Source organism: Helianthus annuus, chromosome 17 (genome assembly GCF_002127325.2).
Source record: "Helianthus annuus cultivar XRQ/B chromosome 17, HanXRQr2.0-SUNRISE, whole genome shotgun sequence".
Lineage (NCBI taxonomy): Eukaryota > Viridiplantae > Streptophyta > Magnoliopsida > Asterales > Asteraceae > Helianthus > Helianthus annuus.
In genome coordinates, this window is record NC_035449.2 from 189,896,207 (window position 1) to 189,968,295 (window position 72,089).

Sequence of the window (72,089 nt, forward strand, 5' to 3'; positions counted from 1 at the left end):
AGCAAATTTTAATGTGTAAACTACTGTATTTTTTTTAACGACAAATTTCTTTTTAATTCTTGTCGTCTGTGGGACTTGAACCCAAGACCTAACATATTTTAATGTGTAAACTAGTGTATTTTAAAATTGATTGATAATATTCTTCATTTTGCGTGTTGTTCATAGTTCATCAAGATTAATCTATGTTGTATTCATTTTTATTCTCGTATCATTTTGTAAACTGCGAACTGTATTTTCTAACAACCTTTATAAACGATGAATTTTTCGAATGCTATGATCAATTATCATGTACCTAAACTTTTTTTATGAATTCAATATAGATAAAATGCATATATTCATGGACTGTATGACCATTACATTACTTCAAACAATATAGAAATGATATTTGTTATGTTATTGACACCAAAAAGATATTAAATGAATGGAATTGATATCCTTATAATAAACTACTTTTAGATCTAAATTACATGTTAGGTCTAGAGCATGAACCAAGATAGAGCTACAAATAGAAATATCTGGCTTTTTATTTGTTAAATTGTGTCTTACACACATAAAAGCTTAATTTTCAGCCATAAATATTTGTGTCAACTCAAGTCCACAAATAAATTAGGTTCCCAACAAACCTCCCACCAACCTTTGTATCTATATAAAACTTACTAGGTTAGATACCCATAAGTTTCATGGGTTATGGGTTGTGTTAAAAAAAATTTATATCTATAAAAGTATTTTTTTTTTTGTATGATGTATAACCTGATAACTCTTCATGCTAAGACCCATGTTTGGCAAACCTTACCCATAGGCGCAACTTTTCTAGGGTGGGAGAGGGCGGCCGACCCCCCGAACTTTTCGCTCAGTAGTGGAGAGCATGTAGTTTTCGTATAGAAAATTTTGGATGTATACGTTTTCGACCCCCGGTCTTATAGAAAATTTTGGGTATATACGTTTTCGACCCCCTGATGGAAAGGGTGAAACCTGGGTGTTAAAGTGCTTATTTTACGTGTCTTATTGTGTTTTAAGCGACTACGCGCTTTGAATGTGTTAACTACGAGTGTTCGTGGTTTTACAGGTAAATCGCGTAATACGACGAAGTTAGAGAGCTTAGTGATGAAGCGGGAGTTGTTCGGGTCAGGAGATAACTCAAATATGCGAAACATGTGATGAAGTGAAGTTTAGGGACTTGAAAGTAATGATTTGAAAGTTGATACATAGCTTGTGTGTGAGAGAATTATGAAACAATGAAATCCAAGGGGTGATTGGTAATTAAATGAAAGATGAGATTGATGGACCCATGATCTTCACAGAAGATACAAAACGTAACATATGTTTTGTGCCCTTAACTTACGGCTTAGAAAGGAAGTCATGCATGTTGACTTTAGAAACTTTAGAAAGAAAAAAAACTAAACATAAAAAGTCACGTGGACTTGTGAAGGGTTTTGACTAGAGATAAAAAGGAACCGACATCATCATCATTAAAAGAAGAAAACATTAGGTGGCGGCTGACTTCTTGGACGAATACACACGCATACATTAGAGGATTGACATCACATATTTGGTGGCTATTATTGACGTCAGACATGAGATTGGATGATGGACTTCTTGCACGCAGAGATAGGGGCCCAATATCAATTATTATCATCAACATGGGCTTGGCAGATTTCTTTGGGAGGAATGATTGGGCCGATCATTGGCGACATTATCATCACAAGTGGGCTGGAATTATGAGAGGCAACTTCTTACTGGATGATAAGGGGCAACACATCTTTGGGCATAGAAGAGATATCATTGGCTAGTCTTTCAAAAAGGAATTCTTAATAATCATTCATCATCCATCACGGAGACTTGTGATGGGGCCGATATTTTTGTCCTTTGGATTGGGCCGCGGGTTCTAATAATCAATCATTATCGACTTTGAGGAAGCAGCGGTACACGGGGTTTTTGGGGCTCTCAAATCATCACACATCATCATCATTAATAATCGGCACAACACCGGATTCGATCATGTCTTCAATCTCATCTCGAGCCGTTGAAGATCGGAAGAGTATCATGAGCGGCTAAATCTCTCGTGAACACTTCGGATGAATGATTCTTGTGAGACACTTTTAATTCTAGTTTCTGTTTTGTATTGAGATTTGGATTTGTAGTTGGGTGACAGCCGACTATTTGCGTGATTATATAATTTGTGTGACACACAAATCCTGAGTGACAGTCAGAGTTATAATTATGTGTTGAATCCAATTATGCTTTTGTTGATTGAATGATTTCTATGTATGTTTGTTTTAATATTTATCCGATCAATTAATATTAAGATTTTGAACTGCATAGGTAATTGGTAGATGTGACAGATTTACTATTCAATCAATAGCATCCAATAAAATCAGAACTAGGTTATTAGTAATTACAGAATCTGAATCCCGGAGTGATCACCTTTTCTCATCATTGTTTTTACAATCTCAAAGTTATTGTTTATAGTTTTCTAGCAAGTTCTCAAAGTGTTTCAAATATTTACAAACAAATAATAATTAGCATTGACCACAGACTCCTCTGGATTCGATACCCTGCTTACCCTAGCTACCTAGGTTAATTAGGTTTTTGCATGTCACTAACGACAGACATCAAAATGGCGCCGTTGCCGGGGAGTCGTGCTGTAACACCTTGAAAATTTGTGTCCAATAAAGTATAAACACGTGTCATAAGCTCGGAACGTGAGAAAGAATACTTTGAGGGACTAAAGTTGACAAACAGGGTAACTATGTGAATATAAGGGTCCAAAGTGTCAACAATGGATAAATATATTCCAAAATAGCCCTACATAATGTTTTTACCTCCCAACGAATAAATCATGGATCATACGAAGCGAAACATAATGGAAAGTGAGGAATTACAAACTGCAGGGGCTAAAAGTGTCAACATGTGCAAAGTATACCTCTGAGTGACCTTTTGGCAGACCCGAAGCTTTGTAATGCTAAAATATACTCACTAGAATATGTGGTTAAAATTTCATAAAGTTTCGTTAACGTATGAGAAAGTTATGATCAAATTTGTGTTCGAGGGGTTAAAAGCGTCAACTTTGAATTCTATGGCCTTATGAGTGGTTACAAGGTTAGTCAAGGACTTAACCAAATTAGTAAAAGTCCCAAGGCCCTTAAAAATCAAGTTTGGGGGCTGAAATAGCAATTTAGAAGCTCAAAACCACGTTACAAAGGACCAGGGACCAAAAGTGCAAAAGATGAAACTTGTTTGGCAGGTTTTGCCGGTCCATGCGGCCCGCATTAGAAACCCCCATACCCTCACGCGGGCCGCGTGAGGGTGCCAGCGACAGAAAATGTCTGGCAGCTGCCAGTTCAGGTCTGTAACCGACTTATAAGCCTATGAATGGATACCAGGGGCTGGGCAAATTGTTTTTCATGCACTAGGGACATGTGGGATGATCCTACAACAAGTGTAGACTTGTTTGGCACCATCTTGTTACATCAAAATTACTATATAAGAGCTTCCAAGTTGTGAACAAGTTGATCATTCACTTGCAAAGTTCACAAGTACACTCTCTGGAGCTCTCTGGACAGCAAGCACTCATCCTTAGCACCCCTAATCCTAATTAGGACTCTAGTAAGTGTCCTTAACCCTTCCTAATTCGTTTTAGCTTAGTTAATTAGCTAAAAGTCAAACCGTCGTAATTAAGGTTTGACTTCGTGATTAGTTAAAATGTGCTCTGTCAAATCACGAATTAAAAGTACCTTTAAGTAGGTAATTATGTGGGTAACAAACCCTTAAAAGGGTATTTCCTGATTCCCACTCTAAACATGTCAATTGTCGAGTCAAAGCTTCTTATAAAAAGTCAACAGAACGCTTAATTGCGAATTAACGCATAATTGGTAATGTAGGGTGCATGCAACCTGTTTAATCATTAATATAACTTGGTAAATAATATAAGAACATGTTCCAACATGTTCAACTCGACAATTTTCTGTTTAGACCCGGTTCGGAACCGAAAGTCGCATAGTTTGACTTTCGCTTTGACCTTCAGTTCTGACCCGTTTTAGTCAAGTTTAGGATTGCCTTAGAGCTTCTTTTGAACCTATATTCATGTTAGTATAACTCCCTGAGGTTATGCAACTCGGTTCATAAGATATCATATTCACATGCATGTTTCCGTTAATTGCTTATATGTTGACCATTATGCCCATTTGATCTTAAAACGGGATTTTTGAAAATATAAAAGGGTAGACACCTTAGCTACTGATTTATAAACTTGCACCCAAAATTTGAAGTCAGTTTGAGGTCTAGATTAAGAGTTATGCTCAATAGCGTAATTAAGAGCTTCTTTACTAATTAAATGGCGTAAATTACGTATAGCCTATTAAAACCCAAATTTTTATACCAAACTTTTTACCCACTGTTATAAAATAATATTTTGGGATTTTTGGTGATTTTTATTTATTTTTAGGCTGAGCATAACTTAGTGTTCTAAGATTAATTCGGTTTATGCCGGTTTTGCCCTTTTTAGCCATAAATTGAGTTTTACAAATCCTTTTGACCTCAAACCAATTTCTACTGATTTGTTATGATAAATAAACTATTTTGAGCCTTCTGGAATATTAAAAAATATTAGCTTTTTACAGAAAACCCGGAAATGGCTCCAAATCGCCTTTTTAGGCATTTTTAACACATAAGTGTGCACTAGAACCTTATTAAGCACAAAGGTTGATACCTACTGATATGTTTAGTAAATTTTTATATTTTAAACAGTAGGCAAATGTCTTGAACTCAGAATTCCAGAATTGACCTTTTAGGCACATGTGAAATTACCAAAATGCCCCTACGGTGCATAGTAAGGTTAAAGATAATAAATTTCACATAAATTTGACACCCTACTGTTATAACTTAGTAAATTAAATATATTTACTAATTAAATCAGACCTGTAACTCAGGTTATCATTTTAACCCTTTTTCACCTTATAAAATGACCAAAACGCCCTTTTGAGGCATAGTTTTGGTTTATAATCATTTGGGGCATAATGGAAGGTATCATTCTGATATCACAACATATTTTAAGCATATTGACTTCAGAAACTTGTATTTGACTCATATGGTTACTCGTTACGCATTCTACGCGTTCGGATCGGCTTAAGTGACTAGTTTGGCAATTTTAGCCGAAACGGGTCAAACCATATCTTTTTGGTCTCAAAATTCAGAATGTGATTATATTACCCATATAAAACAAGTGTGCAAACTTGTTGGGTCAAAACCACATTCTTAAACGGTCTTCGCCTTATTGTGCGTTTAAAACCGTAATCTATATATAAAACTAACCGGTCTAAGCTTAAGACCCGTTAGGATTCTAATAGGTTATTAAAACCTTAATTTCCAGATCTAGGAGCCCATTAAAAGCTACTTGCACTCGTTATATTTGGTTTATACTTGCTCAGGTAAATACGTTTAACTTATTTTTCCTATACGGGCTTGGGGTACGGTATATAAAATACCGCTTGGTCGGGAAATTGACCATAACCGGTCTTGGTTATGTGCAGTCAAATGAACCCGTTTGAAAATGCTGTTTTGTTTGTTTAAAGCCTTTGGGGGCTTAATGACCATGTCCCGGATATCCTTGGCATCATTCAAAGAATGGCCACGACCTTAGCACTCGGGTGTAGGCGTATACCCGTAGCGCTGTATAACATGTATAATCGTCGGTACGAGAGAAGTCTCGCGGCGGAATTATATTAAGTGGTGTGTCTATTAATCCTTAACCCGGTACGCACCCGGGCTACTGAACGCAGAATAAACATGTAATTCTTTTACAAGATTATTAAGCAAATAATTATCCCAAGTTATAAAAAGTTTTATGCCACGTGCATTTAAATCAATTTTAAACGTTTTCAAAATGAGTCAGTTAAATTGTATTTACCAGTGTAAACTGACGCATTTTCCAAACAAGACTAAGTGCAGGTACTACGCGTAATAGGCTGGTCACTCCTTAAGCATCCATAGAAGTCTCGCAAGCTTAGGATGCATGAAGTCTGTTGAAATGAAGTTTCCTGTTTACTTGATTCTGCCTGTGGATTTTATTTCGACATTTTGTGATACTTGGATATTACAATAAACTTTAAGTTGAAATAAATCTATCTTTGCTTCCGCTGTGCATTATAAATTTGTGTTGTTTCACTATGATGATATCAACTACGTCACGTACTCCCCCACCGGGCCCACCGGTGACACGTGGAAATTAGGGGTGTGACACGTGCGCTTAGTGCTAGTTTAGTTTAGTTTTGTTTGTTTGCTTTCGTTTTACATAGATCTTTCCTTCTAGGCTGGGGGGATAAAGAGTTGGAATCGCATTCTAATTCTAACTAAGGATTCTTGTGGTTCCGGAGGATCCATCTAAAAAATCCAAAAAGTGTTTGCCTTTTCTAGTTAGTTAGTTTTTTTTCTTTCACTTTTGTCTTTGTTTTCTTTTTGTTCGGTACTGCTTTTCGTTTGCTACTTGTGCAGGAAATATGAGCTGGGAATATAAAGAATATGTTACATGCACAAGGTGTGGGTGCCAAGGACATTGGGCATTCATATGCCCAATGTTCGAGAGTAAGGCTGAACTTGATGAGTGGGTATGGTCTCAACGCATGCAAAGACAAGAAAATGCGGGTTACCGGGGTTATTCTTATCAAGATAGATATCAAGAAGAGATCAATGATATGGATTACCATCATGATCCAAATTAGGAGTACAGTGGTTATGAGATGGATGATGGTCACCGGTACAAGCCAGATTGGGGTTGTAATGGAAAATCAGAATATTTTGAGGACTCTGGTTATGGAGGCAATGGTCATTTTAATGAATATGACTCATCAAATAACGCCCAAGACATCCCTGATATATATAAGATTTATGAAGATGTAGTCAAGCTATGTGAATTCATAAATGCACTATGTAATGAGCGGGTTAAAAGTGAGTCCGAGAGGTTAGGAAGCAACAATCAAGTGGACTCACAATCTCAAGTATCTAAGTCAATCGCGGATTCCCAAGATGAGGTTTGTATTGAAGAACCAGATGTAGAGGCAGTGACTCCTGCACGGGTAATAGTTGATGATAATGATTCACCCGTCCGTTTAAATATGACCATTGGTGCAATCCGTTTGGTTACAAGTGTTGAAGATGAAGAGGAGAATGTGCCTATGATCCCAGTCCAGTTGGGTGAGTTCAAGACTAAGAGGGCATTGGTGGATCATGGGGCAAGCATAAGCATATTGGCGGGTCGAGTGTTTGATGAATACGATTTTGGTGAGCTTGAAGAGGTGGACACCACGGTTGTGCTTGCAGACGGGTCAAGGAAACCATCTAGGGGGATGTTGAGAGGAATTACTGTAAGAGTAGGGGATTGTTATTACCCCGAAGATTTTCTAGTTGTGGACCATACGTCGTCCAATGTTGAAGGACAACCACCGATTATCTTAGGCCGACCATTCTTGAAAACCGCGAAGGCTACCATTGACAAAGCTAATACTTTGAATATGGTCTTCGGGTCACGTAAGTTTTCCTTAAACTTTATGTCTCACACTTGTGCTTATTCTAATATTGCTAATAAGTGTCATCCTCCAATTAATGAGGATGTCCCAAAAGAGAGTGTTGCTATGATTGATAGGTCTAAAGATGAAAAGGTCGTGAAGGATAAAGTGGTCAAATCACCGTGGTGGCTTTCAAGATGAGAAACAAAAAGAGATCAGTCAAGTTAGAAAAGGAGTCACGAAAGGATGCAACCAAATCCAAGAAGAGACCACTTGAGGTGAATATGGGTGAGTTCTCACAGTTGAAGGAAAAGAAGAAGCCCACAAGGAAAATTAAGGGTGAATTCTTACAGTCGATAGATTTCGATAACCCGGATCATTTGGATGCCATATGGAATGAAGGATGGCAGTGGGATACTAACCATCCACCAGCACAAGTGTTCTTTGCACGAGAGATGCCATTTGAACCACCATGAGCTTAATCAGGTACGGTCTGGCTGAAGACCTTTAAACTTAGCGCTCTCGGGAGGCAGCCCGAGGATGTAGAGTTTGTACTTTGGTTTGGTTTCGTTTTGGTGTGTTTGTGTTTTGACAGGTTTCTACGTTCCATCTCCACGGATGCAATGAATCAAGTGTGGGGATGTTTTGCAACATCCCCGGTGAGATCTCAAAGAATCCATGAGGGGCGTATGTTCCGGTTAGATCGCGGCAGCTACACCACTACAAACACTCACTTGTTTTCAGATCAGGTGCATGTGTTTATCTATCCTGTGTTTTATTTGTTTTTGTGAACTTGGTGGTGTGAAATTTTTTTGTTGGGAGTGGTTTTATGTGTCGAGTCGTCTAGTTGTTAGCCGTTCATGGTTTGCGGGTGGTATCTCTCGAGTTTAGATTATAAATTGCACCATACATTGGGGACAATGTATCCCAAGTGTGGGGATGCGGTAACTCGAGAAAAGGGTTGGTATGGTTGTGGATCTTAAATGCTTGAAGGGTTGAATTTGCTGAAAATGGAAAAATTTTGAAAATTTTTGTTTCTCAAGTATACTTGAACTTCACGAAAACCAACATTTTCAATCGCTAAAGGGTTTCTTGCTGATATTAAACTAACTTAGATCCCTAGTCATGGTTGTCCCTTTAAGTTTCATGAGAGTATTTCTGACAGGTTTTTAGAAAATAATTGAGAAGAGATGCCTAACTAGGGGTAACATGCTTTAGGAATTACACATGCTACGTGTCGGTAACCCTTATTCCTTTCGTTGTGTGAGATACTTGAGCCTGCTAGATTGTTAGTTCAAATTGCAATAATTGTTCAATTGTTGAGTGTAGGCCATATGTTGCTTTGTGTTAGAACTTGTGTAGTTTGATACGTGCCGAGACTGTGGTTTAGCGTATGCATATACATGATAAAGGCATTAGGATCCCTTCTATTGTGTTATTTGTTGATTGTTTATCCACCCACCTTAGTTAACCATGTTGAGCCTTTTACCCTTCGTTTGTTACACCTCATTTGACCTGTTTTGACTATCAACCATGAATGGCAATTATGTGTTAGATATTTGTTGAAAAAAAAAGAAAAAACGAAATGAAAAAAAAAGAGAAAAGAAAGAAAAAGAAAAAGAAAAAATAAAAGTATTATTATGTTTGTGTTATATAAATGGGTCGGAAAATAACCCGAAGTGTTAGTATTATTGTGAATAAGTTGTCATGGTTTGGTATGTTCGTCTGTGTTCGCCAATAAACATAAAATCCAAAAAATACTTCCTCACCTTTACCCTTAACCCAAAACCCAAAAGTCCTTTTGATATGTGTTACGTTATTTGATACAGTGGAGGTATGATTGCTATACAAGCTTATGATTGCAAGGTAGTATATTTGGTTTTAAGCGAATTACATACTAGCACATTACACGCTAGTCTTGATTAAGCCGAGAGGAGTGATTATTGTGAGGGGCGTGTGGCATGTGTGTAGTATCATAAGCATGTTAGTTTTAGTTAGGCAAGTCTTAAATTGTTTTAAATGCGTATCACTTATTTGTCAGATTGTCAATATCGATTGTGTTAGTCTATGGGACGGGTATGACTTGGGACCTTAAATTGCTAATTCGGTAAGGGATTTAATGGTGACTTGTTAGTAAGGTAAGTAATGTTGTAATAATTGCTTGAGGACAATCAATGATAAGTGTGGGGATGTGATGGAGAGGGTGAAACCCGGGTGTTAAAGTGCTTATTTTACGTGTCTTATTGTGTTTTAAGCGACTACGCGCTTTGAATGTGTTAACTACGAGTGTTCGTGGTTTTACAGGTAAATCGCGTAATACGACGAAGTTAGAGAGCTTAGTGATGAAGCGGGAGTTGTTCGGGTCAGGAGATAACTCAAATGTGCGAAACATGTGATGAAGTGAAGTTTAGGGACTTGAAAGTAATGATTTGAAAGTTGATACATAGCTTGTGTGTGAGAGAATTATGAAACAATGAAATCCAAGGGGTGATTGGTAATTAAATGAAAGATGAGATTGATGGACCCATGATCTTCACAGAAGATACAAAACGTAACTTATGTTTTGTGCCCGTAACTTACGGCTTAGAAAGGAAGTCATGCATGTTGACTTTAGAAACTTTAGAAAGAAAAAAAACTAAACATAAAAAGTCACGTGGACTTGTGAAGGGTTTTGACTAGAGATAAAAAGGAACCGACATCATCATCATTAAAAGAAGAAAACATTAGGTGGCGGCTGACTTCTTGGACGAATACACACGCATACATTAGAGGATTGACATCACATATTTGGTGGCTATTATTGACGTCAGATATGAGATTGGATGATGGACTTCTTGCACGCAGAGATAGGGGCCCAATATCAATTATTATCATCAACATGGGCTTGGCAGATTTCTTTGGGAGGAATGATTGGGCCGATCATTGGCGACATTATCATCACAAGTGGGCTGGAATTATGAGAGGCAACTTCTTACTGGATGATAAGGGGCAGCACATCTTTGGGCATAGAAGAGATATCATTGGCTAGTCTTTCAAAAAGGAATTCTTAATAATCATTCATCATCCATCACGGAGACTTGTGATGGGGCCGATATTTTTGTCCTTTGGACTGGGCCGCGGGTTCTAATAATCAATCATTATCGACTTTGAGGAAGCAGCGGTACACGGGGTTTTTGGGGCTCTCAAATCATCACACATCATCATCATTAATAATCGGCACAACACCGGATTCGATCATGTCTTCAATCTCATCTCGAGCCGTTGAAGATCGGAAGAGTATCATGAGCGGCTAAATCTTTTTACCCACTGTTATAAAATAATATTTTGGGATTTTTGGTGATTTTTATTTATTTTTAGGCTGAGCATAACTTAGTGTTCTAAGATTAATTCGGTTTATGCCGGTTTTGCCCTTTTTAGCCATAAATTGAGTTTTACAAATCCTTTTGACCTCAAACCAATTTCTACTGATTTGTTATGATAAATAAACTATTTTGAGCCTTCTGGAATATTAAAAAATATTAGCTTTTTACAGAAAACCCGGAAATGGCTCCAAATCGCCTTTTTAGGCATTTTTAACACATAAGTGTGCACTAGAACCTTATTAAGCACAAAGGTTGATACCTACTGATATGTTTAGTAAATTTTTATATTTTAAACAGTAGGCAAATGTCTTGAACTCAGAATTCCAGAATTGACCTTTTAGGCACATGTGAAATTACCAAAATGCCCCTACGGTGCATAGTAAGGTTAAAGATAATAAATTTCACATAAATTTGACACCCTACTGTTATAACTTAGTAAATTAAATATATTTACTAATTAAATCAGACCTGTAACTCAGGTTATCATTTTAACCCTTTTTCACCTTATAAAATGACCAAAACGCCCTTTTGAGGCATAGTTTTGGTTTATAATCATTTGGGGCATAATGGAAGGTATCATTCTGATATCACAACATATTTTAAGCATATTGACTTCAGAAACTTGTATTTGACTCATATGGTTACTCGTTACGCATTCTACGCGTTCGGATCGGCTTAAGTGACTAGTTTGGCAATTTTAGCCGAAACGGGTCAAACCATATCTTTTTGGTCTCAAAATTCAGAATGTGATTATATTACCCATATAAAACAAGTGTGCAAACTTGTTGGGTCAAAACCACATTCTTAAACGGTCTTCGCCTTATTGTGCGTTTAAAACCGTAATCTATATATAAAACTAACCGGTCTAAGCTTAAGACCCGTTAGGATTCTAATAGGTTATTAAAACCTTAATTTCCAGATCTAGGAGCCCATTAAAAGCTACTTGCACTCGTTATATTTGGTTTATACTTGCTCAGGTAAATACGTTTAACTTATTTTTCCTATACGGGCTTGGGGTACGGTATATAAAATACCGCTTGGTCGGGAAATTGACCATAACCGGTCTTGGTTATGTGCAGTCAAATGAACCCGTTTGAAAATGCTGTTTTGTTTGTTTAAAGCCTTTGGGGGCTTAATGACCATGTCCCGGATATCCTTGGCATCATTCAAAGAATGGCCACGACCTTAGCACTCGGGTGTAGGCGTATACCCGTAGCGCTGTATAACATGTATAATCGTCGGTACGAGAGAAGTCTCGCGGCGGAATTATATTAAGTGGTGTGTCTATTAATCCTTAACCCGGTACGCACCCGGGCTACTGAACGCAGAATAAACATGTAATTCTTTTACAAGATTATTAAGCAAATAATTATCCCAAGTTATAAAAAGTTTTATGCCACGTGCATTTAAATCAATTTTAAACGTTTTCAAAATGAGTCAGTTAAATTGTATTTACCAGTGTAAACTGACGCATTTTCCAAACAAGACTAAGTGCAGGTACTACGCGTAATAGGCTGGTCACTCCTTAAGCATCCATAGAAGTCTCGCAAGCTTAGGATGCATGAAGTCTGTTGAAATGAAGTTTCCTGTTTACTTGATTCTGCCTGTGGATTTTATTTCGACATTTTGTGATACTTGGATATTACAATAAACTTTAAGTTGAAATAAATCTATCTTTGCTTCCGCTGTGCATTATAAATTTGTGTTGTTTCACTATGATGATATCAACTACGTCACGTACTCCCCCACCGGGCCCACCGGTGACACGTGGAAATTAGGGGTGTGACACGTGCGCTTAGTGCTAGTTTAGTTTAGTTTTGTTTGTTTGCTTTCGTTTTACATAGATCTTTCCTTCTAGGCTGGGGGGATAAAGAGTTGGAATCGCATTCTAATTCTAACTAAGGATTCTTGTGGTTCCGGAGGATCCATCTAAAAAATCCAAAAAGTGTTTGCCTTTTCTAGTTAGTTAGTTTTTTTTCTTTCACTTTTGTCTTTGTTTTCTTTTTGTTCGGTACTGCTTTTCGTTTGCTACTTGTGCAGGAAATATGAGCTGGGAATATAAAGAATATGTTACATGCACAAGGTGTGGGTGCCAAGGACATTGGGCATTCATATGCCCAATGTTCGAGAGTAAGGCTGAACTTGATGAGTGGGTATGGTCTCAACGCATGCAAAGACAAGAAAATGCGGGTTACCGGGGTTATTCTTATCAAGATAGATATCAAGAAGAGATCAATGATATGGATTACCATCATGATCCAAATTAGGAGTACAGTGGTTATGAGATGGATGATGGTCACCGGTACAAGCCAGATTGGGGTTGTAATGGAAAATCAGAATATTTTGAGGACTCTGGTTATGGAGGCAATGGTCATTTTAATGAATATGACTCATCAAATAACGCCCAAGACATCCCTGATATATATAAGATTTATGAAGATGTAGTCAAGCTATGTGAATTCATAAATGCACTATGTAATGAGCGGGTTAAAAGTGAGTCCGAGAGGTTAGGAAGCAACAATCAAGTGGACTCACAATCTCAAGTATCTAAGTCAATCGCGGATTCCCAAGATGAGGTTTGTATTGAAGAACCAGATGTAGAGGCAGTGACTCCTGCACGGGTAATAGTTGATGATAATGATTCACCCGTCCGTTTAAATATGACCATTGGTGCAATCCGTTTGGTTACAAGTGTTGAAGATGAAGAGGAGAATGTGCCTATGATCCCAGTCCAGTTGGGTGAGTTCAAGACTAAGAGGGCATTGGTGGATCATGGGGCAAGCATAAGCATATTGGCGGGTCGAGTGTTTGATGAATACGATTTTGGTGAGCTTGAAGAGGTGGACACCACGGTTGTGCTTGCAGACGGGTCAAGGAAACCATCTAGGGGGATGTTGAGAGGAATTACTGTAAGAGTAGGGGATTGTTATTACCCCGAAGATTTTCTAGTTGTGGACCATACGTCGTCCAATGTTGAAGGACAACCACCGATTATCTTAGGCCGACCATTCTTGAAAACCGCGAAGGCTACCATTGACAAAGCTAATACTTTGAATATGGTCTTCGGGTCACGTAAGTTTTCCTTAAACTTTATGTCTCACACTTGTGCTTATTCTAATATTGCTAATAAGTGTCATCCTCCAATTAATGAGGATGTCCCAAAAGAGAGTGTTGCTATGATTGATAGGTCTAAAGATGAAAAGGTCGTGAAGGATAAAGTGGTCAAATCACCGTGGTGGCTTTCAAGATGAGAAACAAAAAGAGATCAGTCAAGTTAGAAAAGGAGTCACGAAAGGATGCAACCAAATCCAAGAAGAGACCACTTGAGGTGAATATGGGTGAGTTCTCACAGTTGAAGGAAAAGAAGAAGCCCACAAGGAAAATTAAGGGTGAATTCTTACAGTCGATAGATTTCGATAACCCGGATCATTTGGATGCCATATGGAATGAAGGATGGCAGTGGGATACTAACCATCCACCAGCACAAGTGTTCTTTGCACGAGAGATGCCATTTGAACCACCATGAGCTTAATCAGGTACGGTCTGGCTGAAGACCTTTAAACTTAGCGCTCTCGGGAGGCAGCCCGAGGATGTAGAGTTTGTACTTTGGTTTGGTTTCGTTTTGGTGTGTTTGTGTTTTGACAGGTTTCTACGTTCCATCTCCACGGATGCAATGAATCAAGTGTGGGGATGTTTTGCAACATCCCCGGTGAGATCTCAAAGAATCCATGAGGGGCGTATGTTCCGGTTAGATCGCGGCAGCTACACCACTACAAACACTCACTTGTTTTCAGATCAGGTGCATGTGTTTATCTATCCTGTGTTTTATTTGTTTTTGTGAACTTGGTGGTGTGAAATTTTTTTGTTGGGAGTGGTTTTATGTGTCGAGTCGTCTAGTTGTTAGCCGTTCATGGTTTGCGGGTGGTATCTCTCGAGTTTAGATTATAAATTGCACCATACATTGGGGACAATGTATCCCAAGTGTGGGGATGCGGTAACTCGAGAAAAGGGTTGGTATGGTTGTGGATCTTAAATGCTTGAAGGGTTGAATTTGCTGAAAATGGAAAAATTTTGAAAATTTTTGTTTCTCAAGTATACTTGAACTTCACGAAAACCAACATTTTCAATCGCTAAAGGGTTTCTTGCTGATATTAAACTAACTTAGATCCCTAGTCATGGTTGTCCCTTTAAGTTTCATGAGAGTATTTCTGACAGGTTTTTAGAAAATAATTGAGAAGAGATGCCTAACTAGGGGTAACATGCTTTAGGAATTACACATGCTACGTGTCGGTAACCCTTATTCCTTTCGTTGTGTGAGATACTTGAGCCTGCTAGATTGTTAGTTCAAATTGCAATAATTGTTCAATTGTTGAGTGTAGGCCATATGTTGCTTTGTGTTAGAACTTGTGTAGTTTGATACGTGCCGAGACTGTGGTTTAGCGTATGCATATACATGATAAAGGCATTAGGATCCCTTCTATTGTGTTATTTGTTGATTGTTTATCCACCCACCTTAGTTAACCATGTTGAGCCTTTTACCCTTCGTTTGTTACACCTCATTTGACCTGTTTTGACTATCAACCATGAATGGCAATTATGTGTTAGATATTTGTTGAAAAAAAAAGAAAAAACGAAATGAAAAAAAAAGAGAAAAGAAAGAAAAAGAAAAAGAAAAAATAAAAGTATTATTATGTTTGTGTTATATAAATGGGTCGGAAAATAACCCGAAGTGTTAGTATTATTGTGAATAAGTTGTCATGGTTTGGTATGTTCGTCTGTGTTCGCCAATAAACATAAAATCCAAAAAATACTTCCTCACCTTTACCCTTAACCCAAAACCCAAAAGTCCTTTTGATATGTGTTACGTTATTTGATACAGTGGAGGTATGATTGCTATACAAGCTTATGATTGCAAGGTAGTATATTTGGTTTTAAGCGAATTACATACTAGCACATTACACGCTAGTCTTGATTAAGCCGAGAGGAGTGATTATTGTGAGGGGCGTGTGGCATGTGTGTAGTATCATAAGCATGTTAGTTTTAGTTAGGCAAGTCTTAAATTGTTTTAAATGCGTATCACTTATTTGTCAGATTGTCAATATCGATTGTGTTAGTCTATGGGACGGGTATGACTTGGGACCTTAAATTGCTAATTCGGTAAGGGATTTAATGGTGACTTGTTAGTAAGGTAAGTAATGTTGTAATAATTGCTTGAGGACAATCAATGATAAGTGTGGGGATGTGATGGAGAGGGTGAAACCCGGGTGTTAAAGTGCTTATTTTACGTGTCTTATTGTGTTTTAAGCGACTACGCGCTTTGAATGTGTTAACTACGAGTGTTCGTGGTTTTACAGGTAAATCGCGTAATACGACGAAGTTAGAGAGCTTAGTGATGAAGCGGGAGTTGTTCGGGTCAGGAGATAACTCAAATGTGCGAAACATGTGATGAAGTGAAGTTTAGGGACTTGAAAGTAATGATTTGAAAGTTGATACATAGCTTGTGTGTGAGAGAATTATGAAACAATGAAATCCAAGGGGTGATTGGTAATTAAATGAAAGATGAGATTGATGGACCCATGATCTTCACAGAAGATACAAAACGTAACTTATGTTTTGTGCCCGTAACTTACGGCTTAGAAAGGAAGTCATGCATGTTGACTTTAGAAACTTTAGAAAGAAAAAAAACTAAACATAAAAAGTCACGTGGACTTGTGAAGGGTTTTGACTAGAGATAAAAAGGAACCGACATCATCATCATTAAAAGAAGAAAACATTAGGTGGCGGCTGACTTCTTGGACGAATACACACGCATACATTAGAGGATTGACATCACATATTTGGTGGCTATTATTGACGTCAGATATGAGATTGGATGATGGACTTCTTGCACGCAGAGATAGGGGCCCAATATCAATTATTATCATCAACATGGGCTTAGCAGATTTCTTTGGGAGGAATGATTGGGCCGATCATTGGCGACATTATCATCACAAGTGGGCTGGAATTATGAGAGGCAACTTCTTACTGGATGATAAGGGGCAGCACATCTTTGGGCATAGAAGAGATATCATTGGCTAGTCTTTCAAAAAGGAATTCTTAATAATCATTCATCATCCATCACGGAGACTTGTGATGGGGCCGATATTTTTGTCCTTTGGACTGGGCCGCGGGTTCTAATAATCAATCATTATCGACTTTGAGGAAGCAGCGGTACACGGGGTTTTTGGGGCTCTCAAATCATCACACATCATCATCATTAATAATCGGCACAACACCGGATTCGATCATGTCTTCAATCTCATCTCGAGCCGTTGAAGATCGGAAGAGTATCATGAGCGGCTAAATCTCTCGTGAACACTTCGGATGAATGATTCTTGTGAGACACTTTTAATTCTAGTTTCTGTTTTGTATTGAGATTTGGATTTGTAGTTGGGTGACAGCCGACTATTTGCGTGATTATATAATTTGTGTGACACACAAATCCTGAGTGACAGTCAGAGTTATAATTATGTGTTGAATCCAATTATGCTTTTGTTGATTGAATGATTTCTATGTATGTTTGTTTTAATATTTATCCGATCAATTAATATTAAGATTTTGAACTGCATAGGTAATTGGTAGATGTGACAGATTTACTATTCAATCAATAGCATCCAATAAAATCAGAACTAGGTTATTAGTAATTACAGAATCTGAATCCCGGAGTGATCACCTTTTCTCATCATTGTTTTTACAATCTCAAAGTTATTGTTTATAGTTTTCTAGCAAGTTCTCAAAGTAATTCAAATATTTACAAACAAATAATAATTAGCATTGACCACAGACTCCTCTGGATTCGATACCCTGCTTACCCTAGCTACCTAGGTTAATTAGGTTTTTGCATGTCACTAACGACAGACATCACCCCCCGATCGGAAATCTCAAGCTTCGCCACTGACCTTACCAAGAAGAAAAAAAAATAGAAATTGAATTACTTAGGAAATTTACTTCATAATAAAATATCTTATTTAGCTGTGTTGACATAAACCATTTAATGAAAGACACGTTCAAGTACTAACGTAAATAAAATTACACTGAATTGAATTATCTTATTGAAATAAATAACTTAATGTGAACATCTATGCTTACAAAAGGGTTCAAGTATGATGCACGTCAAATCAGGTTGGGATGGCATCTCGTACGTCATCTTGAATACACCCGACATTTCACTTCCTAGAGCAATGACCACACTCGGTGAAATATTCGTGAGTCTTGGGGTCACAAGTTAATACTTGAAATCATACAAACAAATTGTGTTCATAATTGATTTCATAGTCATTAAAATAACTAAAATTTGCATAATCTAGCATTAGAAACTATATTATGAGGATGTGAACCTTGAAGGAAGAAAAAAGAGGACGGGTTACGCTAACAGGGTAACAAACAAAGATATGAAGACGGGTCAGGTGTTTTGAGGGCCGGAGAATAAAATGACGGTATACTACAAAATCCAAACCTATCCGACGATTTCCGAAGTTTAGTGTGCTGCTACCCTATCCCAACACCAATTAGGCCTCTTGAACTCCCAAATTGGGATTTTCGAAGTCAAAGCAATATTACACAAGGACGATAATGATTTTCCTTTTCCTCATAAAAGCACCAAAGCAAAATCATATATGGAAAGAAGAATCGTAACTTACCAAGATCATCGGCTCTTTAAGAGAAGAAGATGGTTTCAATGGTCGCTAGTGGTGTCATCGGTGGAGAGGATCGGGATGAGCTCTGTCTTTTCTCATTCTCTCTCTTTGTTTGTCTGCAAATGAAAAGAAATCTTTGGTGTATGGGGAACTGGGGATGGGGATGAGCGGGAATTGAAAAGTTGAATGCAACATTTGGCCGCTTAAAATGTTATGCTCAAAGATGTTGTATCTGATGCATCACAACTTGTACTTTGACTATGGTTTTTTAAGAATTGAATTTGGGCTTTAATTAAAAAAAAGAAAATTCTATAAAAATTACACCTAGGATGATGGGGCTTGAGAGTGTGACACCTAGGATTGTTAATCTTTCCTTTATTATATAGGAAGATATTTTTAGATGTTTTGGAGTAAACTGCCATTTTGGTCCCTGTGGTTTGGCTAGTTTTGCCATTTTAGTCCAAATCTCAAACTATTTACATCTGGGTCCCTGTGGTTTGCATTTTGTTGTCATTTTAGTCCAAAATTCAAAAACCTCATTTTTTTACTGTTACAACCTCCTGTTTTGTCCTTTAGTACAGGGGCATTTTGGTCCATGTTAATTTATTATAACATTTCAATAATTAATAACATCATCTTCAAGAACATCATCAAACTTCATCATCAAAACCCAGAAAATCAAGAACATCATCTTCAAGAAAATCAAGAACCCAGAACAAAACCAGAAACCATCACAAAAATCAAAATACAGACAACAACAAATCAAAACAAAAACCGATTTGTAAAAAGAAACGAGGCTCAGATCTGTATCTTCAAGAACAAACATCATCATCAAAACCCAGAAAATCCAGAAAATCAAGAACATCATCTTCAAGAAAATCAAAAACTGATTTGTAAAAAGAAACGAGGCTCAGATCTGTATCTTCAAGGACATCATCAAACATCATCATCAAAAACCAGAAAATCCAGAAAATCAAGAACATCATCTTCAAGAAAATCAAAAACCGATTTGTAAAAAGAAACGAGGCTCCAACAACAAATCAAAACCGCCATGGCTGCAAACAGAGGTTGCAAGCGCACTTGCCCTCCTCCGATTCTGCCACGCCAAGCTGCGGAAAATCTCAAATGTTGACCCAATTTTGACTCGGATTAGGTGAAATCATCACAGCCTCGTGGTGAATAAAAGGACTGGGTTCAAGTTTTGATCATCATCCCCCAAATCAGCAAACATTAACATCATCCCCCTAATTTTGCATCAAACCCATTAACCCACATGAAATCTGATTTGGGGGAAGATGATATGCGGTGTCGTTTCATCAAACACACATGAGAAACTAACCCTCTCATTCATCATCTTCCTCAGACACACACACCCGGCACCTCTTGTTCAGCCGACGACCCCCCCCTTCTTCTCTGTATAACCGACAACACCCCCACCTCCCTGTTTTAGATGTGGTCGGCCACCACCGTTTGGTGGGTTGCGTACGGTGGTGATGTGACCAAATAAACGGAGAAAGAGAGGAGAGAGACGGGGTGAGAGGAGAGAGACGAAGGAGAGAAAGAGACATGACGTCACCGGCGACCAACGCCGTCCGCGGCTGCAATGACGGTGGTGTTCCGTTTTTCCAACAGGTTCCGACTCCACTCCCCTTCTATTTTGACTTTCCTTAAGTTTTCAAGCAAAAACCGGCAGATGATGTGACTTTTCTGTTTTCCGGCGACGTGGTGGTGGTGTTGGACGACGCCACGACGGCGGCGTTCAAGGGAGTGGCGGTGATGGGTGGTGCTTGGAGAGAGAAAGAGAGAGAGTGTGTTGTCGATGATGATGATGAAGATGAGCTGTATGTGTGTATATTAATATATATATATATATATATTAATTTTTGAATTAAGAAAATATTAAATGAAAAGCAAAATGACCAAAATGCCCCTGAACTAAAAGACAAAATAGGAGGTTGCAACAGTCAAAAAATAGGGTTTTTGAAATTTGGACTAAAATGGCAACAAAATGCAAACCACAGGGACCCAGATGTAATAAGTTTGAGATTTGGACTAAAGTGGCAAAACTGGCCAAACCACAGGGACCAAAATGGCAGTTTACTCGATGTTTTGTAACCAATACACTTTAATTATCATAAAAATATTGAAAATCTTTGTTCCTCGTTATAATATAATTCATATTCTAACAAATTGTTTTTTCATATAAACGAATGTAACTAAGTCGATCTCGTCTGATCTGAAGTCCGATTCATTTAACAAAACAAAATTCGAGTTTGGCTCGTTTCAAGCTTTATTTTCAAAGTTTGAACTCTAGTTATTTGTAAATTTTGAAGCTCATCGTTTATTTATATGCGTACATATAACTTTTATATAAATATAATGGGTTAGGATATACTAGCAAGTTTATTTAGTTAGAAAGTTAGTAAGTAATTTTAACCATCTATTTAATGATTAAGGTCTAAAATTAAATGAGTGAAATTGAACAAAAAAAAAAAAAAGAAGGCACGTGGGTTTGTTTAGGTTGGAGGGAGTGGTCAATCACTGGTGAGTGTTTAAGTTATTTTCTAGCCAATAATATCATGCCATGTCAAATCTCCACTACACTTCTCATTTTGCACTCAATCACTGGCAATGGTCAAACACATGGAGAGTGGTAAAGAATTTTTAAAAAAATGTGATTGGTTAAAAGGGGTTGGTGCCTACCATTTACCCTCTCTCTCCCACCTCTCCCTCTTCATCACCGAGTCGGTGAATACTCACCGCCCACACCACTTCTCTCCTTCTCCCCGATCACCGATCAACCATCGATAGCACAATACCCGCTCGGTGAACTCCTCCCCGCAGCAATTTGCGGCACCCACTCCCTCCACCCTTAGGGGTGTTATAATCAACCCAAGACAATAATTTATCTCTCCTCCAATTCCCATCGTTTTTAAAAGTTAGTAACTCTTTCATACAACATTATTTTTTTATAAAAATTGCACCATAAAACGAGCATTTTTTATCTTTAAAACAAGTATATTATTCTATACTTTAAAAAAAAAAATCAAAAACTCAAATACGTAAACGCAATGGACAATAAACACAAAAAAATTGTTTTTTTTTTCTAAAACGCAGTAGACAAAAACACAAAGAAATATCTTTTTTTTTTCTAAAACGCAATAGATAGAAAACATAAAGAAATGCGTTTTTTTTTTTTCTAAAACACAATAGATAAAACAAAAAAATGTGTTTTTTTTTTCTAAAATGTAATGGACAAATACACAAAAAATTGTGTTTTTCTTTTTTTCTAAAACGCAATGGTTTAAAAACACAAAAAAAAACTATATTTTTTTTCATCTATATCTATACTATATAATAAAAGAAACCTGATTTGTGACACATGTCATTCAATGAGGGCATCAATAATTTATTGATAAATTTTTAAATTTTAAATTAAAAAGATTTAAATATTATATTAGAATTTTATTTTGATTATAAATCTAAAGTCTAAAATGTGTTTTAAATCTAATCTATAATTTGTGGATTTAATTTCGATTTGAAATTATTAAACAAAAACCCATATAATTCGGAACCATTTAATCAATTTCATAAGTTTTACTTTCCCTTCTACAATCAAATTAGATTTTTGTGATAATTAAAGTTTTGTCAAGAATATAAAAAATCATTATTTAATATTTAATATATTACATCAAATATTTAGAATTAAACTCCACTTCATTCTAATACTTGGTATGTTATGTCACATAGAAAACATCATGTTTTTTTAGATAAGTGTACCATGTCAAATAAGTAATATGCATATTATCTATGTCACATAGAAAACATTATGTATTTTTAGATAAGTTGGATATATGTGTTTTAAAACAAGGCAAACTCTTAACATACATATTTTTTCCTATTGTAACTAAGATGCAGAGGTATGTGAAAGGTATGTTCACATTCGGAATGTCATAACTTTTTTTTTTAAATTTAGATTTACTTAGTTGTCGTATGGTGTCTCATGTCTCTATTTTTATTTTTTCACTTATATATATGTTTCATTGGTTCAATTGTACATGTAAAGTATTACACTATACATAGTATTTTTTCAACTATAGTTAATTGGTTTTATTGATTCAATTTTTGTCTATTCATTTACATTACTTTTATCTGTCTAGAAGTCCCTTTTCAGACCTTTCAAATGGTACGTGACATATTACATTATCAATAGTTTTTATTGGTTTCCTTACTAATTGTGATAAAAGCAATTATTTCGTACAATTCATATTGGTTTATAGCTTTGAATACGAGCATACCTTATATTAATGTTAATGATAGCGAAAGTGAGGAAACTATATTTGGATGGTAGAAAATATAATATTATGCCAACATTAAACCCTCAGAATAATCTATTATCAAATAAAATTAGACACGTTACCTTTGAACAAGAAAATGTCACAATAAATATTAGTAGTGGTACAAAATTTTAAGTTCCTATAACAAATCCTAAAACAAATAACAGATCGTATTATTATGAATGGCTATACAAACTTCAATATTTATTTCATGTTTGATACGCATATTACTCTATATTATATATACTTAGATCATATTATGAACATATTTTTTTTTATTTCACATTACAATTATGATTCACCCCGTGTATTACACGGGGCAAAACCTAGTTATGTTATAAAACACAATGGACTAAAACACAAAGAATTGGTATGTTTTATAAAACACAAAACAAAAAACGCAATAAAAGTATAATCATTAACATATAATTTCATGTCAATTTCAACAAACCCAACACAAAAGTACACTAAATTGTATAACACAATAAAAATTTAAAACGCAACTGCAACTATTCCCAAAATACTTTCTTTCACTAATCAAATCCTACATACTAACTATGATTTATGTGATTTCATTGCTTTTTAACCTTTCAAAGAACTTTTCCCTGCACCCACCTCTTTCTTTGTTATAGATTATCACCAAGCAATTCATTAAAAAAACGCAATACAATTAATAGTCTTCAAAACAGTGATATCCGATGATGGTGAGGAGGGGATGTGGTAGTTTGTAGTTTTTGGATTTTGGGGAAGGGTTTTAAATGGTGGTGGCCAGTAGTTAACGGTGGAATGGTGGTGGGTTATGTTGGTCGAACGAAGGTAGTTGTGTAAACTGTGGTTCTAGCTGGTCGGAGGGATGTAGTACGATGGTGGTGGTTATGGAGGTGAGAGGTGTGACCGCGGTTATGGCGGTAGATATGGTGTTCTGGTGGTTGTGGTGGTGGTGGAGCAAAGGTGGTTATGGAGATGATGATGTGGTTCAGATCCAGATTTGGGGTTTATTAGATAAAAAGTAAATAGACTAAAACGCCATTTCACCTTAAATTTTAAAAAAGTCATGTGTCAATATGATACGGCTTCCTACACTTCCTACTCAAAACAAATTTCAATTTAATCATTTCTCTAAATATAATATACCAAACTATTTAGTTAACTTAATTCTAAATATTTACATAAATACATAATAATACTTATTATGTAATTTTATGTTATAAATTTATAATAATGTAAATGTTAATATTACACTAGTAAAAGTTAACGAGACTAGTTAAGCGAGCAAGCTTAGCTAAACTTGTTACATAAGACAAAGTGGATTAACTAAAAATATAAAAGCAATCGGTACCTACATAGTAGGACTTTAAGACTAGTGGGTATGGGGGCCGGCTGAGGCCCGGCTAGGACCGGCGCCGGTCCCCCACACCACCCTCTCAGGTCCGGCCAGGCAACTTCGGCTCCCCACAGCCGGGGTAGCGTGCCTCTCTCCTCTCTCCTAACACACACACATCTATACATACATATATATAGAGGGGTTCATCCCCCACCCCCTAGGTCCATCCCTTCCAAGCCAAGCCTACGTGGCGCTGACGTGGCGGCCCATCCTCTTGAGAATGGGGCTCTCCATACCCTCTAGTCTAAGTAACTCACCATTTCACTAGACAATAGTAGTAATGGTGTCCCGTGATGGCTACTTTTTCCTAGGTCAACACGCTCCCGACGTTCAAGGGCCCTCAACGCCTGTTAAGGGCTTGGCGAAGACGGTGATGGCGTTCTGTTAAGGCACCTTCGTTTTAGTGTTTGACGCCTGGCTTGGTTGAGGTGACAACTCACTCACATCTACTACGTATGGTCTAAACGATAAATCTCGAACTCGAACTCATTTAGTAAATAATCTATACTATATAATAAAAGAAACCTGTTTTGGGACACTTGTCATTCTCTCATTTAATTGATTAAAATTATTAATAATACTAATAATAATAATATTTAATCTAAATTAATACAAATTTTTAATATTAATAATATTTAATCAAATCTAACATCTAATGTAATACAAATTTTTATTATCAATAATATTTAATCAAATCTAATAAGAATTCATACGAATTCCAACGTTGATATTAATTTTCAAATAATTAAAAAAAATCCACCTAACATCACAAATGTTTCTGTTAAATTTGATTAATTAATTTGTTCAACAATCACTATTATTTTTATCATTCAGTACGGTTAACCGATTTATCATCATACAACCTCCCACCTATTAAATCATATGATTTTTCAATCTTATATTAACTAAATAAATAAAGATTAATATTCAATCTTATCCTACTTTAAATATAAAAAAAATCCGTTAGTTCAGATTAATATTCAATCTTATCCTACTTTAAATATAAAAGAATCCGTTAGTTTTTTTAAATATATTTTTTTTATTTGGTATATAAAATCATATTTATTCAACCCATGTAATACACGGGTTTTAAAAATATAACTTTTTTTATTATTTGGTAAACAATATTACATTTATTCAACCCGTGTAATACAATGGTTTTAAAGATATATTTTTTTTATTATTTGAGATATAATATTACATTTATTCAACCCGTACAATACATATGGTTCTTATAGATATAACTTATTTTATTATTTAATATATAAAATTACATTTCTTCAACCCGTGCAATAAAAGAAACCTTTTAAAAAGATAATGTTTTATTATTTGGTATATAAAATTCATTTATTCAACCCGGGTAATACACGGGGTTATAACCTAGTAGTTAATATTTAATTTAGATTATTGTATACTTACCTTTTATAAAAACGATGGATTAACAAAAATGCATTTTGTATTTTTTTCAATTCAATTTATGAATGCCAACCAAATTGGTGAATGTACGATGTAGTGCACACAAATCAAAGTTTTAAGTATGAGACCTTGATGATGACACGTGTGGTGTTACACGTGGAAGCAGAAGGTGAGAGGACATATGTACGTGTCAATATGAGTCAGATCCTACGTGAAATGTGTCATGTGATTGTGGATCTCATATTCAGAATTGGCTAAAGGTATCTCATCCTTTAAATTTTCATCGTATAATTTCCTCCTAAATTATCAAATGAATGTGTATTTTTTTGTCTTTTATGTGACAAGTTCAAGGGGAATAACCTATACTATATAATAAAATAAACCAAGTTTCGGACACGTGTCATTCATTGAAAGCGTCTACATTTGTAATTTTCTGCATTTTCATACTTATTTTATATCAATTAATTAAATAATAAATAATCAACTAATATTAAATCTTATCTTACTTTGAATGTCGGATAGAATCATTCTATTTTTTTCTAATAATATTTTATCTTCAAATTTAAGTTATAAATTAAAGATATTTTTTTAAATAATGCTTTCTTTCCCTTCGTATTTTGTCTTTCTTATTTATTCATAATATTGAATTGATTCTGACAACAAACATTTAAGATGTTGCACATATCATATATTTTTTTATAAACATTGAACATCATATATTCGCCCCGCTTGCGATATACGCATATAATATATATGTGTGGACGTTCGGAAGGCAAAAGTGAAATTGCACTAATTTTAACGTTATTTTACTAAGTTCGTGAAAATAACGTTAAAAGCGGCGGACGGTTAATTGTGCATCATCATCATGTGGTGGCGTTGATAACAGAAGGACAAAAGGGAACATACACTAATCGGTCTTTGTCCCGATTGCTGAGTGTTATGTTCTTTATGTCCAAGGCTTGATGCAAAACTACTACCGAGCCGGGGGTCTCACTGAAAGCAGCCTCTACATCTTACCCTCCTCAGACCCTACCTTAGCTTTGCTATTGGTGGGATTTACTGAGTATGATGATGATGATTTAGTACATATAATTAGATTTATTCAACCCGTATAATACACGAGGTTTATAAGGATATAATTTTTTTTATTATTTAGTTTATAAAATTACATTTATCCAACCCGAGTAATATACAAGGTTATAAAATTACATTTATTTAACCTGTGTAATACACAGTGTTTTTAAAGATATATTTTTTTTATTATTTAGTATATATAATTAGATTTATTCAACCCGTACAAATCACGAGTTTTTATTATTTGATATATAAAATTACATTTATTCTGTACAATACATGGGATTCTTAGAGATATAATTTTAATATATAAAATTACATTTGTTCAACCCGTGTAATAAGCGAGATTTTTAAAGAATAATTTTTTTAATTTAGTATATAAAATTACATTTATTCAACCCGTGTAATACACGGGGTTATAACCTAGTATAACAAATAGAAAAGAAGGGTGAGATTTGTAAAGCATTCTGACATCAATATTATTCCATTCCATTTATCCATATTATAAATTTTAGAGTAAATTAATTTATGAGTTTTGTTTACAGTGCTTTTAACCATCTGAGTCTAAAATTAAAAAGTTTAACGTTTTAAGTTCCTAATCTCTCATTTCATAACGTTTTGACTCCATATTTTAACACTTGTACTTTTGATGTTGGACTCAAGTGGTTAAAATTTATAAAACACAAGGACTCAAAACGTTATAAAATGAGTTGTTAGTGACTCAGTGCTTTAAACTTTTTGATTTTAGACTCAAATAGTTAAAACCAATAAAACACAGAGACTTAAAAAGTAATTTACTCTAAATTTTAAGTTAAAAACTTATCAAACTATAGCTTGCAAACTTGGTCTAAAAATCACGAGTAAAGTAAACAAGTGGTTTATATAATTGATCAAAATTTTGAATTTGGTCTCTAACTTTTTAAATGTATACGGATAGTTCACGAAGTTTGCAATTTGTAATACTTTTAGCCTTTAACCTTTTTTTTCCAAAAGTACATGGATGGTCTTTATGGTTTGTACTTTGTGTATTTGTAACACGTTTAGCCCCTAACTTGGACATGTTAGAACCTTTAGATTTGTTAACTGGGGATTAAATACGTTACCAAATACAAACTATAGGGGACCATCCGTGTATTTTTGAAAAGCTAAAGACTAAATCCGAAATTTTGGTTAACCACCGAGACCATCCGTATACTTTACTCAAAAATCATCGTAACATGCTGATTTAGATAGTTTTTTTTACTTAGGTTGTAGTTTGAGTGATAAGAGGAATAGTCTTTTCGGTGAAAGATTCAAGTTTAAACCTACGTAAGTGAAATTAATCGGTTTAAATATAAGTAAGTAAAATAAACTATTAGAAAGTTTATTATAAAGTTTTTAGATTATTTTGTGATACTTTTAGATTATTTTGTCATATACTTAAAGAGTTGAATTACCAATACCATACCTTAATTCCTTAGGACGTGGAGTTTGGATATATGGTTTTGTTTTGTATGTTTCTCTTATATTCATTGTACCATTTGTGTTTATGACTTTCACGTAACGTTTAAATACGAGTCAATTCTAGGAACAAACTCAAGTAATCTAATAGTTCTTATAATTATCTTTGCATTTGTAACGGGCTCACTTTTTATACTAATTAGGGTTAAGACCCGTCCGCGTTGCGGCGCGGGTACATCGTAAACATTGAATGGATTAGTCCAAACGTTATATGATACATTACACATATGAAAACACACTTTCGACGTATCCAGTTGAACTCAATGTAACCTGTATAAGCATTGTGATTGGATCAAATGTAAAGTAAATCAAATTCATATCGAACAATCATAACGTATTATATGTGACCCAACTCATACATAGAAAACGTAACGGGTATGAAGGAGAATATGCATATGTAATTGAAAGGGATTAATTAGAGCTTTCGAAAAAAAGGGGAGAAAAAGAAACCATAATTTGACCTCACTCGCTTCGAAACAAACTTTACGAAACATACATAAAATAAACGCGAAAACATTTTATATTTGACATGAATCATTTCTCAAAAAAGTTTACGTCGAAACGTAGAACAACTTGAATTTATACGAAAACGTACATAAAAATATGCATGTAAAAATGGTTTATTTAAACGAAAACGTATTATATTTGACATGACTCGTCTAAAAAAAAAGTTTACGTCGGGATGTAGAACAAATCATATTTATACATACCCGTACATAAAATATGCATGTAAGAAATAGTTTTTAAGTAAAGGAAATATAGGGGTAAACGGAAACAAAATATTAGTAAAAAAATTAATAGGTTAAAAACGTTCGTAAAACCGTGCCAGGTAGCACCAATGCCACAACCACATCAACTCTCAACATCGTAAAAATAAAATAGATAAAATGGTAAAAGTTACACTAAATGAAAAACAAACTAAAATCGTTGAACTACGCACACCCGTTACAGTGTGTTAATGCGAAGAAATTAACCAGAAACGTAAAACGTAGAAAATAATAACTTAGTCGATCTAGGACCCGCCCGTTGCGGCGAACTTTTCAAAAGGGAAAAAATGGACGCGTTGCGACAAGTTTGTCAAAATATGAAAAAATAGAGCAAAAAACGTTGAACCTTACATGCACGCTACGACATGTTAACTCACAAAATTTAGAACGAAAAACTTACGAAAGATAAAAAGTATTGGGGACCAAAGTTGTAAATAATAAAGTGTTGTCTTAAATTACAAAAGATGAAAAACTTTTAGTTAAAAGTAAATTTTTAAATGGGTTAAAATGTAAAAGATAAAAGTTTTAGGTTGAAAGTGAAATATCAAAGTTTTTTTTAAAAAAAAAACTCCCCAAGCTTAGGGTACAACTCCTGATGCACAAAAAAATTGCTAATTTATATATGGAATAGTAATGATAATAATTTACACGATTTGAATTTTGCTATAAAAACTTTCATCACATTTCACATATTACATAATTTATAAATGAATATCTAGACTACAACATAAAAGTTTGTGAGAGGTGGAGTATCGGAGATTTGAAGGAGAGAGGGGAGGAATCTCGTACTAATTCATGAAAAACGAGTAGAGATCAGTCAAGTAGTCCCACGAAAGGCGCCAATTGTGCTACATGGACCCGTCGAGATGGAGAGCAAGCTCGTCATAACAGCTATAAAGCGTAGGATACACCTTCCAAGGCTTAGACCAGAATTGGGTTTGGGCATTATTGTTATGTGTACACGTAGTAAAATAATGCAAGGGTTATGAGTATTAAGGGAATAAGATCGTTTTACCATTTAAAGCATGTAAGGGTTAGAAGTATTCAAGGAGTAAGATCTTTTACCATTTGAAACACCCTTACATTAAAAGATAAATGAAGTATGGCGTTAATGGGTCATTATGTGTCTAGCTCATTAAGTTAGATTAGACTCTAATTAGACTATGTGTAGGGGGGCTTGAAGTTCAACCTCCCTAGCATTATACGACATGTGACGTCTTAGTCAGCAAGGAGCATTATGGGGCTTAAAGTTCAAAAGTGGTGTGGCGGTATAATGCATCATAGTGTCCTTGTAATGATTACTTGGTTATTATTTTTTTAGAAAAATAAAACAACCAATATTATTATGTAAGAGTTGGGAATTTCTTATTGGCCATTTCAAAGTTGAAGAGAAGTTTTCATAAACACACCGAGACTTTTTTTTTGGTCGAATCATGCTCAGAGGGGCGGTGTACGGGGCATTATGGGGGTATTAAGTAGGCCTGTAAGGCTGTAAACGAACCGAACGAACACGAACAAGAACATATAATCGAACACATTTTTTTGTTTGTGTTTGTTCATTAAGAAATCGGTCATGTTCGTGTTCGTTTATGTTCGTTCGTTTAAAGCCTAAATAAACAATTCGCGAACATAAACAAACATAAATTAATATGATTGAACAAACATAAACGAACACAAATGAACGTGAATGAACAAATATAAACAAACACAATTTAACATTAGTGAACATAAATTTGGGTTTATCTGAAAACACATCTAAATTTGGGTTCATAGATGCTAAAATTAAGTAGGTTTTTATATAAATATTAAGTAAGTGATTAGTTACGATCTAAGAAAAAGTTTAAAATTTCATTTTTTTACTAGAAAACTTAATTACTAATTAGTTATATTTATATAAGTAGTTAGAAAAGCTAATATTCATTTAAATATAACTATTTATGTATTTACTAAAATTTAAACGAACATAAAGGAACGTTCACCAACATAAATGAACGAACCTAAACGGACGTTCACGAACATTAATGAACGAATACGAGGCGTGTTCATGTTCGTTCATTTAATTAAACGAATAAATTTTTTTGTTCGTGTTCGTTCGTTTATTAAATAGACAAACATAAACAAACTTCACGTCGAACAAATTCACAAACAGTTCATGAACGTTCAATTTGTTTACACACCTAGTATTAAGTGACAACTTCACACTACACCTTTCCACTACGGGTTGGTGTTTGAGATATACTCTACACGAGGGCAGTAGGCCAGCTTAAGAAGAGAAGAATTGAGAAAATAATAAAACCAAAAACAGCAAAAAATACAAAATATAAAAAGGGAGAAATTAGGAAAAATAAAAAGGGTGAGGATAATTGGGCAATTGGCCAATTGGGATATATGCTCACCTTGTGTGGGAACCACGCGGCATCTTTTTCTCTTCATTATTTCTTGCCAATTAAAATGAAAAGGACTTATTTCAATTTCATATTTCTTCTTTTTATTCATTATCGCTTTTTTAAATCTAAACTTTTGTTAGGCCTAACGTTCTAATTTTTCTTACATTTTACTAATGTTTTTACCCTTCATGTCAATTATATAACACAATTATGATTAATTCAATTATCATTATTATAATTATTACATAAATATAATTACTTCATTATTTAAGAGAACCTTGAACAAAAATCCTTTACCTATGATGTAATATTTGTTCTAAAAAAACTAATTAAGCCTTTTTAGCACAAGAAGACACATAAACGCTTAAGATACTTACGTATACAATAATAAGAAAAAAAAAGGAAGAAGGAAATGGTTGATGAAGGGAATACGACAATTATAAATGACAGTAAGCGAAGACAACACAAAATGATAATAAATTTATGTGTTGATGAGTTTATTGTATGTGTATCAGTTACGGGTTTATGATAGAAAAGAATACTTGTATGTTTGTTTAGTTTATTAATATATATGAGTAGTAACTGTTTATTGTTTTAATTTATTATTATGTAATGTAAATACCAATTAATAGTAGTAAGCTCAAAAGTGCGCTTGGAAATTTATAATATCTAATGAAAAAAAAAAACATTATAATTATACATCGGTTATTTTCATTTACACTTTATTATTTATAGACCATGTCGCTTACTTTTTTCATGTGATACAAATTTCCGTTACCAAGGTCTTTTTTATTTTTATTTTTTATTTTTAAGGTATACTTCTATTAGAACGACCGGCCAAAACAGGCCTGCAACCAACAACAACAAGAAAAGAAAACTACATCAAGTCAAATTTACACCAACTATTCCAATCTACCTCTTTATACTTCGATCTATTAGAGAACCACAAAAAACTAAGAGTCTTAACCTCGTTGAAAATATTCACCAACTTAACCGCTTTATTCTCAAACCTAAACTCGTTCCTTGCCTTCCAAATACACTAACACCCGATGATAAGAATACCGTGCAAAGCCTCCTTCTTGATATCCGAGGAAGCCAGCAAGTGTTGTTCAAAAATATCGTGCATCGAAAAAAACACAAAGTTGGGAACCTTACACCATGAGCACACAAACTGCCACACCATGGCCGCGACGTAACATGATGTGAACAAGTGATCAACCGTTTCGTCTCCAAAATCACAGAGAGGACACGAGATATTATCGACAGGAATATTTCTATCTCTCAAAGCCACCCCCGTCGGGATTCTATTCAACTCCGATCTCCAAGCGAAAATATTACATTTCGAAGGAATCCAATTGCACCAGTTTAAAACATACCTGTTGCTAAAATCCGACCCAGCCGAGAGTAACTTTTTAACAGCCTTGACAGAGAATTCTCCTGCCTCTCCACCGATCCAAGACCACCGATCCGGACCAGCTCCTAACCTGACGTCGATCAGAAGAGACTACAAAGCTTCGAAATCCGACACCTCCGAACCCCGCAACTCGTCCTTCCAACTCCACATTAAAGCCGAATTATTCCCTTGACTAACCAACCTCTTGTTGACATAACACCTTTTATTAGACTCCAGTCTGAAGAGATTAGGAAACTTATCTCTCAGCAGTTCCGAAACAAGCCAGGGATCCAGCCACAGTTAATATATTCTCCGCTACCTAAAATCCCTTTGAAACAATTTCTAAGAGGTTCACCATTCACCTTGGTTTTAATGAAAACTTTAGCTATGTTGCACCACACACCGTTCGCCGATTGCTTAAACGGAATACATTCCCAACTCACTCTACTGTAATGAATAGCATCAATGGCCCTTTTCCATAAGCTTCCTCCTTCCGATTTATATCTCCAACCCCACTTAGATAATAAAGCCACATTCGCGCCTAGAAGTTTATTGATACCAAGCCCACCATCCTTTTTATGCGCAGTGACCCGTTCCCAAGCCACCCAATGCATTTTTCTAACCTCGTCTAACCCTCCCTAAAGAAACCTTCTCATCATGCTTTCCAAATCTTCAATGACTTTTTTAGGGGCTTTGTACAAGAAGAAGTAGTACGTAGGTAAGCATTCTAACACTGACCTGATTAAAGTAACTCTACCACCAATCGAAATGCAATTAGCTTTCCAAGACGCCAACCGTTTCTGAAACACTTCAACAACCGGAAGCCAGTTACTGATACGGTTCATATTAGCTCCCACCTGAACCCCCAGGTATTTAAAAGGAAGATAATTTGGTCTACAGCCAATACATTAGCAGCGTTGACCACCTCTACCCCATCGACACCCACACCGAAAATTTTCGATTTTTCCACATTAATTTTAAGACCCAATACAATATGAAAACACCTGAGAATACGAATCATCTTCACAGTCTCTTCCTTCGACCATTCACCCAAAATAATTGCATCATCAGCATACAAAAGGTGTGAAATTATCGGACCATTATTCGGTAAACGAATACCTGAGATAATACCAACCGCCTGGGCCTTTTCAAGCATTTGCGAAAGAGCCTCCAACGTTACCAAGGTTATCATGCTTCTTTTACCGCATTGATTCTAGAATCAACATCTCGTAAGTGGCTAGAAGGATTTTGTAATAGTTCACATATTAACAAAACGTGTTTCTGCTAAGCTATAATCATGGTTGCAAAAGTTGTTAGACACTCTCTAGTTGGTCGATTAGGGAGTTGAGAGTACTCGACCTAGGCGAAGAGTACTCGGGAGTACCCAGATACGTTAAATTATAAAGATATCAGTTTTCGGGAAGTTATATATGTGTCAAATATCATAAATTTACTAATTTTTATAACAAAATATGTGAATATCAATATAAATAAAAATAAATAAATGTTCAAATAGTAAAGTATTTCAAAAATTCATACTCATTACTTTAAAAATGATATTTATTATTTAATGTAATAGATACATTAATTATGTTTTTTTTTTAAGTCAAACTTGGCCCTAGTTAACCGCGCTTGATCAAATCCAAGAAATTAGACGGATTGAAGAAATGCGCATCGAAAGACTGCCTTGTAACGATTACTCGGGGAGTACTCGGCCTCGAAAACTTTGTTTTATAACATTGGCTATAACAATGAAAGATTATTAAGTGTCGTTTTTTTAAATTTACAACAAAAGTCGATGTCACTTTATTGGCAAATACGTAAAGTCATAAACAACACATAATCAATGAATACCATGTGTATGTAACATTTAAAATAATTATATGACTTACTATTTATACCTTAATATCGGTTTTATTGTTTTAACAAAAAGTGACACTTTTGCATAGGGGTGCAAACGAGCCGAGCGGCTCGCGAGCTACTCGAGATCGGTTCGTGAAAAAACTCGAAACGAGTCGAGCCTTATTGAGCCCGAGCTGAGCTTGAGCCTCAAAACAAAGCTCGTCTGTTTATCGAGCCCGGCTCGAGCCTCACATGTGAAGCTCGTTAGGCTCGTCGAGCCTTATCGAACCTTAGTGTAAACGAGCCGAGCCGAGTCGAGCCGAACTTATTTAAACTTGTTTACAAGCCGATCTCGAACCTAAAAATAAGCTTATTTAGTAAACGAGCCCGAGCCCGAGCTTTACTTATTGAGCTTGCAAGCCTAAAAAGTTTATTATTTATATTATGAGCTGAGCTCGAGCACAAGCTCAAATTCAGGCTCGACTTAGCTCGTTTGCACCTCTAGTTTTGCAACAAACAAAACGATATTTCAAAATTTCGGCTACAACATAAAGTTAAAGTTCGTTGAGAAAAGTGAAAAAAAAAAAAAAAAGAGTAGTTTTTTTCTCGTTAATTAAAAAACTGAACCGAAATCCTATGACCCATGAAGCAAGAAAAGTAATGTCTTCCAATGCAAAAACCTCTAAACATAAACCAATGTACAACTTTTTTTTGCATAATACACAACTAGAAAAGAAATTCTAAATAACTCTTTATTCTCAACCTTATCCCGATAACCCGATAAAGTGGGCCCCACACCTACATGGATCTTAACTGACCCGTTCTAATTGGGCCACACTTCCCCAAAAAAAAAAAACTCTATAAATACTATCCTAATTGCACCTTGCTTATGCTTGAAGTAGGAAAAATCCTTTCTTATTACAAAATAAAATGGCGGGAACATCTCTTAACTCTAACAAGCCTCCGACCACCGAAACGATTAAATTCCTGTGTAGTTACGGCGGCCGGATTCTTCCGCGGTATCCCGACGGCAAGCTGCGGTACTACGGTGGCCACACACGCGTCGTAGCCGTTAATCGGTCCCTATCTTATTCCGGTAAGTAATTGAATTGGTATGGTATTAGACACATATAGTAAGTAGTCATAGTTTAGGGTACAATTCACAAACATTCTCTTTGTCATTTAATCTGGTTCCTCAAGCGGGTTCAACAGTTGGTAAGCAGTAACACCGTGCATGTTAAGGGGCAGAATTTTGTGTTTAGCAGGGTAGGGTTTGCTATTCAGAAGGGGGTAGCGGCGCAACTTGTTGCTTGTCTACCTGCCATTAGTCTATAATCGTCTCTGTTTTACATAATTATTTGATATAAACAAAATCACTAAGATTTACTTGTGATTTACAGAATTGATGGTGAAACTCGGTGAATTATGCGGGAAGACGGTGAGTTTAAGGTGTCAATTACCGACGGAGGATTTAGACGCGCTTGTTTGCATAAAATCGGATGAAGATCTAGCGAATCTCGTTGAGGAATATGATCGAGCACCTTGTATGCACCCAACTTCATTTAAAATCCGAGCGTTTTTATCAACTCCGAAGAAATGTTCTCCGCCTACAACTCCAACTATATCCACAGCCTCTGTGTCCGCTGGTTCTGGATCCGGATCTGGATCCGGATCCAGCTCCTCAACGGGTACACAAGCGGCGTCACCACCAAAATCTCCATCGTTTACAGCTCCTTACTCAGTCATGAGACATCCGGTAGCAATCATGAATCCTTGCATTTACGCATCGCCTGTAAAACTGCCGTTTTGTTACAACAAATCCGCGAGAAAGCTTCCTTGTCATCGCTACCTGAATTCGAACCGCTTTTGCGTTGTTAGTAATGGAAACCATTGGCAATAACAGTTTTATTATATCTCTCGTTACGATATATAAAATTATCATAAACAACATAATCAACACATCTAATTTGGTTTATTCAAATAAATGGAAAATATTCTAATGTTTAACACAAGGTGTGATGCATTGAACTCACTGTAAAACAAGAGTTAAGTTCCATTTCGCTCCCTGTGATTTGGTTATTTTAACGGTTTTGCCCCAATAGTTTAAAAATAGTTATTTTTCTCCCTGATTTTTCTAACTTAGCGTCATTTTGTTCTCTGCCTCTAATTCCATCCAAAAAATCCATTAACTAGAAGGGTATTTTAATAATTTTATAGATAAAAGCAAGGGCATGTAAGTCTTTTCACCTAAATAAACCTATAACTTGTTTATTTACATCTATATAAGTAATTATTTTCTGATCCCCATCTTTCCAACCACTCTTTCTACCGGCCACCACCTGCCAACCATGACTACCGCGGCTTTTAACTAAACGTTTTAATTGAGTTAGAGCCAGGGAGTAAACTACCGAAATACCGCTGCTTTTAATTGAACGTTTTAACTGAGTTAGAGCCAGGGAGCAAACTGACGACAAACTCGAAAGATCAGGGAGGAAAATGACTATTTTTAAACTATTGTAGCAAAATCGTTAAAATGATCAAACCACATGGAGCAAAAACAAAGTTAACTATATTTTTATTTTTACTCTTTGTGGGAGTGTATATAGTTTTGTTTGATGTTATTTTGGGTTATCTTCTCCGTTGGTTGCCGTCTAAAACTGTTGAGTAATGTCATCTGATCTGATTGACGTCGTTAAGTTTGTCGTTTCTTTCTGGTGATGAGATATTGTTTAATTGCGTGCCGGTTAATCGTTATCTTCTGTTTCCGTTACAAATCTGTCACTCTGTGTGGTGTGTCATCGTAACAGTTATTGTCAGGTTTGTTTTCTTCCTCATCTTATTGTTGTTATCTTTATTTATTTTATTTTTATTTAGAAAATTATGAAAGCTTATTATTATTTTATTAATATAATAATTATGTAGTCATTGCAGGTAAGGGAATTGGATTGCTCAAAGCTTATACCGAGTGGAACTTAAGTGATTTCGAGTCTAAAAATAATTTCTTTAATAAACGAGTCCAAGTTGTGGCGGGGCTACCAACACTGTACTTGCGGAGTGTTAATACGAATAACTTAAATCCAAACGTAAAACATAGAAAATAATAACTAAATTGATCTAAGACCTACGTGTTGCGACGAACCTGTTAAACGGGAAAAAATAGACGACATAAAAACGTTAAACCAAACACATGTTGCGCCGTGTTAGCTCGCAAAATTTAAATGGAACGTAAAACAAAAAAAGTTGCGTAAGATGGAAAGTGTGGGTGACCAAAGTTGAAAGTACAAAAGTTGTGAGGTTAAGTCGCAAAAGATGAAAGTTTTGACGTTATAGGTAGAAAAACAAATAGTTTTGGGTTAAAATTTCTGAAATCACTATCCGAATTCGAAAATTCGGATTATCCGAAATTCGGACATCTGAATTTTCAGATAATTCGGATTCGGATTCGTATGATTTTGAATACCCCTAGTTAAAAGTGAAAAATCAAAATTTTTATGAAAACCTTCCAAAACATGAGACACACACTATGCACACAAATGCTATAAATTTAAAGTGTGTCAATTAATTAAAAAATAATAATGGATCTGAGCTCAAGCTTGAAAAACTACTCGAGCTAGGCTCAAACTTAAATATAACGCGAATTGAACTGAGCTGAGCTTGAGCTCTGAGTGAGACCGGGCTCGAGCCTAGTCGAGCTCGAGCTTCACTCGATTCAGCTCGTTTACACCTCTAGTGAACATCCGTCAACCTTTGGATCGGCTCGTTTACATGTGTAGTAGATGCATAAAAAAACATGAATATACTTGAGGGTATGTTCATCGGCATGGTGAGATAACTCAACTCCAGGGCCGGTCCAAGGGTAAGTTAAATGAGGCTTGGGCCTTGGGCCACCAAAACTATAGGGACTCCATAATTTGATGAAATCACAGTCCATTTATAAAAGATTTAGGGTGTGGGTTATCAACAAATTGACGGTTGGTAGTGTAGTGGTTTTGTGTATGTATGAATGTTTGTGAAACCCGTGTTCGAATCCCTGGTTCACCATTTTTCTCTTGTTTTTAAATTTTAACACAATCTTTCTAATAATTACACTTGGGCCCTTCAAGTTTAACTTTCAATTATATACATTTTTTTGGGAAAAAGGCCAGAAGATTTTACTTCGCCTTAGACCATCAAAATGGTTGAGCCAGCCCTGCTCAACTCCAAACATGAAAATGAACGTTCTTTTGGGGTGATATTATAGAACAAATAAAATAAAAATCTTTTTAAAGAAAATAGATAAGTTTATGAATGAATAAAATGTGGGTTAATATAATGAAAGCCGAAAATACTTTTTTATTTTTTTTACTAAAAAGGGTCCTCTGGACGGTATAACTTTATTTACAAAAAGGTTAAATGTTAGTTAATCAAATTTTGATTTACTTAGGACACAACAAGTTATTAATCCATAAAATTGCTACAACGATCTATTTTCTTAGACATACAGTGATACAGATTTAACCAGACAATTTATTTTCATGTATTTAACCGAATTAAAAGTTAGTGAGGAGCAATTTATGATTACATACGGATATAAAGTCGATGCACAACACTTATTCATGTCACATAATTCATGAACTATATAATTATATCGGGGTCATAATATGTAAGATATATAAGACACGATTAAATCTACTTACTGAAAAGTATACTGTGTGATTTTTCACTTTTAAAAAAATAATTAAAATTGAAAGGTTAGAAACTTAGCATCCGTCATTTCTCATTCTTGATACATAAAACATACAACTGGGTTATAGAAATTGGATATAACGTAGTTAAACGAGTCATGTTCATGTGTTAGAACTTGTGTATTCGTGTCGTCAGGGACCTGTTAAACCCGCTAAGACACAAAACACGATTTGCCAGCCCTATAATTATATACACTATGTATAAATATATAATAGATATTATTCTTTTGATTTTATCTTTATTATTTGTCTTTTTTGTTTTTGTAATCGAAACTAGGTTTTGCCCCGCCGGCGTTGCGGGGCACTAAGCCGAATACTTCTCTCTAATAACATGTACGGCTGTACTCGGTTAATTATACATACTACTCATAACACGAAATAAAAAAAAAACCGAGTCAACCAATTAAAACAAAACACTACCATACTTTTGTTAAAAAAAACAAAAGCGATTGAGAAACTATAACTTTAAACTGGGGGCAAAACTGCAACTTTTAGAACAAATGAGCGTGTGCCAGGCAGCCACCTGACACGAATAAAAATTACACCGAGCCAACAAATTAAAAGAAAACACTACCATAGTTTTGTAAAAAAACAAATAAAACAATGACATCACTGTAATTTTACACTGGTGAGAAAATCATAATTTTACAGAGGAAAAAACAAAAATGATGTCAAAACTGTAAATTTAAACCGAGGGTAAAATCGTAATTTGGCTGGAGGGTAAAAAAATAAAACCAATGGCAAAACTGTAAATCGAAACGGGGCAAAATTGTAATTTGGCTGGACCAATGAAGAAGTGTCAGACAGCTCTCTCGCACTATTCCCCTCCATAGAAAGTTTTGTAAAAAAAAAAAAAAAACTAAAACAATGGGATGACTGTAATTTTACATTGGGGGCAAAATCATAATTTTACAGGAGAAAAAAACAAAACCGATGGTAAAACTGTAAATTTAAATTGAGGGCAAAATCGTAATTTAACTAGGAGAAGAAAAAACCAAAACTAATGACAAAACTGTAAATTTAAACGGGATAAAATTATAATTTGACTGCATTAATAGGGAAGTACCAAGCAGCTGCATGTAATTATTCCCCTCCATCGAAAATGTATTGTATATAAATTCAATAGATCAACATCATGATATGAGGAGTCAATTGCATTTCCTGGACCATTGGGGTAGGTATTCAATCTTGGTGGGTCAGGTTCCAAATTGATGGGTTATTGCCAATTACCAAGTATTGTAGATAACATTTTGCATCTCAGGTCTCAGCTAGTTTTTAATGGGGAAAAGGATTGCTAGCTGCTGATAACAAAGTTATATCTGGTCGGTTCGTCATATAGCAATAAATATAATTGGTTTTGACAACATGGTAAACCTGGTTAAATTTTCGTGACGGATGCACATACACTAGTGACAGCATTAGTGCACAATGGCTAAAAGGTGGCGTCAAAGCACTGATCATGGGTGGTGGTTGCCGGTTGCCACACAACAAATAAAGACTGGACCAGGGGTCAAAGGGGTTTGCTGACCCTGGTCATCAGAAGTCAACATTGGTTTAAAGGAAAACAATTGCGACCCCGCTTGGTTATAGTTGTGGGAAATAACTTTATGATATTTCTCTGACCAGTAAATTTTAGTTCTGCTATCAATGACAATTGTCACGCTATTACTTGTTTAATGAAAAGTGCACAAATTAAGTTATGAGAAGAGATTCATAGAATACTATATATCTTTTATTTATATATTGATATGATTATGATTATCAGGATAAGGGATGATGTATAACATGAAATGGACACTAGAAGTGGACATTTATGAAGGAGAATGGTTTACATAAACTAATGTAAAGTGACTAAACTAGACATTTTTGAGCTAGACATTTACAAAAATGATGATTGATCTAAATTTGTTATTAGGTATAGCTTCACTATTTTTGACCAATAATATGCCAATACGTCGATGGTGGAGAAACTTGGTGAAAAGAGTGAAAATTTTGCCGTCGATGTGAGGCCCTCGCATCATGACACTGTCTATTGAAATGACACTCCGATGAGGTTTTCACCTACTAGACACGTGTCGCGATAGGAAATCTCCACGTTAATAGCGAAATTTCACCCTTTACACCACATGCCAGACATCTTATTGTTCAAGGTTTAACAAATAAAAGATTTATGTCATCCCTCGATTCTATGAAAATGTGAATCAAAATATATTTTTTATATATAAATTTCTTTAAAACCAAACCACTCGTAATTAGGGATTCTAAATAATCAGCCCTTTGAATTGAATAAGCGAGGCTTTCCCGATAGAAAGATTTGCATGTGACAGAGATCCCAATTCCGTGTACCCGATACCGGTTCCAGTGGTTCCAGACAATATTGATACTCGCTCAAAGATCACACTTTGGTGGTTTCGAGTATCTCCTACGCAATTACGAGTTTCGAGTTTGAAAATAGATAACTGCTACAATCTCTCTGAGGAGAGGCGGTACGGCAGACGGAGAGCGCCCCGGAAGGGTTGGAAAACCTTCCTCCCTTGCCCGGACCTAGAGGTGTACAAAAAAACTGGTTTTAGAATCGAAACCGGAAAAAAAACCGAAACTGGTTTTTTTTTTAACCGGTTTTTTTTATAACCGGTTTTTTTTAACCGGTTTTTTTTAACCGCCGGTTTTTATACCGGTTACTATTCTTGATTTCAAAAACCGGTTATTAACCGAACCGGTTATTAAAAAACCGGTTAAAACCGGAAAAAAAACCGGTTTTTTTGGAAAAAACCGGTTAAAAACCGGTCCCAACCGGTTATACCGGTTATTGTTTTGGACCCTAAAAACCGGTTAGTAACCGGAACCGGTTATTAAAAAAACCGGTTTTTATTTTGGGTGAAAAAACCGGTTTTTTTTTTAACCGGTTTTTTAAAAACCGATTAACCGATTTGTACACCTCACCCATGCTAAGAACACTAATTATAAAAATTATATAATATCTACATAAAATATATTCTTGAGTCCACATATGCCAAGATTGTAAGAACTTTTGATAGAAATGGTTGATGTCATTAGGATAGGATTTGAGTAATTAAAGTATGGATATAAAATATTTATGCCAAACTGCCTATTTTTCTAATTGGAGTCACGTCATGTTTGAATGTATGCCATTATATTAGACTAGAAACACAATAAACCCTACATGTGAAAGGCAAACAATAGCAAGTTCTTAATATATCCCATGTCTATCAAGTTCTAATAAGATATTACAAACCAACACTTTGATGCTTAAGGGAGTCATATTATTAGTATTTTTCTATATGTGTACAAAGTAGAATTTGTAAAGTAACTTGATCCCTTGGATTTCTCGTTGATAACAATAACATACATATAGTACATAGGAAACAGATAATTACGGAAACATTATAATTACAAATAAATTTCATTCAATACAAAATAATGACCGATAATTGGATGGGCTCAATCATCGGCTAACAGAATTGACAAAATGGATGATTCAGTTGGGTGGGATGGATGATTAAAACAGGTTCAAGTCAAAACGAGTTTGAACCATAAATGATTGTTTAACAAAAGTATGAATGGATACATTTAAAACACGATTAAGGATCTTCAAGAAATCATGTATGAAAAGTCTAGCTATTAGGGATGGACCTAGGTAGAGGGTTGGGTGGGCGGACGCCCCCCTTGAAAAAAAATTCGTGTATTTTATATGACAAAATCCCGATCGCACCCCCTTGAAAATTTGGTTAAACCTCTCGTTCGCACTCCCAGAAAATAATTTCTGGTCCGCCACGACTAGCTATCCTTGTATGATTTGATGGAAGAGAAACAAACATGAAACATGTGCTCAACTCCAATTCAAATTACTATTCTAATGTGGTTTATGATGTTCAATCAACAACATTTGAATGACTTGTGATGGTCTAAACTATTCAAATGTTCATGGCATATGTTGTGTGGTAACCCAATTAAAGGAGTAGGAAGAACTTAAATGTTGTTGCTAAAGGTTGGTTCAAGGTCAACATGTGTTAAAAGAACAACCATAAATTGACCCAGAGAAAACTTGAACCAATGATTAACGATTCTTATTGAATTGTGAACGTAGAAAGGAAAATTACAAGAATTGAAAACAATGAACTATTTACAGACAAATACAAACCCCCTATATATACTAAGAGCTCCAAATTCAATTACAACAAACCGTTGTAAGAATTTTCACAAACACCCCCTGATCTTACAAGAATGTAAGAATCAACCCTTGTAGCCCAACCACTTCTCTACCTTAACTACAGCTTCTCAACCACTGACTTCCTAATCACTGCTTAAGACAACAACAATTGTTTACCATCAGATGTTATCATCATCAGTTGTTAACCACCATCAGGGTTTGATCACAAACAGTACTTACAAGGTTTCATGTTTCCATCAGTTGTTTGCCTTCTTAGTATTCGGCAGTGGTTTGCCTTATTTATTCAGTACCCATCAGTGTTTACAGTTAAACTAAAATGTTACTTCTTCTCAACAATTTCCACCTAAGTAACAATTTAGTTTAACATAAACTTAATGAGTTAAAACAAAATGTAAACTTTGCACCTGGCAAAGCCTTGGGCATCACATCAGCTGGGTTAACATCTTTTCCAACCCACCTGACCACCACTTCCTTAGAAGTCACCACATCTCTAATCCATAACATCTTCACATTGATGTGTTTGGTTCTTTCATGAAAAACACTGTTCTTTGACAAGTGAACAACTCCTTCATTATCACAACTCACTTGCACACCATCCAACCTGATTCCTAGATCAACAACCATTCCCTTTAACCATAAGGACTCTTTTACCCCTTCTGTTAAAGCTATGAATTCTGCCTCAATTGTGAATAGTGCAACCACATACTGCAACTGAGACTTCCAACTTACCACATTTCCCATTACTGAGAACACATAACCAATTATTGATCTCCCATTGTCTTTATCTTTTGCATAATCAGAATCAACATAACCACTGATCATGTTCCCCTTCTTCTCAGCTTGGTCTTCAAACTTTAAACCAAGTTTCTTTATGCCTGCCAAATACCTGAGAATCCATTTCACTGCTGCCCAATGACTTTTACCAGGATTTGCCATGTATCTGCTCACCACACTTACAACATATGCAATATCAGGTCTTGTGCATACCATGATATACATCAGACTTCCAACAGTGTTGGCATATGGAACTTTGCTCATATACTCTTTATCCTCATCTGTTTGAGGACAATCTTTCTTTGACAGATTAAAATGAGCTGCAAAAGGAGTAGTAACAGGCTTACACTCTCCCATTCTATAATTCTTCAACACTTTCTCAATATAAGAAGATTGAGACAGTGTTAACACTTTTCCTGCCCTGTTCCTGTGGGTTTCCATACCAAGTATCTTCCTGGCTTCTCCTAAATATTTCATTTCAAACTCTTTCATCAGCAACCTTTTGGTTTCTTCTATTTGACTCTTACTTTCACAGGCTATCAGCATATCATCAACATACAAGATGTCACACCCCTTGCTAAGGTGGAAGCACGAGGTGTGATCATGAAAGGTTTTCATTGCATACGATTGGTAAACATACTACATGCTCATAAAAATAACTTCAAACACCATTACCATTACATAACGGAAAACATAGTTTAAGTGTTTACATCACGAGACAACATATTGTCTAAAAGTTTACAACTTTATTTAAGGATAAACATAACAACATCCAGGAGCATGAGTAAGACCGCGCGCACATCCACTTTAGTTACCTGAAATACATGTGAGTTTTTGGAAAACGTCAACATAAGGTTGGTGTGAATTCATGCAGTTCTTGTATTGAACGTTTGTATACTTTGTATGAAAAACATGGTATGTATCTTGTATAAATCAAGTATTCTTGTATAAATCAAATATTCTTGTATAAATCAAGTCTTCTTGTATAAATCAAGTATTATTGTATGTATCATGTTGTTAATGGGTTGCAAGGCCATTAACATTTGACACGACATATGAAGCATCCAAACCATAGGCATTTTTCTAGTTCTCGATTCACGACAGAGACACAAAAGCACTACTCGGTACTAGTTTTCACCAAGAGTGTGGCTGCCCGAAAACCCATTAGATCTAACCTTTTGTTTTGCGGTCTTAGTATGTACACGATTAATGGTGCTTATGGTACCCTATTCGTGACACGATTTCTCGTATCATTCCTGTATCATTTCTCGTATCATTCATCAATTCTTGTATCCATCATACCATTTATAAACATTGTAACTTTTGTAACATGTATTTCACCCCCGAAGTTATAAAACTGAAAACAATTAAAAGATAAGGGGGAGCATGAACTCACAAGTTTGCGTTCCTTGCGCCGTAAACTTCACCGGTTTTTGCTTATCTAGCGGCGTGACCTAAACGTGTTTTATTAACGTTAGTCACTAGACTTGTATCACACAAGTACAAGTCACCATCTTTTGTGTATTTGTTCTTGTGTTAAAAATAATTTATATTTTTAACTATGTATCTTACTTATATTATTTTCTCAAAAATAAATATAAGTATCTTGTATTTTTCACCCGAATTATGTATCTTGTCCAAAAACTTCATTTCATGTTCATAACTTGTCCAAGTTATTAATTCTATCAAGTAATATATTTTCATAAATATATTTTCTTGTATTTTCTAAGTATGTTGTATGTGTATTTTGTATTTCTACTCCTTGGGAGTACTTAGTGTATTTTCAAGTCCTAATACATTATCACGTATAATACATACTACATACACTTAGCACAAGATTTGGTGATCAACAAATATATATATTTTTCTAAAAAATATACGTACTTAATATCAGTTTTTATCTTGAAGAAATAATCATTTCTTTACTTGAAGTTTACACAAAATTAGGGAAACCTTGGTAAATAATTTTAGGGAATAAGTTTCACCAAACTTATATTTTTCTAAGTGTCAAAATTTATAAAATTTTTGACATAGTTTCCCCTAAAAATGGAGGTTTCCCATGTTTTCATAACATGTGTTTATTTTCTTTTAAAATCATCACAACAATCATCAACTTATTCAACGCTTTCCGAGTGTCAACATCAAGTAAACTACACTACATCATGAACTTGAAGCTTTTGTAAAAACTTGTAGTAACTTATCATATTATTTAGTGGGTTTAGTTACCCTTTAAAACATGGTTGTTTGTTTGTAAATTACTTTATTAAAGGATTTGGTCATTTACAACTTGTAAGATGATTTTTCTAAAAATATTTCTTTTGTATTTTTCTTGTTACAATCATGTTTCTAGTCTTGTTTAAACACTAAATATATTATTAGTTTACTTAGAAACCATGACTTGTAAATCTTGTAAATAAACTTGGTTTCTTGGGAGAAATATTTTTGTAATCATCTATTTACAAGATTTGTATTTTAAATCATCTTTACATATGAAGATCTCTTTCATTATTCAAGTTCATAAAGACATAAAGCATGATGATCTTGATCTTTCACAAGATCACCACTTTAACTTACTAGACCATGTGTTTAATCACAATCTAGTAGGTTTCTCATGATGTCTAACATCACTAACACAAATCATCATTCATCAAGAAGCAAATCAACAATATTTACATGTATTCTTATGTATTTAAGCTTATGTTAAAGTATCATGATCATGTTCTTTTGTGTTCTTCAAGATTAATATTGTTCATCATCTTTTAATCATTAAAATAGAAGTAAACAAGTGATAAGAAGCTTACAACTAGCACAAGGGCTAGGGAAGAACACTTGAAGATGAAGATGACAAAGATGGTGGGTAAAAGCAAATGAAGAAGGTTCCTCAAGATCCACAACCTCCACACTTCTCAATCTAGCATCTAACACCTTGTGAGGACTTGAGATTGCATGAACATGGAATGAAGGTGGTGGTGATGGGGGTGGTGGCTCGCGGCCGTAGGTGGGAGAGAGGAGAGGAGAAGGTTGTGGTGAAGTGAGATGAAGTGAGGATGATATCCTTTTATCAAGTTTGCAAGATCTCAAAGAATCCAAGAAATATCTTACAAGATCATATAAAATCAAAACAAATCCAAGTAACATCAAAATAATATCAAATGGGATTTAGTAGGATTTGGCAAATATTTGGTGGGGGCCACCCCTTTGTAACCGTAGACAAGAATGGGGGGGGGGACAAAGTGTAAATTCCAAACTTTAATTTTATAAACAAGTTAAGCTTTCAAGTGTAATTTTTAGGGACTTGATGTGTTATTACGTTATAAGAGGTGTTATGGTGTTCGGGGACCATAATTAGCTCAGAAATAGGTAAACAATGCTTCTAGCAATATTTTGATGTTTCGGGTAATGTCCGGTTGTTCGGTTAAGTACCGGTTCGTTAAAGTGCTAAATTGCACCGTTTAGTGTCCTTTAAGTGCCATTTTGTGATACTTTCAATTTCCGACACTCAGGAAAATATTATGGATCAATTTGTCATATTTTGGCATGATACAATCTTGTTTCAATGCTGAATTTTTGCTGAATTGTATGAATTTCAGCATTTAAAGTGTGTTTCGGGTGCCTTTTAGTGCGTATTTTAGCTTTCGGAAAGTCTATATATAAACCCTTGTATGTACTCTTGGGTTTTAATGTATTCTCGTCGTTGGACCTACACCTAAGCTCTAATTCTAATGTCTAACTGCTTTCTGCAGAATTGTTGACACAATGTGTCTTACCGGTGAGTTTACTAGTATTTCTGACGCAACGCTGTTCATTAATGCATAAAGTAATTCTTGTAGTATAAAACGTGCATGAATTCACTTGTATAATATGTAATCAGGCAATGTTGACATTTAAGCACATAATTGCATTCATTAAATAATAATTAAAGTGTACGGAAATTACCGGTTTGGTGCCAGTTGTCACACAAGAGTAAATAAACAAATTTACCTCTGTCATACTCTCTATGATACACACAACTGTCCTAAGGACTCCTGCTGAAACCACTGCCCACTATGTATTCATCAAATCTTTTGTACCACTGCCTGGGAGTCTGTTTAAGTCCATACAAGGACCTCTTCAACAAACAAGCTTTATCGTCTTGGTGTTTGACCTCATATCCCTTTGGTTGTGCCATGTAGATCTGCTCCTCCAAATTACCATGCAAAAATGCAGTTTTCACATCCATTTGTTCCAACTCCAGATCTAATGAAGCAACCAATGATAAGATGATTCTAATTGAGACATGTTTGACTACAGGAGAAAAGATCTCATTGTAATCAACACCTGCCTTTTGTGTGAATCCTTTGGCCACCAATCTTGCTTTATACCTTGGATCCTCTCCTGGTTTAACACCTTCTTTAATCTTGTAGATCCATTTGCAAGACACCAACTTCTGATCTTTCGGCTTGTTCACCAATTCCCATGTACCATTCTTGTACAGAGAATCCATCTCCTCATCCATTGCTTGACGCCACTTTTGACTATCTTCTGAATTTACAGCTTCTTCAAAAGTTAGTGGTTCATAGATGCTTTCATTCTCAGCTGTTATAAAAGCAACTACTGAGATATCTTCATGATCTCTATACTTCAGTGGTTTCACAACTTTCCTCTTTGACCTGTCTCTCACCAAAATGTAATCTTCTAAGTTTGGTGCACTTTGACTTTGTTCATCCTGACTTGAACCAGGACCACTTTGACTTGATTCACCCTGAGTTGTACCAGACCTCTCATCATTCACCTTTGTTCTGTTTAATACTGGCTCCACCTCAAACTGAAGATCATCTTTCTTGGATACACTTTTGTTCATTGACTCCATGACATCTTTATACAGGACATTTTCCCTGCACTGAACAATTCTGCTCACTATCACATTTGGATTTTGCAACCTCCAAAGCCTGTATCCCTTCACCCCTTCAGCATACCCTAACATTACACACATTTGAGACATTGGATCTAATTTATCATCAATGACATGAGAATACACCAAAGATACAAAAACTTTCAAAGCTTCATACTCAGGCTTAATACCAGACCATATCTCCATAGGTGTCTTCATCTGAATTGCTGATGAAGGACATCTATTGATCAGATAAGCTGCAGTGGATACAGCTTCACCCCAGAACTTCTTTGGCATTCCAGAAGTTGCTAACATGCACCTTACTCTCTCCAACAAGGTTCTATTCATTCTTTCAGCCAACCCATTCTGTTGAGGAGTACCATGAATGGTTAAATGTCTGGCTATCCCATTTGCTTTACAAAACTGATCAAACGCATGATTACAGAACTCCAACCCATTGTCTGTTCTGAGTTTCTTCAACTTTTTTTCAGTTTGATTTTCCACCAATACTTTCCATTCTTTAAACTTCTTGAAAGTATCACTCTTATGTTTAAGAAAATAAACCCACACTCTTCTAGAATAATCATCTATGATTAACAAGAAGTATGTACCACCCCCCAAAGTTTCTGTTCTTGCAGGCCCCCATAAATCAGAGTGAAAAATCTAAGACTCCCTTATAAATATGTTTTCCTTTACTAAACTTCACTCTTTTCTGTTTGCCCAGAACACAGCTTTCACAAAAGCTTATATCACAGTTCTTTAAACCACCAAGAACTTGTTGTTTGGACAACTCAATCAGGCCTTGTTGACTTATATGACCAAGTCTTTTATGCCACTTCAGGGCTTCATCATTTCCTTCTTCACTTGCTACAGCAGCAACTCTATCAACAACTTTACAATCTAACATGTAAATGTTGTTCTTGATTCTTGTACCACTAAGCATCACCATAGATCCTTTTATTACTCTTGCTTTACCATCTTTAAGGCTAACATGATATCCCATCTTTTCTAAAGTACCAAGAGACAACAAACTTATCTTGAGATCAGGAATATACCTCACATCTTTGAGATCAAAAGTAATACCAGACTCTGTCTTCATTGTGAGTGTGCCAATTCCAAGAATCTGGCAAGGTCTGTCATCTCCAAGCTTCACAGACCCCATGTCCACCATCTTCAATTCTTTGAAAGCTTCTTTCAGAGGTGTCATGTGGAATGAACACCCTGAATCCATTACCCATTTTTCTTGGTTACAATCACTTGTGACCATGAGAACATCAGCACTGTCATAACCTCCTTCTGACTGATCATCAGAATCTACATGACTACTTTGTCCCTTTGAGTAATTACTACTTTGCCCTCTTGAATAACTTCCTTCACCTTTTCTTTTCTTGTATTCTGGACAGTCTTTCTTGAAGTGTTTCTCTAAATTGCACACAAAGCATCTTCTCTTGAATCTTGATTTGGACTTTGACCTGGAATTTCTGCTACCACTGCTATAATTCCCTTGATCTGACCTCCCACTCACAAACAAACCATCTCCACCTTCTTCTTTAGAATCTGACCTCTTCTTCAATTCTTTTGAATTCAAGGCAGACAAGACATTTTCCATAGACAGAGAATCTCTACCATACATCAATGTATCCACAAAGTGTTCATATGACGATGGTAGAGAAGTGAGAAATATAATGGCCTGATCTTCATCATCCAACACCACCTCTATGTTTTCAAGATCCAAGATCAACTTGTTGAATTCATCTGTATGATCTTCAAGACTCTTTCCAGATGACATGTGAAATGTGTACAACCTTTTCTTCAAATACAGCCGATTTGCCAAAGATTTAGTCATATACAATGACTCCAACTTTGACCAAATCCCTGCAGCAGATGTCTCCTTTGACACTTCACGAAGAACTCGATCACCAAGACTTAATATGATTGCACTATGAGGCTTCTCGAGCATATCCTTCTTTTCTTTATCATTTAAGCCTTCAGGAAGTTTATCTTCTCCCTTGAGCGCATGTACCACACCATTATAAACCAGAAGAGCCCTCATCTTCACACGCCACAGGCTGAAATCATTCCTCCCATTGAATTTCTCCAATTCAAACTTCGTTGACACCATCTTTAATCTCTGATTGTGGAATTGAATCGTCAATTTCTTTGAATCGAGCCACCAATAGCTCTGATACCACTTGTTAAAAGAACAACCAGAAATTGACCCAGAGAAAACGTGAACCAATGATTAACGATTCTTATTGAATTGTGAAAGTAGAAAGGAAAATTACAAGAATTGAAAACAATGAACTATTTACAGACAAATACAAACCCCCTATATATACTAATAACTCCAAATTCAGTTACAACAAACCGTTGTAAGAATTTTCACAAACACCCCCTGATCTTACAAGAATGTAAGAATCAACCCTTGTAGCCCAACCACTGCTCTACCTTAACTACAGCTTCTCAAACACTAACTTCCTAATCACTGCTTAAGACAACAGCAGTTGTTTACCATCAGATGTTATCATCACCTGTTAACCACCATCAGGGTTTGATCAAAAACTGTGCTTACAAGGTTTCATGTTTCCATCAGTTGTTTGCCTTCTTAGTATTCGGCAGTGGTTAGCCTTATTTATTCAGTACTCATCAGTGTTTACAGTTAAACTAAAATGTTACTTCTTCTCAACAGCATGTAATGGTTTGTGTTTTCCTATTTCTCTAGATCGAAACGGATTTTCCAAGACTAATGCAAAAGATCAGCATTTATCAACATCTAATACTTTTGTCGATGATATCTACTGCTAGCCAATGATGATGCAGTCGTCTCTAATCAGTCGGCTCTCTGCAGTCGTCCTCTCCTAACCAATGTATTACCGACGAGTCAGTTTATTGTTAGAGGTGCTTTGATTTGTAGCATGTTCATACATAATCTAAATGTTTAATATTCTTTTCATGTTCATACATAATCTATATGAATCATAGTTAATCTTTTTAGGAACTCCTTAAATAAATAAGGTATTCAATATATAAATTAGAGTTGAAAAAAATAATTGAAATTAGACTATTCAATTTCAATTTTTTTTTGTTTTTAAAATGAATTATTTTAATTTTCAAAGTGAACTGATCCTAATATTCGAATTCAAATTATACAAATACTCTATAATTTAATTTCGAATATTATAAATTAAGGGAAAAAAATAATAGCTAATAGTTAACAATTATAAGTAAACAAAAATAAATATTAGGTGATGTGGGGTTGGAGAATGGGTTTGGTCTAACCATATAACAATCATTAATTAATGCACTTTTCAATCAACAAAAGACGAAGATAAACACTGAAATTGACATCCACAAGAATGCATGTACTCTCCCATATTTTTATTTATTTTAATAAATTTTGGACCGTGAAATTGTTACCTTTTTGTTTTGGCATGTTCACTCACATGATTCTCGTTAGATCGTCACTTCAAAGTTAAATCCAGTCTTCTTTTTGGTTTGTTGTTGGGCCATATCCATCTTTTTTACTTTTTGGGTTGTGTATGATTATATATAGCGAGTTAGGATCAAATACAAAGGACTGTTTTTACCGGATATTTAGGGCAATAGGGTCTGAATTAAATTTGGTTTTTTATTCAAAACTAGTATTATTACCCGCGCTTCGTGGCGGGGGCTTAAGTAGGTTATTCATAGTAATCGTTTTTGCCATTATTATTGAGGTACTAGGGCAAATAAAAGAGAAAACCCAAAAAATAAAGTCGTGATATAACCAAAGTAATATCTGTATGAATTTGGTTCTTTGATGTGGCTCGCATATACACACTGAAACATAATAATAAAAACATATCACGTTGTAGTTATACAACAGAAGTAAAGGGTGACGAAGAGAAGATGTATTACAGTTGTGGTGGCTGCACTTGAGAAATTCAGACTCGTGAACAAAGAGCATGCGCCAAAGCTTGTTTAATTTGTTTCAAACAGTATATGTATTACAGTTGTGGTGGCTGCACTTTTTATATCGACCACCACAATTAATAGGTTATATAATTATTTTTATTTTTTTCAAAACCGAACTGTAAGTGCAGTTCCGCCGGGTAACTGTCGCTTATCAGTTCTGTGTCGACCAAAGCAGAAGTCCAAGTTAAAGTCAATGATAATGAAGATTATCAATTGCTGAAGGCATTTCGGACGACTTTCTAGTGAGTCGGATTATTGTATTGTTTTGTATCCAGGACAATGTGTTTTGTCCGGGTTTAGTCCCTAGCCTATATATATGTGTGTATTGTGTAGATTAGGGCAACTCTTGAAGCTTTGTGCACCTCTCCCAACTTGTTCATTCTCCTGGTGTGAATTCTAGAGAGAGAGAGACTATGTGTTAGTGAGAAAGCTGGGGTTTAGATCTTTGTGATCTAAACCAGCTTGTGGAAGATGATGTATACTCGTTTGGTATGTAATCTGTCATGATTGTATTGAAATGAATGAGTTTGTCTTGCATCTTCTTCTTCATCTACCATGTTCTTGTTGTTTCATGTCTTGAATCAAGTGCAATGTTTGATGTTCGTCATCGATCCGGTGCTTTAACAGTGGTATCAGAGCATGGTTACCGATTCAGAATGGCCTAACCGCCTTCTGAATCACCATTGCTCTTGATTTGATGTTTGTTTCCGCCAAACATCTTGAAGACTTGAAGATTTTGCAGAAAAGTTGAAGAAAATGAAGCTGTTCGTGGTTTTTTTGTTCTCCAAGTTGTTGCAGACATGAGGTTTGATCCAAAATTGCTCTGTCCGAGTTTTTCTTAGTGTTAAACCCGTCCGAGTTTCCATTCTATGTTTATGTTTCCGGGGTTTTGGTGAACTAGTGTGAAGTCACACTAGGGAGATAGTCCGGAGACTTGTTTCTGAGCTTTGTCCGAGTTTTAGAACCTTCAAAAGGTCAGAGTTTTAGAAACTTCAAATGGTCAGAGTTTTGGAAACTCCAAAAGGTCGGAGTTTGAAACCTGAATATGTCCGAGTTTTAGTTTGAACTTGTTGTCCGAGTTCATTGTCAGAGTGTTAGTTTGAACTTTGTTGGTCCAAGGACATTTGTTGTCCGAGTTTTATGTTAAAAAATCCTTCCGAGGCTTTCCATAGTCTGAGTTTTGAAACTATGTTATGCGATGTCTAAAGTTTTTATTTGTCTGAGTTTAAAAAAAAAATAATGTCTGAAGTTTGTTTTTTTAATGTCTGAGGTTTTTATTTGAAACCTTCTGAGTTTTCATTTGTCTGAGTTTTGAAACCTTCTGAGTTTTCAATGTCTGAGGTTTTTTTTAATGTCTGAGTTGTTCAATAGTCTGAGGTTTAGCCTCTGTGTTAATGTTCCGAGTTTTTGAACTATGTGTGAGTGATGTTCCGAGTTTTTTTCTTGAATCTCTCATAAGTTCCGAGTTTTTTTAAATCTCTTAACAGTTCCGAGTTTTTTAAATCTCTTTCACAGTTCCGAGTTTTTGGATATCTCAAAGTTCAATTTGTGTGTTATTTTGAGCTTTCACAGTTCCGAATTTTAAAACAGAGATCTCAACTCCGAATTATAGTGGAGTCTCTTTGTTTAAAATTTAGTTCTGAGTTTTAAATCCAGAACTTGAGAGGTTCCGAGTTTTGAGCTTGTGCCCTTTATTCCGAGTTTACCTTCTCTAGTTTTATCCGAGTTTCTAGTTAACATTATGTCCGAGTTTGGTTGATCATTAGTATTGTGTCCGAGTTTCCATAACCTTTGTGGGTCCGAGTTTTAATATTCAATCAGAGTTTATTGTTTTTGAGGGGCTTTAAGTCCGAGTTTTCTTGAGGTTAAGTCAGAGTTTTTAAAATTAAACTGGTTTGTCCGAGTTTTAATAGATCCGAGTTTAGACTTGAAATTTTTAGAGTTTGGGGTGTTGTCCGAGTCTTTGGTTTTAATCAGGTTGTGTGATCCGGGTTATACCACTCTGATTCTCTCTGACTTTTTACTCCGTGTTTCTAAGTTTCTTTTGTGTCTCCAGTTTCTGTTAACTTAGAAACTTTTCCAGATCAAACCCACTTAGAACCACAACCCTTTCAATACTTTCATACTCTCATAACCGTGTTCAATGATGTGATAAAGTTTCTTGATTTCTTAGTGATTTCAACTTAATCTTCATCAAGAACTTAATCTTCATCAAGAAGTACTGATTTAGATGATCTGATCCGAGGTTTCAAGAGCTTTCGGGTTTTACGAGTTCCGAATTTTCTAGAATTCCGGGTTACCTGGGGTACCAGATTTTTAGCTAAATTTAGAAGTTTGTGTTGTTCGGAAGTTTCGAGTTGTGCATGTTCCGAGTTTTTTTTCTAGTTATTCCGGGTTACCTGGGGTACCGGATAACTAACTAAGAGTCAGAATTATGTGTAGTTTGGAAACTTGAAGTCGGTTACGGATTATCGAAAAGTTTTATGGTACTTATGTTGTTCGGATCAAGTGAGGAGGTGAAGAGATAAGACTTTCTTGGATTTTTGTATTGTTTACAAAGAAAAAAGGGGAGTAAAAATTTTGAAATTCCTATTTTCTTTGTAAACCAAAAGCTCGTGGTGCTACATCGAAACAAGTTCGTGTTTACTATCTTTTAGATTAACTTAGTGTTAATCTTACCGGTGGCGAAGTGTTCATAACATGAAGCAAGTTAGAGCTAGTGTATGATTGAGTTTTGTCAAGTTTGTTCGAGGTTCAATCAAGTGTTGACGTGATGAAGCAAATTGTTCGTTTGGCAAGTAGTTGAAGGTCATGCCTTTATCGTATGCCGGTTAGAGTAGAGAAGATTAGTCTTCTTGGTACCTCTTCCAAGTTGGTGACTGATCGGATTCTCGAAATAGGGGTTCTTACATTGAGGGGGAGATCAGAGATGAAAGTCATCGGGTAATTGGTGGATTTGTGAAGATACGAGATTGGATCTTGAAGATTCGAGATGAAATGATCTCAACACTCAGTTGAAGACCTTGATCAAGATGGTGGATGTACATTTTCAAAGTCTGGTTTGTTATTAACTTATCAAACCAAACTTCATGTCTTTGCGGAATTTGAAGTTTTTGATGTTAGGCATTGGAAATCCGACGTTTCGTTCTTCTACCGGTTAAGTTTGAAGATTAATGTATCGAGCGATATTCTTACATGTGGTTGTAGGTTGGTTCGCGTTAACTTGATTCGGGAGTAGTTTGAGGGGGAGGATCTGCAGTGTTTTGATGTCGGATTCTTCGGGTTTCTCAAAGCGGCCATTTAAGTGATCGTCAGCAAGTCTTTAATTAGAAGGGTTGAAGATCGCTGTGCTCTACCTAAAAGATCAAGTCTCAGCTAAAGTTGAAAGCATGCATGATATCATCAATCAAGAGGGAGTCTGTAAGTGCAGTATCCGGTGATTGAAGATTATCGATGCCACACAGAGCTGATGCAACAGTTAAGGGGGAGACTGTAAGTGCAGTTCCGCCGGGTAACTGTCGCTTATCAGTTCTGTGTCGACCAAAGCAGAAGTCCAAGTTAAAGTCAATGATAATGAAGATTATCAATTGCTGAAGGCATTTCGGACGACTTTCTAGTGAGTCGGATTATTGTATTGTTTTGTATCCCGGACAATGTGTTTTGTCCGGGTTTAGTCCCTAGCCTATATATATGTGTATTGTGTAGATTAGGGCAACTCTTGAAGCTTTGTGCACCTCTCCCAACTTATTCATTCTCCTGGTGTGAATTCTAGAGAGAGAGAGACTATGTGTTAGTGAGAGAAAGCTAGGGTTTAGATCTTTGTGATCTAAACCAGCTTGTAGAAGATGATGTATACTCGTTTGGTATGTAATCTGTCATGATGGTATTGAAATGAATGAGTTTGTCTTGCATCTTGTCACACCCCAATTTTCCACGTGTCACCGGTGGGACCGGTGGGGAGTATCGTGACGTCATTGATATCATCATAGTCAAACAACACAACATATAAAATGCACAGCGGAAGCAAAAGATATAGATTTATTTCAACTGAACAAAATGTAATGTTTAAGTATTACAACACAGTCGAAGCAGATCCACTGGCGGATCAAATAAAAAGGAAAACTGTTCACAGACTTTGACATCTAAAGCTTGCGAGACTTGAGTAACGATGCCTGGAGTAGCCAGCCTATTTCGTTTAGTACCTGCACTTATCCTTTTTGGAAAATACGTCAGTTTGCACTGGTAAATACAACTTAACTGACTCATTTTAAAAAGAGTTTGAAAATTTATTTAAATGCACTTCGGCAAAAATATTTTATAACTTGGGACAATTATTCAAAATAATCTTGTATACAGTTTTACTCATTTGTCGTCCATTAGGGCCGGTTTGTATGGCCGGACTTAAGTTAACTGACACGCCACAGGTATAATGCCTACAAGGTCGATTCCTTATAGTGGGATACCAGTTTTTACATAATGCAACTGTCAGGTGTACGCCTACACCCCGTGCTTAGGTCGTGGCCATTTCATGAATGATGCCAAGGATATCCGGGACATGGTCATTTAACCCCCAAGGGCCATACACCAAATAATACATATCAAACAGGTTATGTAAATACATCAATCACAATACGATTTAAATGACTACATACACCCGACCAAGCGGTACTTCTATAGTACCGTATCCCAAGCCCGTGTAGGGAAAATAAGTTAAGGGTATTTACCTGAGCAATAGTATAATTCAAATACAGCAAGTGCACATAGCTTTTACTGGGCTCCTAATCTGGAACGAAGGTTTTAATAACCTATTAGAATCCTAACGGGTCTTTAATTAAGCGTAAGCTTTAGACCGGTTAGTTTTTAAAGGAAGGCACGGTTCAAACGCATGATAAAGCGAAGACCGGCTTAGAATGTGGTTTTGACCCGACAAGCTTGTATACTTGCTTAATATGGGTAACCTAAACACATTCTGAATTTTGAGACAAAAACGATATGATTTGACCCGTTTCGGCTAATATATGTAAACTAGTTACATAGACCGATCCGAACGCGAAACATGCGTAACGGTTAACCATAAGAGTCATGAACATGTTCCACAAGTTAATATGCCTTAAATATGTTGTGACATCAGTAGGATGTCTTCTATTATGCCCAACACGAATTTAAAACCAATTTATGCCTCGCAGGGGCATTTTGGTCATTTAAAAGGTTATAAAAGGGTTTAAATATAATTCTGATTTTTGGATCTGATGTAATCAGTAAAAATACTCAATTTACTAAGTTATATCAGTAAGGTATAACTTATATGTGAAATCTATCCTTTAAAACCAAACTATGCATCTTAAGGGCATTTGGTAATTTCACATAAGCCTAAGAGGTCAAAATTGGAAATCTGAGCTTAAGACCTTTGCTTACTGTTAGAATGTAAATATTTACTAAAAATATCAATAAGCATCAAACCTTATATTTATAAAATGGTTTTAATACATACTATGCGTTAAAAACGCTGAAAAAGGCGATTTGGAGCCATTTCCGGGTTTTCAAAGGAAAGCTGGTAATTTTATTATTCCAAAAGGCTCAAAATACTTTATTTATCATATTAGATCAGTAGAAAAAGGTTTGAGGTCAAAAGGATTTGTAAAACTCATTTTATAGCCTAAAAGGCCAAAACCGGCAATTCTGAACTAAGCTTAGAACTCTAAGTTACGCTCAGCCTAAAAATAAATAAAAATCTTTAAAAATCCCAAAATATTATATTACATCAGTGGGTAATAAGTTTGGTATTAAAAATTGGGTTTAGATAGGCTATATGCTAATTATGCGGTTTATTTACTTAAAAGCTTCATAATTACGCTAATGAGCATAACTCTTAGACCTCAAACTGATGTCAAATTCTAGGGACAAGTTTATAAATCAGTAGTGAAGGTTTCTATCGCTTCACTTTTTCAAAAATCACATTTTAAGGTGAAAAGGGCATAATAGTCAACATTTAAGCAATTAACGGAATCATGCATATGAATTGGATAACCAATGAACCAAGTTGTATAATCACAGAGGGTTATACTTATAGATAACTTGGTCCTATTGGAACTCTAAGGAATTCCTAATTCATGCTCAAACGGGTCAGAACTGAAAGTCAAAGCATAAGTCAAACTATGCGACTTTCGGTCCCGAACCGAGCTTAAACTGAAAATTGTCGAGTTGAACATGTTTAGACACGTTCTTATATTAATTACCAAGTTATATTAATGTCAAAACAGGTTGCATAGCTTCTACATTGCTAATTATGCATTTATTCAACGGGTCAGAACTGAAAGTCAAAGCATAAGTCAAACTATGCGACTTTCGGTCCCGAACCGAGCTTAAACTGAAAATTGTCGAGTTGAACATGTTTAGACATGTTCTTATATTAATTACCAAGTTATATTAATGTCAAAACAGGTTGCATAGCTTCTACATTGCTAATTATGCATTTATTCGAAAATTAGCTTTCTGTTGACTTTTTATAATCAAGTTTGGCTCGACAATTGACCTAATTAGAGTGGGAATCAGAGGGTGACCTTTTAGAGGTTTAATGCCCACATAATTACCAACTCATAGGAACTTTCATAATGAAATTTGACTGGAGCAATTAAGATTAATGACGAAGTCAAACCTTAATTATGACGGTTTGACTAAACGCTAATAAACTAAGCAAAACTGAATTAAAGGAGGTTAATTGCACTTACAATAGTCCTAAGCACAACTAATGATCACTAGAAAAGATGCTTGAGCTCCAGGAACCTCCAAGAAGTGAGTTGTGAAGTTTACAAGTGAATGAGCAATCAAGAACCCAAGATCATGGCCCTTATATAGGTTTCTTGGATCAATTTGATCATGCCAAAAGTCTATGGATGTTATGGGATCATCACAAGTGTCCCTAGGCCTCAATATACCATCAAACAAGCCCATAGGATCAAAAACAACTTTCTTAAGTTGGTTAAATGGCTGGAACAGGCAGCTGTCATGAATTTCTGCATCTGGCACCCTGACGCGGCCCGCGTAAGGATCCATAAGGATCTTACGCGCCCCGCATGGCCAGTCTGATCCGGTTACAAAGTTTCATAAATTGCAATTTTGGTCCCTGGTCCTTCCAAACTTGATTTTTGGCTCATTTCTTGCACTATAAACCCCCAAACTTGACTTTTAAGGACCCCAAGTCATAAACCAACTTTGTTTAGTCCCCGGTTATTCATACGTTCACCGAAAAAGTCTTAAATTTCAATATTGACGCTTTTAACCCCTCGTATACGAATATTGTCATAACTTTCTCATACTTTATCGAAACCTTGTGAAATTTTTATCACACATTCTTGTGAGTATAATTTATCATTACAAAGCTTCGGGTCTGCTAAAAGATCACTCAGAGGTATACTTTAAACATGTTGACACATTTAGCCCCTGTAGTTTGTAATTCCTCACTTTCTTTCACAATTAGTTTCGTATGATCCATAACTTATTCGTTTGAAGGTATAAACATCTTGTAGGGCTATTTTAAAATATAATTATCCATTGTTGACACTTTGGACCCTTATATTCACATAGTTTCCCCGTTTGTCAACTTTAGTCCCTCTAAAGTATTCTTTCACACGTTCAGAGCTTATGACACGTGTTCATACATTATTGGACATAAATTTTCAAGGTGTTACACATCTTCTTCTTCATCTACCCTGTTCTTGTTGTTTCATGTCTTGAATCAAGTGCAATGTTTGATGTTCGTCATCGATCCGGTGCTTTAACACGAACTATTGTAGCGTATCATTATTATTAAAGATATTGTCATGGGGTAAGGTTATTGTAAAAAAGACCAAAAGTGTGAGAAAGGTAAGAAAGAATCTCAGCCATTAGATCTAAATTAATTGAGAAGGGTAAACAAATAATTTTATCATTAATTCAATTAATTAAAAACTTCCCATAACCGTCACCTTAATTATAGGAAGTATATAACACCATTCATCAAGTATATAACACCATTCAGCAAGTATATAACACCATTCAGCAAGTATATAACACCATTCAGCAAATATATAACACCATTCAGCAAGTATATAATACCATTCAGTAAGTATACAACACCATTCAGCAAGTATATAACACCATTCAGCAAGTATATAACACCATTCAATAAGTATATAAACTAGGGGTGTTCAGGATTCGTTTCGAATTCGAAAAATTCGAAATTCGTTTAAATTCGATTCGATTATCAAGAATTCGTTTCGATTATAAGAATTCGAATTCGAATTCGATTCAATTCGAGTCAAGTAGAATCGAATACGAATGGTGTTATATACGAATCGAATACGAATGGTGTTATATACGAATCGAATCGAATTCGATTCAATTATATTATAAACCATTCAGCAAGTATATAACACCATTCAGCAAGTATATAACATCATTCATTGACTAAAGATCTGATCGAAACATATTTTTTTTCTCTATATAATTATAGCAATATGGTACTCATATTAAAGGTAAAAAACGCTCGTTATTATGGTATAATTTTTTTTTTAAAAAAAAGTTATGTATAAAAAGTTATTGACGTTTAAAAAAGACGGGGGGAAGTTATATGTGCATTACCTAATTTCTAGTGGGTTTAAAAGACTATATTGCCCCTAGATATTTCAAATCAGTCCAAATTAATGAAAATATTTTATAATTTGGTTTTTATTGATTTCAATCATTAGATCAAAAGATCTAATGACTGAGATTCTTTCTTACCCTTCTTACACTTTAGGCTTTTTTTTACAGGATCCTCTACCTATTGTCATGTGTTATTAATAAACTATTTGTAAGAGTAACCAAGAATAACTAATTTGATCATAATTTTTAATTATGATGAAAAAGATTACAATAAGTATTAATTATCTACAAAATAAATTTGAAGTAATTTAATATAGAGTTGGTTACATACATACTCCATCTACTTTGACAAAAATAAAACATTCTCATTGCATGTTTGATATTTGTCCATTGATTAAATTATTATATATACTATATAATAATTTGTAAAATTTTATTACATTAAAGCTTGTTAATCAAATTTTGTAGACATTTTGTTGCATTAAAGCTTGTACATCAAGCTTTGTAGATGTATTATGCATCTTATGTACCTAATGTGGGTTTACAGCTTTGAGTCACAAGAAAGTACAAGTGATTATTGCGTAGGGTGCCCCATGATAATTCTTAAGTCTGTAACAAGCATAAGACAATGTGTAGTGGGGCTTGAATTTCAAGCTCCTCCCATGTGGCTCCTAGTATAGATATAATTTGTAACACTTGTATAGCTTTGTAGACATTTTGTTGCATTAAAGCTTATACATCAAGCTTTGTAGATGTATTATGCATTTTATGGTTGTACCTAATGTGGGTTTACAACTTTGAGCCACAAGAAAGTTCAAGTGATTATTGCGTAGGGTGCCCCATAATAATGCGTGAGTCTGTAACAAGCATAAGACAATGTGTAGTGGGGCTTGAATTTCAAGCTTTCCCACGTGGCTCCTAGTATAGATATAATTTATAACACTTGTATAGCTTTGTAGACATTTTGTTGCATTAAAACTTGTACATCAAGCTTTGTAGATGTATTATGCATCTTATGGTTGTACCTAATGTGGGTTTACAGCTTTGAGCCACAAGAAAGTACAAGTGATTATTGCGTATGGTACCCATGATAACGTGTAAGTCTATAGCAAGCATAAGACCATGTGTAGTGAGGCTTGAAATTCAAACTCGTTTATGTGGCTCCTAGTTAATTTTAATTAAAATAATATTCCTATAGTTGTACAAATAAAATATAAAACATTATCTACAATTTTCTTTTTTGGGATGTATAGTATGCAATGGACTATATGACACATTATATATGGATCACTTTTTATCTTATCACCATCACTTTCACGATCATCATCATCATAATAATAATCATCTACATATCTCCATTATCTTTAAACCTTTTGTATGCTCACAATTGCCATACCTCTCCTCTTCACAAAGGTAACAAAAGTTTAATACATACATAAATGTTTTTTTACATGATAAACTAAGTTGTTTACATGATCTTGATAAGGTTCTAACTCGATCCGAAAGTTGGGGCGAATGGCGGAAAACAAGGAGTTGAAGGTGGATATGGGACAGGTTCGGGTGACATCGCCGCCGTCGGGAGGGGTAGCAAGACAAGGAAGCATGACAAAGAACAACTGCTTGTGTTCTCCGACCACCCATGAAGGTTCATTCAGGTGCAGGCTCCATCGTACCCATAGTGGCATTCAACGCACCAAAAGTGTTAATTCTGAATCTAAGACACCATGAAAACCTTCATGACTCTTTGTTTTTAAAGTCAAAGTGCATGTAAGTGGAAAACAAAAAACATGACATGTTTTGTGTTATGTATGATATGATCAAATTGGGTTTTTGACATTTTGTGATCAAACATATCTTTTTTTTTTTCTTTCTTATTTTGTGTGTGGGTGGTTGTTGTAGCCATACTGCCCGTTACTTGGAAAACTATACCACCTATTAGGGATGAGATTGGTATAGTATCCGTATTGGTACTGAATTTAAACAAAACTGAGTACCAAATACCGTACCAAAAATATATTGGTACGGTATGAGTATGGGTACAGGTACGAGTATTTTGATACAGTATCCGTTTTGTTTTTATTTATTTTTTGAGCACTCGTACGATAGGTAAAATCGGCATGAGTACCAACACAATACGAGTACCAAATAGGTAAAATCGATACGAGTACCAATACGATATGGTACCAAATAGGTAAAATCGATTCGAGTACCATAAATACCATAATATGAAATAAAACGTTATATACAAAAACCTTTTAAAGTTCTATATAAAACTCGGTACAGGCACCCGTTTTTATCCGTACCCGTACCGATGCCGAAAGTACCGAATACCAAAATCAATAAAATTGGGTGTCGATACATGTACCGAATACGTACAATCGGTCGGGTACAAGTATAAGTATTTGGGTAAAAAGCTCATCCCTAGGACCTATGATCTAGAAGAAAATTTCAAGGGTAACATTTTTTGCTCAGGGGTATCCAACATATAAAACAGAGAAAAAAATATTTGCACTAATTTTCCACTTTGCCGACAAAGTTGGGGCTACCCGTAGATCTGCCCTGAATGATATGTAGGGTTGTTCATGAGCTGAACCGAGCCGAGCTAGGGCAAAACTCCGGCTTGGCTCGGATTTGAAACCGAGCTGGAAATTTAAGCTCGGGCCCGGCTTGGTTTTAAACCGAGTTGGCTCGACTCGGCTTGTTTTGGCTCGATTTTGAAAAAAAAAATTAATACATGACTTTCAAAATTCAGTAATCTAAAATATTATTCAATAATCCAAAAGAACATATCCAAAATAAACTCAACCTAATACTGTACAAGCCAAAATCAAGTTTAACAACACAAAATACGTTTTTTTTTTTTTTTTTAATTTCAACGAAATACAATATAAGTTCATTAGCATGGTAATCAACCTTTAAATATGGTATAGATATCAAATTGCATTCCTAATCACATGTAAATAAAAATCATTTTTTGTGACATATTATAATATATATAAAAAATAAAGAGTAAACTTCCGTTTTGCTCCCTGTGGTTTGGTCACTTTAACGGTTTTGCCCCAAACCTTTAAAAATAGCCATTTTTCTCCAATAGTTTGCTATGGTTTTTCCATTTTGCTCCCTATAGGGAGCAAAATGAAAAAACAGACAATTTGGATGGAGTTAGAGGCGGGGAGCAAAATGGAAACACCATAGCAAACTATTGGAGGAAAATGGCTATTTTCAAAGGTTTGGGGCAAAACCGTTAAAGTGACCAAACCACAGGGAGCAAAACGGAAGTTTACTCAAAAATAAAATATATTAAAAGTAAAATAATCCGAGCTAAACCGAGCTGAGCTGATATGCGAGCCAAACGGAGCCAATCCGGCTTGTTACAAGCCGAGCCGAGCTAGACTCAATTTCTAACCGAGTCGAGCCGGCTCGACTCACTTTCAAATCAAGCCACATCGAGCGAGCTTCGAGCTTTTTGGACAACCCTAATGGTATGATGCTTGTCGTTCATAAATAAAAGTCGTGTGATTTTTTTGTTGTAAATGCAAGGTTAAATGGTATATAGATTTAAAAATTTGATGTTCACAAGTAAAAAAACTTACATGATCATATCAATACTCTGCGAGCTAGTCAAAACACGTAAAACTATGTAGCCAATAGAGAATAACTATAGTAATAGAGACTAATGTTGGATATGTATCTGCAATTTACTCATAGCTTAAAACACAAACTCAGTGGGCAGTTGAATTCTGTGATATCTTTTATCTTTGGTTGTTCAGAGGATAATTTTTTTAACTTTTTAAGAACCAATGAACACTTCAAAACTATTTGGATTAATATTTTTTCTAACTTCTAGCCTTAAATTCTCCCCCATCTAAAAATTTAAGGCTTCATGAGTTATAACCAAGCTTGCAAAAAGATCAAGCTGAGTTCGACCACACTCGAACTCAATCTTGATAAAACTCGACTCTGGTTTAAGTATGAAATAACCTACGTTAAATTCAAGATAAAAGATTTTGATAAAACTTGACTTGGGTTTAAGCTTGAAAAACTCAGTAAACATTTAGACCATTTTACAAGTTAGATAACAACACATTTAGACCCTTTTACAAGTTACATACACGACACGTCTAAAAACTTGCCAAAAAATTCAAATCAAGTACAAAAACTCAACTTCAAATTTAAGTCAAGTTATTATAAACATGTATACACAACACGTTAAAAATAAACTAAAAATTCAAATCAAGTTATTATAAAGATGTATTTGGGTTATTATACATCCTATATCATTTTTTATACCATTGGTAACATCACTAATGTTTATCGGTATAGGTTGATTGATTTCTTATTAGTATAGGATTGGTTTATCTATTAGCATGCATATAAATAGACGATCAGGGTGATTGTATTTGTAAGTTTGTTCAAGTTCTTATTATATAGGGGTGATTGATAAAAGGGCCGCGTGCAAGGCGTTCTCAAAAGATTTGTTCTTGTGTTTTTCATATACCATTGAACAAATCTCAATTGGTATTAGAGCCAAGTAACAAAATAGTTCCATCATCCGGAGTAGACTCCGAAAAATGGACGCCACGCCTAAGGGGTTTGGGAAGCCATCAAACCCACAAGTGGATGGTTATCTTATGAACAAACTATACATATAAATAACATAACCTGATCCAATCGGGTGTCGGGTACCGTTGTCATCCCTAGAAGCATTTGGTTTGGAAACGTATCAAACAAATGTTTAACTCAATGTTATTTGAAGGATAAAGCTCCTAGAATCATAGATGTATGAATTCGGATATATTTTTTTTTGAACGGCCAACAAAACCATTTATTAATATGAGTTTGGATATATTGTGTTTATGTTATAAATATAATATATAGCAACATGTTATGGGCAAAAGATCAAATACAAATAATCTTAACATACTAAATATACAAATTGAAGGAAAACTCAAAAAAACAAGATGACATTTTTGTAATTACCACCAACTATCAAAGTTACTATACAAATGTGAACTCAACCAAAAATACCTAAAAAACACAATTTTTTTAATATTTTTTATAAAAAATCGCTACATTTTGTTAGCAAAAAAAAAATTGCTGCTATTAAAAGTAGCGATTTTTTAATAAAAAATGTTAAAAAAATAAAATAAAATAATTTTGTGTGTTTTTTTATTTTATTTTTTTAGATTTTTTTTTTAGGTTTTTTGGGGGTTAAGTTTTACTTCAATTTGTATGTTTAATATGTTAAGATTATTTGTACAAGAACTTCCCCGTATGTTATAAGCTAAATGTTCTCAGCTGCATTTTTTCCATTCATGGATGCATAAAGTATGATTCCTTCTACCAAAATCTTAAAAATTCCACCAACAATTCACAATTTCAACTCTCTAAAGATTACAAGACACTTTTATAAGAAAAAATGAACACAATGAAAGAGATTTACTCCAACTGAATTTCATAGTTTTACTTCCATTCAATATTCTCCGCTTGCGCTTCTATTCGTTGACCATAACTTACAAAACATCCGTTTAGGGCGATTAGGAAGCGAACAAAGTCGCTTCACTTTAGATATATTAGCTTTCAAGATCTCACCATGAAAACCTTCATCCTCATCTTCTTCCAACTTCATTCTTAGAGTAGAAAGATTAGACGTTTGTGACTTGAGACCCCAAACACTCCATTGGTCTTCGGGTTGACCCATGCTTCTATTGGTGGTTAATGAACCTTGTGGCCTTGATGAATCATCTTGGGCAGCTAATAGTGCTTTGATGTTATTGGGCAGGTCGGTCAGCTTTCCGCCAGCAGTGGCTGACCGAGCTTGTTCAAAGAATAGAACTTGAACCACTACGCGTAATGGGAGAAGCTCGTTTTGTGCTGCGTGCATACAGACTTCCATAGATAACCTTTTGCAATCGAGTATTCGACAAACACGCTTCCTTTCAGTCTTGTTGAGATTCGGGTGTAACTGCATAACACGGAGATCCGATATAATAGTAAGAGCCATGATCACAACTTAATGACAAACTTGTAACTTTTTGAAAACTAGCCTGATCCAGCTAGCCACACTACTGGTTTACTGCTCGGACCGATCAGACCAGTTGAACAGGAATCAAAAACCAGATAGCGTAATCAAAATTTTGGATTTAGTCCCCAGCTTTTCTAAAGTACACGGATGGTCCCTGTGGTTTGCACTTTGTAACGCATTTAGTCCCCAACTTTTGCTAAAAATACATGGATGGTCTCTGTGGTATGCACTTTGTTACGCATTTAGTCACTAAACATTAGTGACTAAATGCGTTACAAAGTGCAAACCACAGGGACCATCCGTATACTTTTGACAAAAGTTAGGGACTAAATGCGTTACACATTGCAAACCACAGGGACCATCCGTGTACTTTTAAAAAGCTGAGGACTAAATTCAAAATTTTGGTTAACCACACGGACCATCTGTATACTTTACTCTACTATATTAACTGAAAGTTTATAACAGCAATTGGTTATATTTAAAATATGAAAGAAAATCATTTTTTTCTCTTAAGAAAAAAATAAATTAGTGAAGAATTTTGTTAGAAGCAAAGAGATTAAAGTAGTAGGAGATTAAAATTGTGCAAACTAAAGTAAAAAAAAAAAAAAGAGTAAATTGCCATTTTAGTCCCTGAGGTTTGGTCTAAATTGTCATTTTAGTCCAAATAGTTTTTTTTTCTCCTCTGGGTCCCTGACTTTTCCATTTTTTTGCCATTTTGATCACATTGCCTAACTCAGTCTAAAAATCTAGTTATAACCAGGGGTATTTTTGGCATAACTGTTGTGTGGTGATAACCAGGGGTAGTTTACAACATAATTTATAAACCTCATAATAATTTAATGCCAAAAATACCCCTGATTATAACCTGGTTTTTAGACTAAGTTAGGCAATGTGATCAAAATGACAATAAAAAAGAAAAAGTCAGGAACCCAGATTAGACAAAAACTCAGGGACTAAAATGACAATTTACTCTAAAAAAAAAAATTAATTTACCTTGAGGTAATTGTCAATGGCATTATAAAGATCATCATGATCCAATCTAGCAAAATCAGGAACAACTTCAACCAAAGCAAAAAACTTTGATAAAGGCATATTCACATCTTTAGAAATTTCTTTCAAGTATCCATCAACAAATTTTGCCACTTTAATCTTTGAGCTATGAAATGTTGAAGAACATCTACTTTCTTGCACCTCAAAATCAACATTATTTTCAGATCTTGACCTTCTATGCCACCGCTCGAATCGCCCCTTGACACGTGGCGGGCTCGTTAGCGGGCTTTGACTTTGTAACATAAAATGTTCCAAAATGGTCAAAACTACTTCAACATCATATGTCATCATAACATTTAAAGAACATGAACAAGAACAACTAGGGATCAATAAATCTTGAACCGTCGCTTCGTCTAGTTGAGTCCCGATTCTTTGCGCTAATTCGGCTCTTGAAGAAGATGAAGCTCCAAGAATGTTAGCAGCTTTTAACAGTTTCGACAAGAAGCTACAAGAAACCGCGGTTCTTTCAATTGGAAGCAAACTAACTACCGATTCCAAAAGCAACCGACTATTTTGATCATTTTCAAGATTTTTCGAAACATTTTGTAGCCATTTTGATGCGTAGATTCTTAACGCGTCACCTACAAGTTTCGCGGACACTTTGTCACACGATTTTACGACAATCATTGTTCTCCAATAAAGATCAATCCCCAATTCTGAAAGATCTTCACCCCACCACCCTGAAATGTCATCTTTATCCGTTTCTTGCTTCGGATAGTTACGCGATAAATTCACTTTCAAAGGGTTAGAAATGACTTTTGACGCGATAGCTTCTATACACCGACTAGTGATCCCCAACTCTTCGGACCATAGTTGGAAACATTTAGTGGTTTGAAGTGTGACGATCGAATCTTTCCAACCGTTGAGGATACAAGAGTTGAAGAACGCGTCGAGTTTGTAAACTAGATTCCCTTTTTCGACGTTTTCTGTCATTTGAAGGCGTTCTGCTGCGCAACGGGCTGATACAATGTTGTGCGCGCTGATGGTGATTTTGATTCCGTAACAGAATTTTGCACATAACTCGAATGATTCTGTTCCTCCTGGGAAATCTGGGAGGTGGATTATTTGATGTTGGGTGGATTCAGGGGATTCAGAACAGAGTTTTTGTAACTTCAAGCATTTTGACAATAGTGGAAACTGTTTAAGGAAAAACAGTGCATACAGAATAAATTAAAGTGTTCTAAAGAATTTAGATAATAAAAAATTTAATATAAGTGCGCAACTTAAATCAGGCATAACTTTTGATACGTAGCTAAACCAAGAGTCGGCAAGTTAGGGGTGAGCAAAAGGAAAACCCCGACCCTACCCGACCATTACCCGACCCCCGAGAACCGATCAAACAAAAATACAGAACCGATTCACTACCCTAAATATAGGGTCGGTTCCGGTCCATAGGTCCAAGTCAGGTTTCACCATGAAAAGAACCGAGAACCGACCCGACCCTATTTTATATGAAAAAATGGAACCGATCTAAATACCTAGGTACTTGGGTTCGGGTCGGGTTGGGAATATTTTCGGTTCGGTTCTCGGTTATTTTCGGTTCGGACCTAAACTTGCTCACCCCTACGGCAAGTCATATTAGTAGCAACAAGAGTGCTAGAAAATATCTAACTTAAAACGGGCATAGCTTTTGATTCGTCTCGAGTTACGAAACCAGTAACTTATGGATGAAAGCGGCGATTTGCCTGACGCTTGAACACAAATTTCTACATGTGAAGTACGATTTTAACTCGAACGATTTTTTTTTTCTAATTTAACATCTTAACTTATTCAATAATAGATGTTACTAATTCATGCCTTTTTATTTAAATTTATTTTAACGGTAAACTAACTAGTCCTAAATATTCTTACATCTGCAACTTGGAGGATTTGAACCCTCCACCTCATATAGACAGAGCGAAGGCACCATGTTACTAAATTCACGCCTTTATTAATTTAGTAATATTTACCTACTTTATATTCCTCAAATAATCATATGTATAAATATAGAATGTTAGATTCGCAAGCCGAATTGTATTTATATAATATAATTTTTTTTATTAAAATTGAAGAGTGTTACCTTGTGAAGCAAATATTTTGTTCCATTCACTTGGACCACAAGATCACTTGAAACTTCAGAGGAAACTGACCTGAATAAATAAATCGTGTGAAATACAGGCTTAAATTTAGGGGTGCTAAACAGGTCATGTTCGTGGATTGGCGGGTTCAACCCGACCCGAACCCAAAAATTTTAGATGAACCCGAACACGACCCTGACCCGAAACTTGTGTCATACATATATATATGAACCCGAACACGACCCGTTCAACCTGTTTTTTTATTTCTTCTGCAAATTAATATATTAAAATCAAAATTCACTAGAAAAAAACACAAATATAGATATAGAGAGAGAAAGTATATCGTACAATATGCCTTAACGTACGCTGCGTAAGCGATGGCAAATCGCACATTATGTTTTAAAAAATTAAAATCGCATGTACAATAAAATAGTGAAATCGCATGTACAAAATAAAAAAAAATAAATAAATAAAATCGCATGTACATTAAAATAGGGGAAATCGTATGTACAAAAAGAAGTAAAATCGCATGTACAAAAAAAATGAAGAAAAAGGGAAATCTCATGCTGTAAAGAAATTTTCGCATGTGTCAGGGAATCTCGTACGCGTCGTACGATAAGGCATATTGTACAATAACTGGTCTCTCTCTCTATATGTATATATAATACAATTACATTTAAATTAAAAATATTATGTCAATTTCTCTTTTTAGGTTATGGCATAAAATACATACTCAATTTAATTTGACATAAAATATTGTAAAAATATAATACCGTATAAATGGGTTAAACGGGTCAACCTGCCAACCCAACTAGGTTGACCCTTACCCGACTCGTTTAGCTAAACGGGTTTGCGGGTTCAACCTGAAACTAACCCGACCCGATTAGACTAAACCCAAACCCGCAAATTTCGTGTTAGGTTCGTGTTGTGTTAGAAATTCATGCCCCTACTTAAATTGCCCAAATTATGTGAACTACAACAATAAATATATAGAGTTGATGCATATAATATACCTTACTGATTCAGAACTGAAGAAGGTATCAGGGCGAGAACCAAGTTTCATAAACTTCATTGCTGAATTGTTTCTTGTTGAACTTGTGAAGTTATGTTTGTGTTCTGTTTTCTATTTATGATTGTTTTCATGCATGATTAAGTTCAATGAACTGATATCAATCATTTCTTCC

At 35.3% G+C, this 72,089-nt stretch overlaps 3 protein-coding genes across 3 annotated transcripts; 2 read left to right on the forward strand and 1 right to left on the reverse strand.

The window, feature by feature from the left end:
* Positions 1 to 35,520: 35,520 nt before the first annotated feature.
* On the forward strand, positions 35,521 to 36,556 carry LOC110921755. Its single transcript, XM_022166105.2, has 2 exons — positions 35,521 to 35,733; positions 36,038 to 36,556. Exons 1-2 carry the CDS (start codon positions 35,568 to 35,570, stop codon positions 36,535 to 36,537), a joined length of 666 nt encoding a protein of 221 aa, XP_022021797.1. The 5' UTR covers positions 35,521 to 35,567; the 3' UTR covers positions 36,538 to 36,556.
* A 26,467-nt stretch (positions 36,557 to 63,023) lies between these two features.
* On the forward strand, positions 63,024 to 63,609 carry LOC110922439. Its single transcript, XM_022166744.2, has 2 exons — positions 63,024 to 63,186; positions 63,260 to 63,609. Exons 1-2 carry the CDS (start codon positions 63,033 to 63,035, stop codon positions 63,499 to 63,501), a joined length of 396 nt encoding a protein of 131 aa, XP_022022436.2. The 5' UTR covers positions 63,024 to 63,032; the 3' UTR covers positions 63,502 to 63,609.
* A 3,515-nt stretch (positions 63,610 to 67,124) lies between these two features.
* LOC110925429 (BTB/POZ domain-containing protein At1g67900) lies at positions 67,125 to 71,977 on the reverse strand. The gene is made up of 4 exons (XM_022169386.2): positions 71,919 to 71,977; positions 70,908 to 70,977; positions 68,792 to 69,985; positions 67,125 to 67,738 (listed from the first exon to the last, which is right to left on the reverse strand). Exons 1-4 carry the CDS (start codon positions 71,975 to 71,977, stop codon positions 67,247 to 67,249), a joined length of 1,815 nt encoding a protein of 604 aa, XP_022025078.1. The 3' UTR covers positions 67,125 to 67,246.
* Between the last annotated feature and the right edge of the window lie 112 nt (positions 71,978 to 72,089).

What these genes read in the sequence shown, in the direction of transcription:
- LOC110925429 (XM_022169386.2), bottom strand. Translation starts at nt 71,977, where the DNA reads ATGAAGTTTATGAAACTTGGTTCTCGCCCTGATACCTTCTTCAGTTCT. An exon ending in CAAAATATTTGCTTCACAAG is followed by an intron (nt 69,986 to 70,907) that starts GTAACACTCTTC and finishes TTCCTTAAACAG; the next exon opens with TTTCCACTATTGTCAAAATG. An exon ending in CCATTGACAATTACCTCAAG is followed by an intron (nt 67,739 to 68,791) that starts GTAAATTAATTT and finishes CGTGTTATGCAG; the next exon opens with TTACACCCGAATCTCAACAA.
- LOC110921755 (XM_022166105.2), top strand. Translation starts at nt 35,568, where the DNA reads ATGGCGGGAACATCTCTTAACTCTAACAAGCCTCCGACCACCGAAACG. An exon ending in TCGGTCCCTATCTTATTCCG is followed by an intron (nt 35,734 to 36,037) that starts GTAAGTAATTGA and finishes TGTGATTTACAG; the next exon opens with AATTGATGGTGAAACTCGGT.
- LOC110922439 (XM_022166744.2), top strand. Translation starts at nt 63,033, where the DNA reads ATGGACTATATGACACATTATATATGGATCACTTTTTATCTTATCACC. An exon ending in TACCTCTCCTCTTCACAAAG is followed by an intron (nt 63,187 to 63,259) that starts GTAACAAAAGTT and finishes GATCTTGATAAG; the next exon opens with GTTCTAACTCGATCCGAAAG.